Below are 51,027 nucleotides of genomic sequence, written 5' to 3' on the forward strand. Positions count from 1 at the left end.
AGGAGCCGCGGGAAGCGGGAGCGCTTTTGGGGCCCGGGAGCGCTTTTGGGGTCGGGACTTGGACCGGGGGGGTCCCGGGGGCCACGCGGTGGTCTTTGGTGGCCTTTAGGAGGGTCAAAGGAAAGAGTCTCCGGTTGTGGGTGAAAAATCTCCGTTGAGGGACACCCCGTGGAAGAGGCTGGCGCTGTGCTGGTGCCGGGTGAGTGTTCCAGGCTGGATCTGGTTGAGGGACTGTGGGAGAGGCGGCTGCGATCCTGTCCGTGTCCTGGAGCTGGAGGTCCAGGCCGCGGAGGTGTGAAAAACACTTACGGAGTTCTATTGGGCTCAAGCTCCTGCCTTTCCATGGCCATTCCTCTGTCATCAGAGGCCCTCCACAGACCCAGCAGTTGGTTACATTCAGCTCCTTACCTATCCTTTCCCCTAATTCCACAAGCAGATTTTTTTTTTTTCTCAATTTTGAGATTTCAGTTTTTTAATTGTTGTTTGAGTTTCACATACATGTCTTGAATTGGGGTCGATACAGAGTTAGATTGTTGTGCTGTCTTTGCCTCTTTATTTACTAGTTTCAATTATTAATTCAGTTAAGGTTCTCTTTAAAGTTTGTTTCATCCTCTCTACCCGTCCTGAGCTCTGTGGGTGCCATGGGCTATGTAGTTCTCATTTTATTCTTAAGGCTTGAGTTAGTTGCTGTAAAACTTCTGATGGAAAGTGTGTCTATCTTCTTAATCATTCCATACCTGGGAATAATTTGTTCTAAGAGGGTTTTCCATACTACGTTGGCTGTGGCTCTGACACTGGGAACAGCTTCCACCCAATGGGTAAGATGCTCTGTTATTACTAACAAGAATTTCCACCTCTGCACGTGGGGGACTTCAGTAAAGTCACTTGGATACTTTGCAATGGTCAGAGAGCCAACTCACGACCTCCTGAAGTTGTTTTTCTCGTCACCTTCTTATTTACTTTTTGGCAAACCATACATCTTTCAGTTACTTGTTTAGCCAACCCATAAATTCCAATGCACCCATAATTCCTTAGAAAGTGATCACACAAAGCCTTAGTACCCCAACGAGGTTTTTGATGCATGTTTTCAAATATTTTTCTGGTGAGTGACTTATGAAGTAACTGCCTTCCGTCAGGAAGTTTCCATTTTCCACATTTGTCTGGCTTTCCCCCCTTCTTACTTAATTCTTTTTCCTGTTTCACTGAATTTTGGAGTCTCCAATTTTTCGCTCTTGGAGGTCAAAATTAACACAACCCTTTTTATCCCATTCTCTGCAGCATCCTCAGCCCCCCCGATCTGCCAAACTGCCTCCTCCCATCTCTGAGGCCTTCCCCCCCGCTGTCCCCCCATGTGTACCACAGCTCTCTCTTTAGGTAATTCCAATGCCTCTAAAACCTCCAAAACAAGTCCCCCATGCATCAGCCCCTTTCCCTCTGAACCAAGCAATCCCCTTTCTTCCCACATTTTCCCAAAGGTGTGCACCCCTCCAAAAGCGTACCTTGAATCACCAGATCTATTTCCCTTCTTGTATGCTAAATATTCCAGTGTGCATAGTCCCCCCATCAACTAAAGCATACCCTGACATTCTTTTTCCTTGGACACATCTGCAAGAACCATCTACAGCTATTATTTCCTTCGGAAAGGGCTCGTTCCTCGAGATGGAACTTTGCTGTTTTGCTTCTCCTTTCAGAGGAGCAGCAGAAGCGGTCGCTGCCAGGGGAACGGTGCAGGCGAGGGAGGGAGGGGGTTAGGAGGTGGGAATCCTCTCGGAGGCCGATTCCTCCAGGAGCGGGGAGCAAAGGCGGAGGCTGCTGCCGGCACCGCCAAGGGCACCAGCTCTTGGGGCCGGTACCAGAGGTGGCGTGGAGCCTCTGCACGGGTCGCAGCAGCCACAGCGACAGGATGCTGCAGCTGCGGCGGGCCCAGCGCGGCCGCGGGGCAGCCGAAGGGCCGCGCATGGAGCAGCGGGGGCAGGAGCGGCGGCCGGGCGGGCAGCGGGCTGGGCTGGAGCGGGGCCGGGCGGGCCGGGCCGGCCGAAAGCGGCGGGCTGGGCTGGTGTGGAGCGGGGCCGGCTGGGGCCGGGACAGGGACACCGAAAGCGCGGGCTGGCTGGTGTGGAGCGGAGAGCCGGGGCCGGGCACAGGGACACCGAAAGCGGCGGGCTGGGCTGGTGTGGAGCGGAGAGCCGGGCTGGGGACGGGCACAGGGACACCGAAAGCGGCGGGCTGGGCTGGTGTGGAGCGGAGAGCCGGGCTGGGGCCGGGCACAGGGACACCGAAAGCGCGGGCTGGGCTGGTGTGGAGCGGAGAGCCGGGCTGGGGCCGGGCACAGGGACACCGAAAGCGGCGGGCTGGGCTGGTGTGGAGCGGAGAGCCTAGGGACGGGCACAGGGACACCGAAAGCGGCGGGCTGCGCTACGCTGGAGCCGCAGGGCTGGAGGGGGCGGCGGGAACAGCGGGGCTACCGGCGGAGCCGCCGCCGCCGGGACAAGCGGTGGAGCCGCGGGCGGTGCCTGAGAGCCGGCACAGGCGGGACCTCGGGCTCCGGGAGCGGCGCTGCAGCTGCGAGCGGCGCCACAGGAGCCTGGGCTTGGGGCGAGGCAGGCGGGAATGGAGGGGGCGATGCTTCCAGGGGCTCCCAGCCCTTCTCTTTCTTGCTTTCCCTTTGCTCCTTTCCTTGGGTCTCGGACAACTTTAAAATTCTTATCCCGTTAGACTCTGTTTCCCACCCAGCATGAAGCGTACTTGCTTTCTTCTGTGTTAACGAGTTCTTTTGAATTTACCAATACTTGTAATTAGCGATGATGCGGCCCGGCCGCGGAGGGATCCGCCGGAGGGACTATTTGTGATGCGATCCTGCCCGCGGAGGGATCACCGCAACTGCGCAGCCGTGAAAAACGAGCTTCACTCTTTGTAGAATTTGAAGGAAAGTTTAAGAAAAGGGACAGTTTAATAAAAGTTTAATAACATTAGGAGACAACAGCAAAAAGGGCGCTACGGACGGGTGGTTCGGAAGAGAGCCAGAGGCACACCTTTTCATCTAAAAGATAACAATTATGTAACATGCGAGAAGCCAATACCACAGTACATTTGTAACACCTTGCATGAATTAATAGTCCCGGGTAAAAATAGGAAGGAGGAAGTGAGAAGAAATGAAAACTATTAGTACTGATCAGGTCCTTTTGGGGAATTGTTTGATGTCTGAGAAGAGAGCTGGAAGGGAACTAGCTCGTCTCAGAGACATTTTACCTTCCTTTTTCCTTGGACGACAAGAGGACAAAAATGAGTTCCAGGATCTCTTTCCATTCTGTTGGCTGCACATTCCGTGTTTGATGTGGGTGCCACAGAACGCCCACTGTAACTATACCATGAGCCAGAAGACTTTTTCTAAAACCTTTTAACAAATGTAGAAGCTTTTGGCTTTGGCTGCTTTTGTTGTCCTGTGTTAATAATATATCAGAAGGGAGGAGAAGAGAATTCACCAGTATCTCAAGGCTGGAAAGGGCAGCAAATTAGGTGAAAATGTCCAATTGATCCCAGGAAACTGATCACGTCAAAGGAAAACAAGATTAGATAAGGCTCACCTGACCCTCCCAGTGGGATTAGGGGAAAAAAAATCCAAACCAATTCCTGAAACGTGTGCTAGGAGAGTGCGGACAAAATGCAGCACCCAGAAAGGAGTTTTATTTCAGTAACTCAGTGCGCTCTCTTCGAAGTTTTGCCTTGAGATGTATGTTCCTATAAAAAGACACACCCAGCTTCAGGGCAAGTGGGGACCAGTTTGTTTTTATTGCACCTTACGGTAACGAGGTCCAGTGGGGGTTGGAATTGATTTGTGGACCAAGCAGAGCTGCTGTGTGAGCTGCCAGCTCTGAGCCTTTTCCAGACGTTACGGTCCAGCTGCCCCGAGGATTACCTACCTCTCACATCCTACTACTACTAATTTTCTCTCAAGCACCTTTCTCTCTGGCTCTTCATGCTCTGCTGTATTTAGCAAATGAAATTCACGCACCAGATTTCTGATGAGGAGCAGCTCTGGCTCTGAACTCCTGGTGTGATCTCCATGGTTGTGTTTGAAGAGTCTTTTGAGGAATCTTTCCTCCCTGTGTTTGATTCCTGGTGGGATTCAGCACAAATAAAGCCATGACCTGGCTTGGCAATGCTAAATCCAGACCTTTCCAATAGGTACTTTTGTTTTTTTAAAGTCCAAGTGTTCTGTTTCGAAGCACCTTAACACTTTTTAGTGTGACCTTGATGATTTTAAGGGTTTGAGATAATCTTGTTGAACCAGTTAAGTGCCCAGATCCTGCCTTTCCTTCCTCAATAACTCTACCTCAGGCTGTTGTTATGGTGCAACAGTTGTGCCTTTGTCCCCTGAAACTGTGGCCACTTCAATTGGAGTGACTCTGGGTGGTAAAAGGAAGGAAATCTCCTTTTATCCCAGTGTAGGATATTTTTCCTGTAGGGAGTTCAGTGGCAGTGGAGCTCTTTGGTTTCACCACTTCCCCCAAGCCCTCCCTGCCTGGGGGAACATTTCCATCTCGGTTGTGCCATCTCTCTTCGCATGGGGCTGGGAGCAGCCTGGGACAGTGGAAGGTGTCCCTGCCATGGCAGGGGTGGGACTGGATGAGCTTTAAGGTCCTTTCCCACCCGAACCATTCCATGATTTTATGATTCCATGATCTCAGTTGAACTCTGCAGTCTTTGCCATCATCACACAGACTCTTAGCCACAAAAACACATCAGTGATGATTTTGCTGGAGAATGATATATTCCAAAATAAAGCTGGAAGGAATATCTACAGTTCTGGCAACAGGAAAAGGATTCTTCTACCTTTTGCTTGAATATATAATAATAATAAAAATGGTCCAGTCATTAAGTTTGAGATTTTTGTTCAGTGCTGCTCTTGCAGACGCTTTTCTGAGGAGGACCCTGGAGAAAGACGGCAGCAGCTCAGATATTTACTACTCATTAAAAGAAAAAAAAGTAATACAAAGACATCTTAATGTTGCCTTTTAATTAAAAATAGAACTGCCTCAGCAGCACTGGGCTGTAGGTACATCAATCTCCTTATCATTTATGAATGGATCTTTTAGAAAGCTTTTGTAACCTCTCAGTTTTTTAATTGCCTTTGCAATTCCCACTGAGTTTGGAAGAATCACCAGTTAATCCAGCTTTCCCAACAAACCCCAAATTCAGATTTTCTTAGGGAATTGCCAGGGTGTAACTGTTCAACTTCAGCTGCTCTGTAGCAGCCTCACACCCACTGAGTTCTCCATGCTTTGCTCCACTCCATCAGATTTTGTTCCTGGATGTGTAAATCCCTTTTGAACACACTCACCACCCTGTATCCACCAAAAGGGATGTGGGATATTCCCTTCCCAGCAATCCAGTTAAAGTTCTCATAGAATTTATTTAAAGTTCTCACAGAGATTTACTTTGTTCAAGTATTGGCATGGAAGCTTTGTTAGAGAACAGTGAATTATCCACTCACACAGTTAAGCTGTATCCATATTTACATCACACCTATTTGTACTGACATAAAATGAATAAATTCCAATTTCAGCACTGATCACTTCAAATACTTGGAAACAGGCTTAATAATAATAAAAAAATAACTCTGCTGTGCTACAAAAAGAAGTTTACAGGGGTTTTGTTACATTTATTTTGCTGTTTCTGGAGTCCTGCATTTATGTGTAGTGTTTTAGCATCTCCTAAAGGCAGGCTGAGCTCAGCTGCAGGGCAGATTGTTGGAATTAATCTGGAAATGAAACAAAGGGGGTTTTTTTGGGTGTTTGTTTTTTTTTTTTTCAGTTTTAACTTTTCTGTTACAATGATTTTATTGACCTTGTGAATGTTAACTTGGGGAAAATAATTGTGTGCCTGCACATGTGTGTAAGGCAAGAGATGGGATGGAATCCCTGTGCCTTATTCTCTCAGGAATTCTCAGGAATTTCTGTGTGGAAAAATGATTTGATGGTTGGGTTAGAGCTGATTTTTGTGATGATTTTGCACAACTAAATTAAAGAGGAACCTTTGGGCTCTTTTGGGTGGCACAATACGAAAGGGTCAAAGCATATATTTGTGTTTTCCTTGCAGAAGAGTCACTTTATTACTAAATACTGCCCTGGGAGGCATTCCTGGGGCAGCAAATCCTAGGAATTAAAGGCTGTTACAGGGATAATTCTGGGACAACTCCCTGGAAAGGGAGGAGAAGGTTTGGAGCACAAAGCTGTGTCTGCGCTGGCCTGACTTCCAGCTGCCTTTCAATCTTTCTCTGAAATGCTGCTCTTACCTTGTCCTTGGTGACTTCATAGTTGGGACAACTTCCTCTGGTGTTGGAATGTTTGAGCCCTGTTCCTACATTCCAGAACTTTCACTCTTCAGCCGTTCCTGACCACTTTTGTGCTGCCTTCTGTCAGCACAGAGGGGTCTCCCCTCGTTTTGAAAGCTCTAGAATTGGAGTTTGCTTTGATCTCCACAGGTTTTTAGAGGACTGGAATTCAGCTTTGGAGGAAGGGTCCCTCCATGCCTTAATCTGGGATGTTTTAACTTTTATTTCCTGGCACATCTTGGCTTTTTTTCCTTGGTGCATCTCGTTTCTGTGGCCTTTATTACATTGTGTATTTAATGTCTGGTACCTGCCTGATCATAAGTGACTGAAATCACTGTCTCTGCAGACAACACCTGGAACAGGGAATGCTTTCTTTTCCTGGGATACAGGCCCTTTCCCTGAGTTTTCCCCTGATGTATAGAACCTTTCAGCTGCTGCATTTTACACTGTTACATTAGTGTGCAACTACAATAAAGGAACAGAGAAAACCCGTGCCTGTATCTCGTTGTTGTGTAATTAAGCTTTTCAAGTAAAAAAAAAACCCAATCAGATCTCCTGTGAAAGAATATACTCAAATTCCTCTTTGGGAATGCCCCAGTTCATTAGGAGTGGAGTCTGATCAGCTCTCAGATGTTCTGTGATAATTCCAAGCTCTGAAAGACTCTGCTGAACTGTGTTAGAATGAAAGCACAATGAGCTCTCTGTGCTGCTGAAGGTTATCTCATGATTGACCACATCCAGCTAGATGCCACAGGCCATCTCCAGCAGGATCCCAGGGTTTCAGGATCTCTGCTGAACTCCTTCACTGGACACTGCCCATTAAACTGGACCTGTCAGCTGAGCTCCTTCCTCTGTCCTGTCAAAGGCCTTGGCAAAACTGAGCCTTGAGCCCACGTGTGGTGTGACTCAGTGCTTGTGGCTACAAAAATGCTCTCAAATAACCCTAAAATACCCCTTTAAATAAATTAAATTACTGATATCAATTAAAAGTTGATGTAAGAGTGGATTTAGGTGAGATATTGGGAAGGAATCCTTCACTGTGAGGGTGGGGAGGCCCTGGCACAGGGTTCCCAGAGAAGCTGTGGATTCCCCATCCCTGGAACTGTCCAAGGCCAGGCTGGATGGGGTTTGGAGCAACCTGGGACAGTGGAAGGTGTCAGGGTTGGAACTGGATGAGCTTTAATGTCCCTTCATCCCAAACCATTCCATGATTCTATGAAAATTGGGTGAAATAAGCATTAATTTCTCTGTCTCCCAGCTGAGCCACGCTTGGAGTCCAGCTGTCACACAGACAGGTTTTGTTTAGCTGGATTAATCCAAAGAAGTTTCTTTTGATAGGAAAAACCAGGAGATTCTATTCCTGGTTAAGGAATCCCCCTAAAATAATTGTAGATTATGTTTACAGAAGGCTCCCCAACTCTGCTGTGGGGTGGGCAGCCCATTTTCTTCTGGAGAAAGAGTGGCACAGGTCAGGAGTGAGGCCAGCTCTGCTCTTGTGACCATTTAATGGTTCTAGAAGCTGCCACCACTTCCATTTACCCAGGAAAACCAGCTCTGAGCTCTTTATCAGCACAGCCGAGGTGTTTGCTGAAGAAATGGGGGATTTGCTGCCAGCAGGGTGGCTGGATCAAGGCAGCTTTTCCAAAGAACTGGTTAAAAACATCCCCATCGCTCCTCACAAATGGCCAATTTGCTCCTGCTCCTGCTCATTGTTTGTCCTCCTGACAAATCATTCCTTCCCTCCTCCTTTTTGATGTGCCAAACTCCGAGTGCCTGAGTGTTAGCACATGGAGAACTGATTGGATAATCAAATAGTCTTCAAAGATCCTGCGGAATAACTTGGGGGCCTGAGGAGAGGTAATGTTCGTGGCTGGGCTGATAACAACACTCGGCATTTGGGAAGTGCTTTGAAGATATCAAGTACTCTGGGAACACACCCCAATGCCAGGCTGGTGTTTTCTCAGGAGTACAAATGGAAAAACAATTGCAGAATTAACTTCCATGGATTAAGTTGCAAGAGAGTCAAGTATGTGCTGGGCTTGGAACAGTGGAACAGTGGAACAGTTCAGTGGCTGCTGCTCCACTGCCTCTGGAGCCTGGGATTTCTGGGTTCTTGGCTGTGAGTCCAGTAAGAAATTCCCTTCTGGAAGAATAAGAACAGGATAACTCTGTCCCGTGCTTGTGAGAGTTCATGGAAATGCCTGTGTGCGTTCATGTCAGGTGTGAAATGCCCGTGGTGGGATTCTTGGGGCCAGGAGTTGGACTTGATCCCTGTGGGGCTCTTCCAAATCGGGAGATCCGGTTCTAGGTCATTGTTGGCCTTGAGGAGCTTGGCCTGGAGCTCTGAAGTGAATCCCTTGATGAATGATTTTATTCCCCCAATACGTAACTGAGTTTGAGCATTCCTCTGAAAACACCCTGAAGCAAATACTTAATTTCAATCCCAGTCCTGTGTGCTGGATCCTGATGTAACAAGGCTGACACAGGGATAATCCCAAATGTTGTAAGTATGTGCTTCTTTTCCTGACTTCGTCGTCCTGTGAACATTTTACCTGGGATAAATCATGAAATGCAGTTCTAAAAATTGCCTGTAATGGTAAACCGGTAAGGTCAAATAAAGGCTTTTGGGGTTACAGAAAAACCATGATAAATGTTTTGTTGTTTGTTTTTAATTAATTGTCAGAGTCTTTCCAGTCTCTTCAGGTCCCATTTCTCCTTGAAAACTGGAAGAACGTGCTCGGGGCCAAGGTAATTTCTGTCTTTGCTCTCTTCCTAAACCTGGATGTTTACATAAAGTCAGCCGCAGGTTTTTGAGCCCCTGAGCAGCCACTAGATGTCAGGTTCGGATTAGTGCTCCGAGGCTTGGGCTGGTTGGGATTCCTGGAATGGCGGGAAGCGGTCGTGATGGAAATGAAATGTAACTGAAATGTGCCCTTTTTCCCCAGGATGTCGATCTCACGTTTCCCTGGAGTTCTCTTGGATAAAACCTTCCACCCCATCTCCTGCCTGTCTGAAACGTGCACAGAGGAGGGTGCTCCGGGAGGAGGGACACCAACCCTGGGGTTTGGAGCTTGGGCTCCACTCCTCGTGTGCAGCACTCGCGGGGAAGCAGCTCCTCACAGGTACCACTTCCACTCTCAGAGGGAACGTTTGGAATCAGAGCTTCCAGGCTGGAGCCTCCGAGCTTCTCTCCTAGAGGGAGTATGAATTTGCTGAAGGATTGGCTCTTTGGGTATTATTGTAGCATCCAAGTGATTCTCCGTGGATGTACCTCTGCCTTCAGTGAGCAGGCACTGCCCTTTTTGCCTGCACGACTGTCAGATTGGTGAATTATTTTGTATTTTCGTTTTGCAAACAAGCATTTCTGGTGACTTTGGCATCTGTCAGATTTGAGATTGGTGAATTATTTATTTTGCAGACAAGCCCTTTTGGCGATTTTTGGTGTCTGACAGGAGGGGCTGATTCCTGCAGCGCCTCTGCAGAGGTGCAGGGGATGCAGCGCCGGGGCCTTGCCCTGTGCTTGTGTATTCGGATGGAAAAGCCCAGCAGGATGGGGCTGGGGGGGAGCTGGGAGAGGCAGGATCTGCGGGTTTGGACACACACAGAGGGATCCGTTCTCCTTTACACGATCACACAGAACACACCGCCCTTGCCGGTAAGAACACAGCGCTCATGCAGGGAGGAGAAGGGCCGCTGCGGGGAGCGAGCAGCACGCTGCACCCGGCGCTGGGCCAGAGCTGCGGGGGGGCCGCTTGCCTCCTGCCGTCCCCTTTTGGGGCGCGGGGACGGTCGGAGGGGGCCGGGCTGAGAGCGGGGCCGAGCGTAAGCCGGGGGCTGCACCATCCCCCCCGAGCTCCTGCCCTCCTCCTCCTCCTCCTCCTCCCCCGGAACGGAGCCCGGCCCACCGCCGCCGGAACAAAAGGGGCGGCCGAAGGTGGCGGCGTGGCCGCTCCGCCGCTCCCCTGCTCCGCCACCATGTCTGCCAGCGGAGGCAGCTCCCCCGGCAATGCCGTGAAGAAGCGGAGCCCCGCCGGCTCGGCCGCCTCGCTGGCGCAGGAAGATGAGAAGCAGGCGATGGAGAAGATGCTGGAAGGGGCGCAGGAAAACGGCTGTGCCCGCTCGCCATCGCCCTGCGGCTCGGCGGAGGGGGTGACCCTGCAGCGGAACATCACCCTGCTGAACGGCGTGGCCATCATCGTGGGCACCATCATCGGCTCCGGCATCTTCGTCACCCCCACGGGCGTGCTGCGGGAGGCCGGCTCGCCGGGGCTGTCACTCGTGGTCTGGGCCGTGTGCGGCGCCTTCTCCATCGTGGGCGCGCTGTGCTACGCCGAGCTCGGCACCACCATCACCAAGTCCGGCGGAGACTACGCCTATATGCTGGAGGTGTACGGCTCCCTGCCCGCCTTCCTGAAGCTCTGGATAGAGCTGCTCATCATCCGGCCCTCCTCGCAGTACATCGTGGCTCTGGTGTTCGCCACGTACCTGCTCAAGCCCATCTTCCCCACGTGCCCCGTGCCCGATGAGGCTGCCAAGCTGGTGGCCTGTCTGTGTGTCCGTAAGTAGCCGCTCGTGGCTTTCAGCTGACAGGGGATGGGTTAGATGGGATATTGGAAGGAAATTCCTCCCTGTGAGGGTAGGGAGGGCCTGGCACATGTTTCTCTGAGGAGCTGTGGCTGCCCCTGCATCCCTGGAAGTGTCCAGCTTGGGCAGGGCTTGGAGCATCCTGGTCTAGTGGAAGGTGACCCTGCCCCATGGAACGGGATGGGCTTTAAATTCCCTTCCTACCCAAGTCATTCCGTGATTCGATGACCCGCTGCAGGTTCCTGCTGCCCTGCTCCACGTGGTTCCTCATTCACCATCACCTCCCCAGCAGATCTGCACCATCTCTCCTGTGATACTGTGGCTGCATACTGCCTCCATTTTTTTGGCTGTTTTGAATAGCCACAGCAGAAAATATGGCCCCATCCGTAAAAAATTGAGCAAAAAATTCCCCAAATGCCAGCTGTGAGCTAGTGAGGCTCTCTGATTCCCGACAGCGCAGCGAGCAGCGTGTGATAAACACAGCGTGCTTTTTTTCCTGGGAGCTGGGATAGGATTTCTTGTGCTCTCCATCAGGACTGTGGCCGGGCAGGGTAAAAGCCCCTTGTGCCGAGGCTCTGCAGGGCCGGGATGGGCATTGATGTGCGGGTTTGGGCGAGGGGAACAATTATCTCTCACCAGCAGCCGGTGCTGAACACGCCCCTGAGCTGCTTTCAGCACCACTTGCGAGAGGAGATATTTCCCGGCCGTGTGTGCGCTGACACCGAGCTCCAAACCTGCTTTGGTGGGGTTTCTTTTTGCTAGCAACCCTTCTGTCTCTGAAGCGTTGCCGTGCAGACAAGTTCAGTCACGGTGGGATGAATTCAGGGCCAGGGCTGCCAACCTGGGCACACAGAGCCCTGCCAGGGCACACAGCTCCTGCTGCAGTTTTTATCACCTCTCTGGTATTTTGGGCTCTGCAGTTTTGTCACTCAAATCCTATTTTTCGTTCCTGTGGTGACTGCAAAGTCACCCCGTTGAAATTCTCAATCCTTTAAATACAGGTCCGTGTCCTGCCTTTCCCTCCTCATTTCCCGTTCAATCCGTTCTGCTCCGCTGGAATGTAATGCCTTTATGAAGATGTTCATTGGGAGAGGATATAATTTTGTGAGGGATTTATAAAGCATTTGTTCACTGTGCAAAACCACAGCCAGGTGATCTCCATACTTCTGCATTTTGGGTGATGAGGAGGCTGCTCGTTCGTGCTGCCCTTTCCCAGGGGATTGTGTGAGATTCCTTCCCTCTCTGAGGATCTCAGGCATCCCAAAGCTGCGGCACATGGTCGTTATGGGAAGATATATTGTCTGGAAATGTCTCATAGCCGACCTGACCCAGGCTTTGGGAGGTAAATTATATGGCTAATTATAGGATTGATAACAGGCAGGGCAGTGGGTTGTGCTTTCTTCAGGCAAACACTGAAATTTCTCAGTCCCCAGCTGAATTTTTAGGAATATAAAGGTACCTAGGCAGGCACGTGCATTTCTCAAGTTTCTTACAGCGTGGAGGGTGTTTATTAGGGAAATGCACTCATTTAACTAAGAAAGCTGTAACGTGGTCAGGGAATAGTGCTGCTGATGGGTGTCTTGCCTTTTGGAAATCTGGTTTTTGAGCTTTCCTGCCAGTGTGCACTGTGGTTTCCTCAGGGGCACACAGGAGAGGGGCATGGATTCACGTGGCATTTGTGTTCCTTGCTGAAAAACCAAGGAATTGGGGCATAATTTAGGATTTTCAAAGTTTTGCTGTGCAAGCACAGATTGGAGCTGGCAAAGCCTTTGAGGACGTGTTCCTAGCTGTGACTTTTCATCTGCAGGATCATTCCCAAAACTGGTCTCTGTTCCCATTTTACTGATCAAAACCCAGTGCAGGGTTAAACAGACCTGCCCATGTTGGGATCTGGGCACTGATGGGGGATTTGCAGCATGAAACTCCTTGAAGCCAGGTCTTATTCCCATTTATCCTTCTCCAAGAAGTGTCTCCAGCCTTCCTTTGGTAGCAATTAGGAGTTTGCCTGCGGCAGAATTTGTTCTTGAACCTTTATCCTGAAATGCCAAGGCAAGAGTTTGGAGTTCTCCAGATCTGCATCATTCCCATGTGTTTCTCCTTTAAACTCTGCTCCCCCCTGCACCGCTGGCTCTTGCTTTGTTTATGCTTTGGGTTAAATTTGGGGTTGTCTCCTTTGCTCCAAGAGGTTTGTTCATCCTGCAGCGCCTTCAGCAAGGCAGCTCTCGGGAACTTTGATTTTTGGAACTTGGATTTTTGGAAACAGCTTTTCATCTCCCCGGTGCCAAAACCACACCGTGGCCCAGGAACAATAAATGAAGTAAATCTGCTCCAAGAGCTCAGGGAGTCACACAACACTTGTGGGGACTAACAAACAGCTTTGTTCAAACACTAACTGCCCAGGGAGAGACTTTTTATTCCTTTCAAAAGCTCTAGAGTAGAAAAAAATGACCTATTTGTGCATAGGCTGTAGCACATACATTAATGAGTTACCTCAGAACGGGGGAGAGCAGCTTGGGAAGCAGCAGAGGAATTTGGGACCTGGGGCTGGAATACAGTAGCCAAAATCCAGCCTTGCAGAACAGTCCCAGCTCTATTCCTTGCAAAGTTTGTATCTCCACACCAAATGCACTTGGCTGCACAGGTTTTTGTAGTAAGAGGAGGAATAACAAGTTATTTGTTTCCACTTTGCTGCTGTTGAACAGTTGAATAAATCATGTGTTGTTCAGTGTTTGCCACCATGAACTTCAGAGACGTAATTAATGCATTAAGAGAAGCTAAATCACAGGCTTGAGTGAAAGGAAAAAATGGCTGGAAGAGGGAATTTAGTTCCCCTGAAAGGTGCTGAGGAAAACAAGGTGGGTGGTAAGGAGAATTTAACTACAAATAAGTATTTTCTGCTCTGGAGATTGTTATCTACACACAGTTGGTATGCAGGGCTTCTTTCATGGGCACCGGGAGTGCCTGTGGTGTTTGCCAAATAAAGGCTGGGAATCCACTACAGGGAAGTGTTCCTGGGGCAGGATGGGTCAGGCTGTTCATCCTTAGCCTAGCTCATTTTATGTTCCCCAAAGATTTGGCTGAAGGCTTTCCAGGCTGTAGGTTACTTGGGTGATTCAGAAACTGGAACATGTTTTTTACCTGTGAGATTGGATGGTTGGTACTTTAAAACTGATCAGTCAGAGCAGCAAATGCCAAGGGACAGCAAACACAAAATCCATCCAAGTGTTTGGAACACAAGGATTGAAAGTTTGGGAAGCAGAGTTTGTGCATTTGTGTGAAAATCCAGCAATAATTTGAATTCTCTCACTTCTGATCTCATCTAAACCAGTTTTCCCCTCCTATAGCGGGTGGAGGGACAGTTATTAGATCTTGAATTTGCATATTTGAAGATCTATATCACAATGTCAGTATTGGACGTGGCAAAGAATTAAACCGTGGATTCCGTGCTCTGTCTCAGGTGTGAGGGGATCAGGCTTTCTTTCCCATCCTGCTGCCAGGATGTGAACATTTCTTCAATTCAAACTGATAAACCCTAACAAAAATCATTAAAACTCACCAATGCACTGTGTGTGTTCCAGAGAGGGCTCAGGGATGGAAAGGGTTAAACTGATCTATTAAAGATACCCTGGCTATTCCTCATTTCCCCCTGGTAATTTGCAGATTTCCTGCTTGCACGGAGGCACCTTCCCAGCTGTTTGGGCTGTGGCACAGTAAATTGGATCAGGGAGACAAGGGATGAAGCTCCTCCCAGCCCTGAGCTGGTTTTTGGTGTTCCACAAGTGCCTGAGCTGTTCATCCCACACATCCTCACAGCCCGAGTGCCCCACACAGCTTCCAGAATTCCCTAATTTCCTGACAGTAAGATCTGCTCTGCAGTGGAAAACTGGGATTGGGCTCGATAATCCCTGTGGATCCCTTCCAGCAGGATATTCTGTTGTGTATCATTTTATTCTTGCTCTTCAGCGTCAAGGCAGCAGTTTGAGTTTGCTTCTGAATTCTTGTCTCACTTGGTAATTAGGTATGCAAATCTGGCACTAATCACCCCAGCCCAGCAATATTTGCTGCTTCCAAAGCCAGAGAATTTTTAATCTTCCTCAAAATTTATCTGAACTTTCTTCACTGCTTCTGAACTCTGCTGTTGGGCACTCCTGCAGGCATGGAATTCCAGGGGAATGCTGATGAATTCCTCATTTGTCTCTTTTGTTTTGAGCAGCTGGAGAGTGGAAGAGTGAGCAGCAGCCAGGGCAGAGCTGAGCCAGGTCTAAGAGCCCTTGTCCTGTGGAAGTGCCTGACACTCCTCTGAGGAACCTGGGAGTCAGGAGGAGAAGGAATCCAGCCCAGGGTAGCTGCCAAGTTGTCCGGAAGGGAATATCCAGTGGCAGCATTCCACCCAGGAATCACGGGTTCCGTGGGAAGCAGGAATGTCTTTATTTGACATGAAGGTTTTGCTTCCAAGCTTGTCAGGCTCAGCTCTTTGTCCAGGTGTGTTCAGGGCAGAGGAGGTGGATTTTCACCTCATCAGGTGTTAACTGGTGAAAAGCAACCCCAAAACACACCCAGGGCCCATCTGTCTGAGATGGGTTCATGCTGCAGCATTGCTGCTTTTAATTCATCAGTCGGGACAAGCTGGGTGTGAAGCTTTGAAGATTTATTGTTTCTCCTCCAGAAAGGGGGGATTAAGAGACTAAAGCTCCATCAGCAAATTGCCCTTGTTGGAGTGGAGTGGAAGGAAGGGGTCTGTGGAATCCCTGCTGGATGGCAAGGCCTGCAAGGCTGAGGTTGCTTTTTTAATCTGTGTTTAATTAGAGCAGCATTAATGAAAACAGGCTCTGACACTCGCAGGACTCTCCAGAAATCAATGAGGGCTTGGAGGGCTCTTGAAACACACAGTGAGCAGCCACTGCAATTCCAGCACCCCTCTCCTGGCTCTCACAACAATTATCCCATTAAATGTTCCTGTGTTTGGATGATTTATGTTATCACTGAGATCATTCAGAGCCTTTCTCCTCCGGCATGAACAAATTGGGAAGGTTTGTGTGGAAAACCCCTCCAGGGTCAGCCTCATTCAAAGCAGCATCGCTTGTTTGGAGTATTCCAAGAGTCTCATAGTCCCAAGGTCCAGAGATGGCCAATCCAAAGGGTGGGAAAGCCACTTTTTCCAGCCAGGATGCAGAGCTGAATTCTGTGCACATAAAATACCAGCAAGTGCTGCTCAGTGTTGGGAAGGTGAGGTGAGCGTGGAGGAGATGTTTAGCTTGGGATGGGTAATTTGCTGGGAATGGAAGAAATAGGGAGAAAGAGCTTTTCCATATCTTTTCTCTCTATATTTTGTTTGTCTTCCTGTTGTAAAATGTCCTGTTTGTGGAACTGCTGTGTCATGTCCTCTGGAAACCTTGGCAGGAAATCACAAGCTTCTTCCTAAGGAGACAAAATAGCAACTCCTGCCTCTAGGTAGGAGCCACCTGGCCCAACACTGGGGAATTCTTTGGAGTTTTCCTGTGTCAGAGTGTCCCACTGTCATTATGGGATGTTGGTACCATGGGAATAGGGGTGTTGTACAGATTTGACCTGTTCAAGGTGTCCAGGGTTGTTTGTTGGGACATCCAGAGCTCCTGGTCTCAGGGTAGATTTGGAGATGATCCCTTTTTTTAAACTCCTTGGTAGGGCAGTTTGCCTTCTCCTTTGCTTTCTTCTTTGTTGGTGCACCATTCCCTGATTGCTGTTTTGGGAAGAGGAACAAAAAGGGAATTGGAAAGCGTTGCCAGCTGTGTTGATTATTATAAGGAGATTTTAATATAGACACGTTTGTTCTGGGGCCAAGTGCTTTCCAACAGCCTCGTGTGCCCCAGGCCTCTGCCTTTCCTGACTGATTGCCCTGGGTGTTAAGTTTCTCCAGAGATTTGTCCTTGCAGAAATATCTGCAAAGTTTTTCCCTCTGCTTTTACCCTTCCCCACCTTGCAGGGCACAAAGTCTTCAATCAATACCTGTCAGCTTGAAATTCCTGATGCATTTTCTGCCTGTGACCTTGCCTGTCTCATGTTGGACTGTGCAGCTGGAAACACCTGAGACTTTTGGGAGGCACTGTGGCATCCCAACCACTGGAATATAAAACTGGTATGGGTTTCTTGCCTTGGTGGATTGATTTTCCCATGGGTTTAACCCACTCTAGTCAGTATAACTTAATTTTTCCTTTGTCCTATGTGGATTAACTCTTTTCCAACCTCTGGTGGGCTCAGGCGGCAATTCCCTAAAAGCCATGGGATGTTCTGTGCCTGTTCCATGTGCTCTGCCATCCCTGGGATTTGTTCCTTGGTCCCACAGGCTCAGCTTGTCCTGTCTATGCCTGAAACCTGCTTTCAGCACGGTTGGTAGGAGAGAAAACTGCTGGTCTGTCACCTGCCCTTCATGGGGAGGGAAAGGAGCAGCCTTTTCTGTGGGATGAGGAAGGGAAAGGAGCTGGATTCTGGGAGTAATTGTGAGGGAAAATCAACATCAGCCAGTGGCAGGTGGTAAATGGGAGAGCATCATCTTACAGTGGCAAGGGCCAGGCACTTGGGAAATGTGAGTTACAGACACAGTTATGCATGGTAGAATAGTTCACATTCCTTGTTTTCCTGGCAGGAAAGCTGATGGAGGGGATTTCCCTTCATTTTCCCTTTATTTTCCACAACTTCCCAACCTGCCGTGCATTTTCACTGGGTCCTGTAATACCACAAACAGGAATCTCTGGGGAATTCAGAGCAAGTTAATGAGTTTAGTCCTCTAAAGGCAGCTACTTCCAGACCTTTATCCCTGTTCCAGAGGTGTACGTGGAATTACACAGGCAGCCCCACAGGTCAGGCCCAGGGAACCCTACAGGAGGTGAAATTAAGGACAGAAGGGACATTGTGCAAGTGTGTGTGACCCCACAGGCAGCACGATGCAGCCACGCCAGTACCTCAGGAATTCCTGTGCTCATTCCAGGATCATTTCACCTGCAGAGCTGCTGAGGATCTTGGGTTGAGCAAGCTCCTGTCACCCCCAGGCAGTTCCATGTGGGGCTGGGATTGGAGCTTTGCTCCATCTCCCCTCGGTTATCCCGGGAAAGCTGCAGCCCTGCCTGTCTGACAGGAATCTTGCCAAGGCTGTTGCATCAGAAGTGGCCGGCCCAGGTTTTCCTGTGCCTGGCTCCATTCCCACTGTTTGCTCTGGGCAGAGCCTCAGCTCTCCCCCATCCTGCCTTTCCCCTGAGCACACAGGAGCTGTTGTTCCATGCATTTGTCTTGGATGTGTTCTAGGTGGGATTGAGCCGTTTCTCTGGCTGCTTCGCAGGCATTTTTTCCTGTTGTCATCTGGGAATGGTGTCTGGGAAGGAACTTGGGAGGCAACTTCAAAGGGATACAGCCATAAAATGAGAATTGGGGGGGGTAAAGTCCTGGGACTGATGTTTGTCCTTGTTCCTGTCAGGAATGGGGAATTCCCTGGCTGTGCAGGTGAGTGCCAGTGGAGCAGGTTCAGTGAGATGCCTGAAGCCAGTGCAGGACAGAGGAAATATTGAAGCCTGTTGTCTTTAGAAAGCCAGATTTCCCTCTGAAAGCCTCTGGCTTCCCTTGTGGCTTGAGGTAATCTTGGAATGAGGCTGGGCTGGAGCAGTCCTCGGAGGGGTGAAGGGATGAAGGGATGCACCTGGAGAGCAAAATCCAGGATCTCTCCTGCCAGAGTGGTAAGTGATGAGTAAGTCAAAGGGAAACATTTGTTATTGTGAGGGTGGGCAGGCCCTGGCACAGGATGCCCAGAGCAGCTGTGGCTGCCCCTGGATCCTTGGAAGTGCCCAAGGCCAGGCTGGAATGGACTTGGAGCACCCTGGGAGAGTGGAAGGTGTCCCTGCCCATGGGACTGGAACAAGATGAGCTTTCATGTTCCTTCCAACCCAAACCAGTCTGGGATTCTATGAAAAGTCCCCCCCCCGTCTATCTGCCATCCCTTCAGCTTTCTAACACTTATTATCCCAATTATGTAAAGCTTTGGAGAGGGGCTGCTGGCTCAGCCCGGCCGTGGCACGTCAAGGTCATGCTGAAATCCTTGTTCCTAGAATGATTCCTGATGGGTCACTCCAAAGCTCTGCCTGGCTGCTGTCTGACAGGGCTGGAGCCTTAGGAAAACACTGCAGGAATTAGGGCAGCACAGCCTGATCTCTGTATCACTGCCCTGATTTATGGTGGAGCTGTGCAGCTTTGCCGTGTTTTTCCTGGAGCGGTTCAGCCGAGGTGAGGGAGCGCTGCCAGGAGGATCCCGCAGCCCCTGCGTGGTGGGGCAGCATCTGGGATCAAAGCAATCAAAACTCGCTGCTTTCAGAAATCCCAGCCTCCTGAGAAGCTCAGCAGCCACTGGAATTTATCCTGGAGTTTTATGGAGAAGGCTCTCGTCCTGTTTGCCATCTGCAGGATTCTTCCTGATGGGCAAGACTGGGGGATTTTTGGCCATTCCTATGTTGGAAGTATTGAAGTGGAGTAACTCCACCGTGCTCCTTTAGGAAAGACAAATACTATTCTAAAGTGGGAAAAGCAAAACAGAGGGAAATGTGATACAAGGGCTCTGACAACCATGGCAGAAACTTCCAGCCGTGTTTACTCTCTGATCCCAAAGTGTTTTCTCGTTTTTAGGAAGCCTGTTTATTTGGCACTGATGGGGTTTTGGGGCTGAACATGGATACTCGGACAGTGTAGGAAACTTTTTCCTTTTATTTTCACCACCACCCTCCAGGGGACTCTGTACAGAACCAGGACATGGCAAACAGCCCCTAAAAATCAGTGTTGAAGTGGGGGTGAAGCAGTTCCTGTCACAGACCCAGAATGCCTAAATGGGGCAGGGAATGTCACTGTCACACCTCTCAGGGCTGTCCTCACCACAGGAGCAGCAGCAGCAGCAGCAGCAGCAGCAGCAGCGTGGTTTTAGACGTGTGAGCACATCCTTTAAATATCCCTCTGTAAACAAGGGCAGATTTATTTTTAGCATAATTGCTGGTCAAAGGGAATCCTGGCCCCAAAGCTCCCTGCCCGTGAGGATTCACTGGAGGTGCCTTCAGGGATGAGGTGGGAGTTCTGCTGGGTGACATTCCCTGTGTTTCCTTGTCCCTTGTAGCACTGTAAGGTCACTTGGTTAAGCTGTGTTTCCTCCTCCCTGCTGTCTGACCATGTCCCTTGCCCTGTCCCTGGAGGCAGACATGTCCCAGTGTCCCTGTGTGGTGACAGAGCTGTGACCCCACCAGCACAGGGCTGCTCTAGGGGCTGAGAACCCTCAGGCCTGGCCATGGTGTGTCTGTCCCTGTCCCTTATCTCCCAGAGCAGCGCAGGGCCCTGGCACGGGGACAGTGGTGTTGGCACATCTGTCACCACAATCACTCACCCCTGCTGCTGGCCAGAGCCCAGCTCGTGCTGTCCTGTGACTCCAGCACGGCTCTGCTTCCTCAAAAACAGCTCAGGGTCATTTCAGTCTCAGCCACACTCCCAAAGGGGCTCCAAGGGCACGATACAAAATCCATCTCCAATCCTTGTTTACTTGTGGCTGTCACTCTTGTGGGATGGGTCGGATCATGCGCTTTCCTTCCTGACACATCCAGCTCTCGCTTCTCCGCACTTTAAATGCTCTTGTGTTGAAATGGCAGCAGATCCTGGAGATGGCAGGGTGGGGGAAGGAGCCAGTGATCCTGAAAGCCATCGGGTCCTGGGACACTGGCACAGGCTGCCCCATTCCTGGAAGTGCCCAAGGCCTGCTTGGATGGGGCTTGGAGCACCCTGGGATAGTGGAAGGTGTCCCTGCCCATGGCAGGGGTGGAACTGGATCTTTAAGGTCCTTCCAACCCAAACTCTTCTGTGATTCAGGGGTCAGATGCTCTGGGCTCTAAGCTGGGAGTGCACATCCAGCTCATACCCTCAGGAGAGTGGGACTGGGATGTTCTGGGGAGCAGCTGTTTGGTTCTGGTCGAGGCCTTGGGCTCCTGTGAAAAAGAGCTGCAGGCTCTGGGAAAGAGCCTTTGTGTGAGGGCAGAGGCCAGTGGGGAAAGAATCCTGCAGGGAAAAGCCTCCAGCTCCAGGAGGAGATTTGGGATCTACTCCTCCCTGAGCTGCTGGTGAGTGCTCAGGGCTGGGACTGGCCAGGGGACAGCCAGGGGGGTCACTGGGCTGGAGAAGGGGCATCCAGCACGTGGGCAGTCACCCTTGGTGTGACATTTGCCTGTGTCCATAACAAGCAGGAGGGTGTGGGGGGGAAGCAAGGCACCAAAATAGTCAATGATTCGTGAGGGCAGCAGAGCTTGGCCATTATTTGCTCTGCAGCAGGTGAAGCTCAGCCAGGAGCAGCTCTGGGGCTTCAGACAAGGCCTGGTTCAGGCTGTGCCCTGCCTGGCAGGAATGGCATGCTGGCAGGAGAGAGATACAGAGGAGAAAGGGGGAGGGATATGGCAAAAAAAGGTCGGAGATAAACCCCAGTCGTTGCATTAACCAAAGGGTAGCTTGTGGGCAGCAGGAGCTTCTCAGCAAACAAATACTGCTGGGGAGGCAGTGCCGTGCTGGGAAATTCTCTCCTCCATGCCCAGGAGCCCTGGCACAGGCCCACAGCTGTCCCTGGCACCGGGGCTTTCCTCAGCTCCAGCTTCCCTTCCCCCCTGCCCCAGTGACCTGCAGGTGTTGCTTGTGTCCAGCCCGGGGTCAGGGCCGGGCTGGCGCCTTTCCCTTCAGCAGGGTCATGTGGTGTGGCCTCGAGAGCCTTTGGGGTGCTGTTGTTATAAAATCCCCATGGATCAGTCCTGGAGGCTCGGTCTGACATCCCTGGAGTGTTTCCACACACCAGCAGCACTGAATGGGATCGATGGGACAGGGGCTGTGGCCATTGGTGCTGGGGGTGCAGTCAGGGCTGATATTTCCAAGCCCTCAGAAGTGTTTTCCAATGCAGCAGTGCCATTCCATGTCCCGAGGACCACAGGCACTGTTCACACCACTTACTGCCAAAATAAAGGGTGGAACTGAGAAGTGTGAGGCTGCAGAGCTTTCCATGAGTTTCTCTTCTGGGAAGAGGCTCTGGTTGGTTGCTTTAGCAAAAAGGAATCACAGAATGGTTTGGATTGGAAGGGACCTTGGAGATCATCTCATTCCATCCTCTGCCATGGGCAGGGACACCTTCCATAGCCCAGGATGCTCCAAGTCCCATCCAACCTGGGCTCCATGGGCAGCCACAGCTTCTCTGGGCACCCTGTGCCAGGCCCTCCCCACCCTCACGGGGAGGAATCCCTTCCCAATATCCCATCCAAAGATTCCTTGTGCTTTTTGGTGCATCTGGAGTGTCTCCTGGGTGCTGACGTTGTCCCTGTGTGTCCCCTCAGTGCTGCTCACAGCTGTGAACTGCTACAGTGTCAAGGCTGCCACCCGTGTGCAGGACGCCTTTGCTGCGGCCAAGCTGCTGGCGCTGGCTCTCATCATCATCCTGGGCTTCGTGCAGCTGGCAAAGGGTGAGTGCTGTTCCTTTTCTCCTTTTGGGACCATGCAGGTAAAGCAGGATGAGGAACAAAGCCCAGGAATCCAACCCCGGGTGTTTCAGAGCTTTGCAAACCTCCTCTGTTCTCTCGGATGCTTGGGGGATGCTTCCAGCTTTGCCAAGGGCTGAGGTTTTGCATTTTATTTGTGGGATTTTGTACTTCTGTCACTGTCAGGCTTCATTTCATGCTACTGAAACCACTTAAAGTCTTTCCTACTTGGACAGAGACTGTGGCTTCTCCCTTTGGGATTGCAGGGAATGAAAATGTTGGTGCTGCTGCACTGGGAAATCTCTTTGCTCACAGAGAATTATCTGCATGTGCAAACCACTTCCAGTCATCCTAATCCTTCCACAAACTACCCCTGCACATTTCCCTTCATCCTGTTCCAGGTGTGGAGTGGCTCAGGCCAGCTCTGGGTCACCCAGGGACACCTGGGTCAGGCAGGGCTGCAGAGCCCACGAGGAGCAGAGAGATTGGAGCTCTCAGCTGGCGCTGGCACCTGGAAAAGGAGATAAAAATGGGAAGATAAAAGCAGATTTTCTGGTGGTTCTGCTGGTTTGCTTCATGAGCACATAAAATCCTCTCAAAGCAGGGAGATGGTTTGTTCCAAACCCATTTGAGTTTGTTCCAAACCTGATTAACTCACAGTTAAACCAAAGTGTGGTTTTTTCATGCAAGTTTTGTGGAAATAAACATTTCTTGGGGAACAGTCCAGTCCTTATTTTTTGCTCAAAAGGGGATAAAATCTCCAGGGAATCCTGTCCCTGCACAGGGGGTGTGTCTGTGTGTGCTCGTGGGTCTCTAATTCCTGTCCCAGCTCTGGGAGCCAGTGCTGTCTTTGCAGAATTTCTTGCTTTGTCAGAGATTTTATTTTCTTCCAGCTCAGTGCAGACACTCAACAGGGACATTGTTTGAGGCTTATCACAAAATACACCTCCTCCCTCTGCCCAGCTCCCCAGCCTGCTCTGCCGAACCTTTTGATTCTCTCCCAGGAGGAGAAGGATAAATCACTGTAAATCTCTTTTAGTTGGTTAACATTTTACCATGAAGATCTTTACAACTGGGCTTTGTTTGCAGATATAATCTTAATTTGCATCTTCAGAATGTGCTGTTCTTTTGGCCTTTTTGGGGGAGGCTGAGCCTCTTTCTGCCCTGCTTCTTCAGGTGGAAATCCACGAGGTTTCCTTTGACTCCTGTCTGTAACTGAGAAGGGATTTCTGCCCTGTGTACAATAAAAATCCCTCCTCCCCTCCCGTGTCCCAGGAGTTGTTTTACTTCCTTTGAAGTTTCTTGCAGTTTCAGGTGTTTGTGGCTGTGCAGACCTTGCAGGGCAGGGAATTCCATGGGATTTATTTTCCTGCTGAACCACCTGGCAGGGAGATGGAAAACAGTTCCTGGACAGTAACTCCTGTAGGCAAAGACCTTTTCTCCCTGTCTGAGCACCCAACACTCAAACCACAGTGGGATCCTTGGGATCCAGAGCAGATCCTGGTTTGTTGTCCCAAGTGAAACATTCCTGCTTGTCGGAGTCCCTGTGCCACAGCTGGGACTCTGCCTGGCCTCCGACATGGATTTCATTAATCTCCTTAGGGAAGTTCCAGGCTCTCTGCTAAGTCCTTAAGAACATGCAAGCTCCTTTCCTGGTCCTTCCTCAGCTCCCACCTGCAGTTTGCACCTTGCTCCATTTTCCTTTCAAGTCATTCCAGGTGACTCCATGCTTTTAGCAGGGATACAGCAAGAAATTGTCTCTTTTCTTCTTTTTTTTTTTTAATTCAAGGAAAACACAAAAGCTTCCATTTTCATTGACAATGGGAAAACACTGCTTTGTCCCACACAGAACCACATTTCCACGCCCTTGTGTTCTGCTGTGCCCATTCCAATGTTGTTTTTGGACAAAGAGGACTCTTCCCACCACAGCTGGGTGAATCCAGCCAAGCTGGCAGCTGGTTTTGGGGTGCTGGTTTGTCTGGGGCTGCCCTTTCAGGGGGGATGGGGCTGTATATTCCCAGGATGATCTGGACAGTGAACTGGTTTTACTGGTTCCTGTCCCACTGCTGGTTTGTGTTCCCAGTATCCATAAACAGACCAGAGGAGCAACACCACATTTCTTGCTGAAACGGGGAAATTTCTGTGATTTCACAGAAATCCCTCTGCATTGACCTCCCACCTTCAGCTCTTGGCTTTTTCTCTTTTTATCCTTTCCTTGGCTCTTTTCCTGATTTGCAGAAGAGCAGGAATCTCTCAAGGCCAAAGGACTCTGTGGCAATTTTGCCCCACAGGAAAGAGCGTTTCCCTGTCAGCAGCTGCTTCCCATCTCTCCTTCCATGCCCTTTCCAAAGGAGGAGGCTGGAAGCTGCTTTCCTACTCAGCCTTTTTAAGTGCTTGAAGGTTGGCTCAGTGGAACTGAGCTGCTTGGGGTGCAGTTATTTTATTAATACAAAAATGAAACTTTTAAAAGCCTTTATGGGGCTGGAGATGAGTGGTTTGAAAAGTCCTGGATTTGGGTGTTGGTGTGTAAAACCTTCTATGTAGCCCCCAGATTACAGCTTGGAAATAATAGAAATAAATCAAATAAATAATAACTTATTTAAATACTTCTAGAAATAACTTACATAATAGAAATAACTTAAAACATAGAGAGGATCAGAGGTTTTCTACTCCAGTATTACAAAAACAAGGTTTATTTTGATTTTCTTACTTTACCAGCTCTCTCAATTTGCTTTCTGTCCAACTGGGTATTTTTTGGCCATATTCCTGGGATATCTGGGACTGGATCATGGAGAAGGGTTGGACAGCAGGTCTGAGGGGTATTTCTGCCCTGGATGTGACACAGAGGTCTGTGGGTATGTCCTCTCCATACCTGCCCCTTAAAAACTGACTGAGGTGTGGAATGGTCAAAAAATTCGGGTATTAAGGACAGCCTCATGCTTTTTACAGGTGAGGAAGTTGAGGAAAGGTTTTGATGTCAAAGAATTAGAAAAAACCATATCACAGATGTTTTACATGTATTTTTTTTTCCTGTGAATGATGCCTTGGGGTTTCTGGAGTGTTTCTGTCCTTGTGCAGCTGGAGCAGGGAGGTGCAGCTCCAGCCCTTGCTGTGATCCCTCACCAGCAGCTCTGCTTGCAAACCTGGAATTGGGCCTTTGGGATTTAGAGAAATAGAATTTAACACTGATTTTATTGAATTGCTTTTGCTGAATTTATTGTCCCTTTCCCTGGCTGATCCCTGATGTGAAATTCCTGGTGTGTGGTGCCTCCAGCAGCTGTCTGGTGGCAGCAGCATTTTTCTCCCTGACTCCTTTGGGCTGTCAGGGATGCAGAGCTGCATCTGCCAGAGCAGCGTGAGGTCAATTAAGGACAGAGCAGGCAGGTTTAACTCCAGAGCAGAGCTTAGACTGGGCAGGAGGTTTGGGTTTAATTTGGGCTTTTTTTTTTTTTTTCAGAGAATCATGAAATTGTTTGGGTGGGAAGGGTCTTAAAACCCATCCAGTGCCACTCCTGCCATGGGGAGGGACACCTTCCACTATCCCAGGCTGCTCCAAGCCTGGGAGGAAAGGAAGAAGGAGTCAATTTTCCCTCCTTCTTTCTCAAGAATGGGATTCGTCACAAAAAAAAAAAAAAAAAAAAAAAGGCAGGGGAAAAAAATATGGACAGGAAACTACCAAAATAACCACCAGGGAGAAAGCCAGAGGCCAAAGGGGCACTTTCTAGCAAAAGGGATCTGATAAATGAAAGCAGCACCCAGATGTCTCAACCCCACAGTGCCAGACGTTGTCTTGCACCTGGAGTTCTAAAAATGGCATTTTAAGAACCAAACTCTGCACTCTCAAGGTCTGAATCTTCCTTCTGGTACTTCCAGAACCCTCCCAGCAGAGTTCAGGATTTCCAGCCACAACATCACCTTTAAACAGCTTTTTACAGTGTTGGGGTGGGGGTGGCAGAGCTGGCTGGGATTGTGCCCTGGGACAGACCCTGGACAGGGGTGTCCAGGGAAGCTGTGGCTGCCCCTGGATCCCTGGAAGTATCCAAGGCCAGGTTGGATGGGGCTTGGAGTACCCTGGGATGGTGGAAGGTGTCCCCCTGCCCATGGCAGAGGGTGGGATGGGATGAAATTTGAGGTCCCTTCCCACCCAAACCATTCCAAGATTCCATGGTCAGCCAAGGGCCTGGCCACAGCCTGGGACACGGGGCTGGAGCTGTGAGAGGAGTCCGGAGCCCAGAGCAGGGGGGTGTTCCCCACCCAGCCCATGCCTGACTCCCGCCCTGGATCCTCCCTGGCAGCTGGAGCCCAGTCCAGCGGATAGGGAGCATCCCTCCCGGTGTGTCCCTGGGGCACAAGGGCTTGCAGGGACAGCACTCCCTTGCCTGGCCCCCTGCCATCCCAAATGCCACCGCCGGGAGTGCTTCTCCAGCGGGGAGCTTCGCAGGGAGGCTCCTTCCTCATCCTCCCGTTCCCGGAGCGTGGCAGCAGGGACAGCTGGGACAGCTGCCACACCCTGCCCCTCCAACTCACAGCAGCCTCCTGCTGCAGATTCGTCAGGTGTCAAACGCTGCCGGGCTGATCCCACACAGTTGTGTTTTATGGGCCTCACTCCCTAACCCTGGAGTTCTCCAGCCCGAGGGGATGGAGGAGCTCTGCGGGAGCAGAGCTCAGTTCTGCTCACACAGTTGTTTCCTCTCCCTCTCTGCCCAGAAAAGTTTTGGCAATTGCAGGTTCAAGGGCAGAGTTGAGCCTGTTTGGGCTTTTGCTTTGGACAAGTGTGGAGCTGCTGTCCAAAAAGAAATAAAATAGCAACAAAAAAATCCCCAAACCAAGCAAAGAACCAAACTGAAAGAACACCAGCCCAAAAATACAGAAGCTGTGGGGCAGTGACCTGCACTGCCTGTTTTGATAACTCTGACCTGGAGGCTTGGCCTTTAAGGATGGTGGGAGCTGTTGTTTGTTTAATACCAGTGTTAAGGATGTTTGCTGGACACTGGGGATGGAGGCTCAGCGCTGCCTTAACTCCTCAGGGTGGGAGTGTGCCTGGACGTTCCCAAAGCTGTTTAAGCCAAGGAGTTGAGAGTTGCAGTGTGTTCATTTTGGGGATCCCGGGTGAAATTCCAGGTGCTGAGCCGGATCAGGGTGAGGGAGCAGAGAGGACTCTGCTTGCCCAGGGTGGGTTTTAAGGCAGCTGACCCAGGAGGCTCCGTTGGCTGCTCATTTTTCTGGGTGCAGCTATCCAGCAATGCAGACGGATTTAAGGGAGAGCAGTTAATGCTTTGGTATTTGTCCCTTTGCCTCTGTGTGTCCTTCCAGTCTCTGGTGGCAGCAGGAGCACTCATTGTGCCAGAGGTGGATCCAGGCAGTTGTTATCTCCATGGCTCTGTGTACACATGGACTTCTCCTGGCACTTTAAATCCATCCTTTCCCACTGCCTTTGGCTGCTGGGTTGGGATTAGTGTGCCTGTGGTGCTGGAGGGACAGGCAGGAACATCTGCCCTCCCCAAATATTCCTGCACATCCAGCTTGGTGCCTCCATTAGCCCCTCCGGTGGCTCATTCAGATCCATCACAGGTTTTTATGAATGTGGACTGAACCTCTTGTGCAGACTTGAAAAGGAAAAACAAACTTATGGAAGTGGTTGGAAAACCCCTGGGTGCTTTGTTCAGGGCCTACACCTTGCTGTTCCTCTGCCTGGATGGGGATACACAAGGGGGAATTTTGGAATTGCCTTTTCCACTTCATTCCAAGGATCAGAAGGACCCTTTTTGTCCATCCAGGGGTTCTGCAGTGACTGGAGAGGCTCCTGGAGAGGCCTCACTCCAGAGCTCCCAATGCTGCCTCTGACTCTGCTGCCTTATTTCCCGTCAGCAGATGTTCTGCCAGCACAGAGGGTGTGAAAATCAGGAGGTGTTTGTTTGGGAGGTTTTTTGGTGGCTCAGCAGGATGCAGAGGAGGTGGGAAAGGTGACAGCACGTTGTGTGGCCTGAGTAGTGTCCTGGGGGAGCCCTGGAAAGGAATTGTAAAGTTGGAGTCATGAGGGGTGAGCCCAGGAGCCTTGGGGTCACCCTGAGGAGAAGAATGTCACAAATGTCTCTGGCAGAGCTCTCCACCCCTGGGAGCAGAGGATCTTTTCTGTGGAACAGGGGAAGGGACACAGCCTGTCCACAGCCAGTGCTTGGAGCCGGGCTGTGACCCGGGAGCTGTGGCTGCTCCTTGGATGCCCTCCCTGCTCCCGGGTTACAGCCCAGAAACACCTCTGCTGCTCAGGGGCTGCTGCTCAGGGGCTGCTGCTCAGGGGCTGCTGCTCAGGGGCTGCTGCTCAGGGCTGCCCCAAGCTGGGCTGGTCCCGGAGAGGAGCAGCCAGAAAGGAAGAACCCAGCAGCTCCTGTGGGTGCCCAGCTGTGCTTTCCAGGAGCTCCGAGTCCCCAGGGATGCTCTCCCAACCTGTCTCTCTCTTCTTTTCTGGACTCAGCCCCCTGAATTCTCGCTGCTTTTCCCAGGAAATGGCTCAGCAGCCGAGTGCATCTCCTCCTCTGGGGTTCTGGGTACAGACACCCTGTGCTGAGGGCCCCATCTCTCCATGGCTGTGTTCCCTCTCCTCGCTGTTGGGGCAAGTTGAAAATATTTAATTACCCTGCAATGCTTTGTGCAGGAGAAGATTGCTGTGCTATTAAAACCAGACCAGGCATGACTGGGGAGCAAATGAACATTTTTGAAGGAAGGGCCTGAACACGCAGCGCCTCACACGGGTCCCTCTCGCAGCAGGGCCCCGGCTGACCCGGCACAATTACCGAAGTCTTGGCAGCTGGAGGAGCAGCAAATGGGCTTTGTGTCACAGCTCGTTACCTTAATTTGGTTAATTGTAGAGCAGAGTGCGGTGGAACAGCCGGTTCAAACCAGGCTCTGGCTCTCCGGGGTGCCGGGCATGGGCAGGGCCTGGGGAGAGCGGGTGGGAGCCAGGGCGGGCAGAGCTCGGGATGAGCTTGGGATGCCCCAGAGGCTGTGCTTGGCAGCCTCACCTGCACATTTGTAACCCTTGGTTAGATCTAAAGGCTGCAGATCCAAAAGCCTGGGGGCTGGAATTGTTGAGGCTTGAAGGATGGAGTGTCTGGGAAGTTTTGCAGATGGTCCAGCACACCCTGGTCTGGTTGACAAGGTGGGGTTGGATCAAAGATCCAAATTAGGATCAAACCTAAATAATTCTGGGAATTTTTAGCAGGGCCTGTTGATGGCTTGAGGGGTAATGGTTTTAAACTGGAAGAGGGCAGGTTTAGATGAGATATAAGGAAGACTTTTTTTATTATGACGATGGTGAGATATGGACACTCCTGGTTATTCAATTGTGTTCTGACATGTTGCTAAATCCATTTTACCCTGGGGCACAGAAATGGGAAGTTTAACAACTCACTGGGAGGTTTTGGGGAGATCCAACTTTCTGAAGGTGAGGTGGGAAGGGCAGTGAGGTGTTGGCTGCCTCAGGGAAAGGAATGTTTGGCTTGAGAGGATTTTGCCTGTGACAGACAGAAGGAGGATTTGGGGAGAGCTGGTGTCCAGCTGTGGACAAGAAAATGGAGTGGTGCTTGTGCTGCTCCTACATGGGAGCATTCTCCTGGGTGGTGAAGGTGATGATCCGTGGATCGGGGTGGGAGCATGGAGAGCCTGAGACCTTTGAGAAGAGACATCCTGAGGAGTGTTTGAAATGCCTGGAGAGCCTCCTGCTCTCCCAGTCCATCCCATACTGTGCTGTTCTAGTAGCTAATTACAGGCACTGTGAACGAAAAGTGTCTCTTATTCCCAGAACAAAAGGCCTGGAAAGAACCAGGCTGGTAATTATTCAGGAAGGGCAGAGAATGAGGTGGGGAAAGCTGAGCCCGAGGGATGCAGAGGAATGTGATCCCCTGCATGCCCCTCCTGCTCAGCCCTTTGATTCACCTGGGCTAAACTGGGATTCTGGGCAGAACCTGCAAGGCAGAAATTGAGGTTAAACTCAGCCTGTTACCAGTCTCTGCATTTCCTGGCTCTGCTGTTGCACTCGGGTGTGTTTTTACAAAGGATTGGTGCATTTTGGGATGTGTTTTTACAAAGGATTGGTGCATTTTGCTGAGGAGGATCACGGGCTCCAGGGCATCAAAAACATCCAGCACATCCCAAGGGAGATGCAGGAAAGACCTTCCTGGTGCAAGGAGCTGCTGGGAAAGAGGTGACTCCAGCAGAGAACAGCAGTTGGGATTGGGATCGGGATCTGAGCAGGAGGAGCTTTGGGTTTCCCACTCTGGATGGATTCCCAGGCTGTGGATGAGCTGCTGCCGTGGGCCTGCTGCTCACAGCCACAGCATCCCCCTGCAAGGAAAGGATGAGGATGGGTCAGGGAAGGAGGAGGAAAGAGGAGATGGGGCTCTCCCCCACACACAGGGCAGCTCCATGGCACTGGCAGAGGTCTGGAGCAGCCCCATGAGTGACAGATGCTCTGGGAGGCCGATGGTGCTGCTGGGAAAAATCCCTCTTTCCCAGCACTGGGAAGATGAGTGGGAGGTGTTCCAGGGCCGGTGCATCCACATTTGTCACCCAGCCTCTGCAGCAGTGGCACAGGGGAGGGAGAATTTCCAGAGTGAGGCGAGAAGAAAGGCCATCCAGAGGGAAAATTCCTGCTGCTGGAGCATCCCTGTGCTTTTCCAGCAGCACCTCCTGGGTGCCCTGTGCAGAGGGATGAAGGGTTAAGCTCCAGCCCCTGCTGACTGCCTTGTGATGCAGCTGCTGGGGTGATTAGGAGAGATCTGTGCCCTAAGAGGAATCACATGGGCTCCCCCAGGGCTCGCTGGGTGCAGAGGTGCCCCTCTGCATCCCACCACATTCCCTGCGCTCCAGGCTGGGAGCGTGGCTCTGCCATCCCTGTCCCACAGCCAGACCCCTGCATCAAAGACAGGGAACAAAACAACTGCAGAGCACTTAAAAGCAAAATAAATAAACCTGGGGCTGCTCAGGGAGAGCTGGGACAAGAGGGACAATCAAATCTTCTATTTCGGGTGTTTTCTTTCAAAAGCAGATCCACAACAGGAACTTTTGATCATCAGGCCCTAAAGAAGGTGACTTCTGATATCCAAACCCCCAGAACCTGACTTCCCTCAATCAAAGGGATTGCCACGGGCCTCTGCTTTATCAGGTGGCTGGTGGAACTGGAGGAAATCCTGGGTTTCTGGGGGTTTGGGTGGCTGGTGGAAGTGCAGGAAATCCTGGGGCTTTATCGAAGGCCAGCAGCCTCGAGTTGAGAGGACAATGTGACAATCTCTGTTTGCAAAGCATCTTCCAGCAGGAAGGTCCCCAGGATGTCTCTGGGACATCACCTTGGTGACAGCACGTTGCAGTGTGAGAAAGTTTGGAGGAGTCAGTCCTTGCTTGAGATGTGTTTTTGGGGGTCATTATTTGGGGATGAACCCAGCTGGACTGATCCCTGGAAAACTGGAGGGAAAACGTGCCCGTGCTCAGCATAACCCGAAGAGCAGCAGGGTGATAATTAAGATAATTAATCCTAAAGCAGCTCTTGCCTCCACGTTTCTCTGGATGCCTTTGGGGTTCAGAGCCCGTGGCACTGAGCGGGGTTTGTGTCCTGCAGGTGATGTGGAAAACCTGACCCCTGAGAAATCCTTCGAGGGCACCAAGGTGGGCGTTGGGAACATCGTGCTGGCTCTGTACAGCGGCCTCTTTGCCTACGGAGGATGGTAAGGCACAGCCCTCTCTCTTCCTTCCACACTGAACTCAGTTCCAACTCCAATTCCAAACTGGAGCTCCTGATCATGCAATCATGGAATGCTTTGGGTTGGAAGGGACCTTCAGGATCATCCAGTCCAATGGGCAAGTCCCACTATCCCAGGTTGCTCCAAGCCCTGTCCAGCCTGGCCTTGGACATCAGCCATCCTAATTTTCCCCACAGGATCAGTCCCTGTGCCCCTCCTGGAATCCCCGTGCAGATGAGTTTAACTGAATGGCACTTATTTATGCCATGGACTAACCAGAATTAACCCCTGTCCCTTTGAAATTGCAGGAATTACTTGAATTTTGTGACAGAAGAGATGATAAATCCCTACAGGTAGGTGTGAGTGCAGGGATGACTTCCCTGGGGGAAAAGCTGTTGTTTTGGGGAAGCCCCTTCCTTGTGTGTTTAACAGAGGAGGAAGCCAAGGTCTTTATCTGGAAAAAGAGAAAACAAGATGGATTAATGACCTTCCACCTCCCTGGAATCAGGGAAAGGGAACATTAATGCCTGTAGGAGCAGAGCTGTTGTTTTCCCTGCTCTCCCATGCCGTGTTATCAGCGCTGGGAGAAATCTCTGCTTCCTTGGCCTGACACCTCTGTGAGTTATGGGCCAGGAAAGAGCACTCAGGGCTTTATTGCTGCCTTGGTTAAACTCCCACCGAGCATTTGTGCTGCTCTCTGTGTGTTTGTGCTGCTCTCCGTGTGTTTGTCCCGTGCTCTTCCCATCCTGTTGAGTGAGAGCTGCTTCCTGCTCTGCTCGTGCCTCTCGGGGTTATTTGGGGCCCTCAGCAGAGCAGGATGGTGCTGAGAAATCCCTTCGGCTCCTGGGAAGGTGCCTGGGAGCTGCTGAGAGCTGAGGCTTGGGGCCACTTGTGCAAGAGCCGGTCCTGGCTGACCCTGGGGGTGCTTTGTGCCTGCTGGGAAGCACAGGGTTGGATCTGCCCCTTCCCAGAGAAACATCAAAAAGGGGCTGCATTTTGCAATTATTTTCATGTCTGCTGGATGCAGTCGTGGTATTTGACTCTGCTTCTGCAGCTTGGAGCTCTGCTGGACCAATTAGAGTGGCACCAAGCAGGGTTTCCTTTTTCACGTTCCATTCTCAAATGAAGTTAAACTGTTGGGAAAGGCAAATTTGTACCAACGCAGGCTGGTCACAGACCCACTCAGCTGTGCCTGAACCCCTTTTCTTTGAGTTCCTCAGCCCAGCCAGCTGCACAGAGTTAGAGCCTAAAACTGCCCCCTGCACCCCTGAGGTTCCCATCTCCCACGGGAATACCCCCAGCACAAGGGAGCTCCTTTGCCCAGAGAGAATCCCTGCGCTGGTGCCACTGGGTATTTTAATTAATTGCCTCTGCAGGGATCCTGAATTCGTGCTCCTGCATGGAACCTCTCCATGAAAAAAAGTCCCTTCTGCCCTAATCCTTCCCTCTCCATCTGCAGCCTCCAGGCTGTTCAGGGAATCATGGAGTCGTTAAGGTTGGAAAAGACCTTGAGACCATGAACCAGCCCCACCAGCATGGGCACTGTGAACCATGTCCTCAGGTGCCACATCCTCGTGTTGTCTGAGGGATGGGGACTCCACCACGCCTTGGGTAGCCTGTTCCTGTGTGGATATCCCCTCTCCACGGGAGCAGCGTGTGCCTGGGCCACCGGCCACACGGAAAAGCCAGAGAACAGAGCAGCTTGAACAAAGCGAGCGAGCGTAGGGGGTGGCGATCCCTGGGATCAGCAGCTCCCTGCTCCCAGCTGCTCCAGGACAATGGATGTTTTTTTCCTAGAAACCTGCCTCTGGCTATCATCATCTCCCTGCCTGTCGTCACTCTGGTGTATGTGCTGACCAACTTGGCTTACTTCACCACGCTGAGCACGGAGCAGATGCTGATGTCCGAGGCCGTGGCTGTGGTAAGATCCTCGCTGCTCCAGCCTGACTCATCCCAGGGCAGGTGAAATCAGCCTTGGAATCACTGCACACATCTCCTGCTTTGTTCCAGACTGGTCAGGGCTGTTACAGAAACTCTGATGCTGAGCTGGAGATAAAGAGCAGCCGTGACGGGGAGCAGGGAAGAACAGCATGATCCCGAGGGGATTATCCCGGGCAGCAGGGAGGGTGGCACTCGGTGCTGCTCTTCATTCCGAGCTAGGGAAGGTTGCTGCAGGCCTTGTGACTTCCCAGTGACTGCCCATCACTTACCAGAGCTCGATATTTATGGGGAAAGGTCACTCAGTCAACACTGAACTGGATTGTTCTCTCTCTGTGTCTCCCTTGTTTTAATTAAGAGAGAAAAATAATACTTCTATTAATTAAAATGCCAGTGTGGTCAGGAACCCTGATAGCTTCAGAAGGGAGCGGACCTTGCAGACTGAGCCTGACCAGGATTGTTCAGGGCTTCGGGGGGAATCTGCCAGCCCAGGATGAGCTGAGCCCCTCAGGTGCCACTGCTCCCTCCTTTGGGTTGGGACCGAGGCCCTGCTCCAGCCTCAGTCTGTGCTGCAGGGAATCCTGGAATGGTTTGGGTGGGAAGCGACCTGAAAGCCCATCCCATTCCATCCCCTGCTGTGGGCAGGGACACCTTCCACTATCCCATGTTTCTCCAAGCCCTGTCCGTCCTGGCCTGGAACAGCAGAGGCTGGAAATCAATCCCATCTTGTTGGTGCAACGCCGCAGTGGAGCAGCACAGGCTCAGCCTGCGACAAAAAGCTGCAGGGCCAGGTCCCTGCGTGTCCCCAGGGCTGTGTCCCAGCTCCTGACTCAGCACTTGGCAGCAGCTGCTGTCTGAGTTTCCTCACAGTTTCCGTTTGGTCTTGAACTTTCTGATAGCTGTTGGACAAATGTTGTGTCCTGGCCCCGAAGGAAGGGCTGGCTGCTGATGGGTTTTAGCAATTCCACAATCTGCTTTTTCAGGAAAAGAGGAGCAGCACATGGGAATATGGGAAACTCCGTCACAGCTTCAGCACTGAGCTGTTTGAAATCTCATTTCTTGAGATTTCTCCAGATATTCTTTGTAGGTAGCTCTGAGTTTTTTGGGACATTGTGGGTGTGAAATGTGTCTCCTCGTCCCCCATTTAGGATTTTGGGAACTACCACCTCGGTGTCATGTCCTGGATCATCCCTGTCTTTGTTGGCCTCTCGTGCTTTGGGTCTGTCAATGGATCTCTCTTCACTTCTTCCCGGTAGGTTCCTTGCTCAATCCTGTGGGTTTTGTTTACAAGCTGTGCTTAGTTCCTCTTCCTTTGGAGTTCTCCTCCAGAGGGTGGCTGTGGGCAGACACAAAGTCTGGAGGGCCTGGAGGCCATGTGGGAATGCAAGAAGACAAAGTCAGGCTTTAAAACCAGATTAAAGGCAACCTTTCAGTGCTCTTAATCTGCTGTTCCTCAGGCAAAGTTCTAGTGAGGTCAGTAAACCAGAACCAGACACAGCGCTCGGGGCTGATGAGAAAGTGGCTTTAATGAAAAGCAGAAAGTTGGGAGACTTCAGGGATGGGATGAGAATCCCTCGGGAAGGGGAGAAAGGCTGGGCAGGGGCAGGACTGAGATGGTTCCAGCTCTGACACATCCTTGCGTCTGGGGAGTCACTGAATTGCTGTCCCTGGAGAGCAGGATGTAAACCCATCCTTCCTGCATTCCTTGGCCATCTCCAGCCTCCCCTGTGAGTCAGGGGCCAGAGTTCCAGTCCTGGTGTTCCAGTCCTGCCTCGAGGCTGCCAGGGCTGAGCTCAGGCTGGCCCCACTTGTTCTGTGCTGAGCACAGAGCCCTGCAGGGGTGTGACTGCTCTGTGTTCCCTCTCTGTGTCCCCTCCCAGGCTGTTCTTCGTGGGATCCCGAGAGGGGCACCTGCCTTCCATCCTGTCCATGATCCATCCCCGGCTCCTCACCCCCGTCCCGTCCCTCGTGTTCACGGTGAGGCCCTGGGGCCGGGCTGGGGGGGATGGATCAGGGCTGGGATCCCATTGGAATGGAGCCACAGCCATTCCTGCATGTGCCTACAGGAGATGGACCCTCCTCTTCATGTCCTCATTGTCCACTTCCGTCTCGAATTCTCCCCATCCCTGGAAGTGTCCAAGGCCAGGTTGGACAGGGCTTGGAGCACCCTGGGATAGTGGAAGGTGTCCCTGCCCATGGCAGGGGGTTGGAACTAGAGGTCCCTTAAGCTTTGAGGGGTCCTTCCAACCAACCATTCCATGATCCTATGAAATGGTGCCAGGCACCAATTAAAAATGAGTTAAATAACTAAAAAATAGTCAATGGGATCCCTCTCCTGGCAGCTATTTCCTCTAAATCCCCCTGTTTAGTGCTGTAACATAGGTGGTTTTGCCTGCTTCCTTTCCTAATGGCCTTTTCCCTGGATTCAGTGTGTCATGACCCTGCTCTATGCCTTCTCCAACAACATCTTCTCAGTCATCAACTTCTTCAGCTTCTTCAACTGGCTGTGCGTGGCCCTGGCCATCATCGGGATGATGTGGCTGCGGTACAAGAAGCCAGAGCTGGAGAGGCCCATCAAGGTGAGAGCGGGGTGGGCGCTGCCAGGGTGGGTGGGTCCTTCCCAGATCCCCTCCCAGCACCAGGGGAGGCCCAGCTGCTGGTCCTGCATGGAAAAGGGGCTGGGATTGCAGGGAAGTGCTGTGTGCCACTAAAGGAGGTGTCCCTGCTGCTGAACCCCTGCAGGAGCACAAAGAGCTGCCTTGGGGACAGCACAGTGAGGGAGCTCTGGGTGACAGGGCCAGGGTGCTGTGGTGGCATCGCTTTCCATGAGTAACACACTCCCCAGGGCCAATCCCAGGCTGTGGCTCTCAGTGTAACACTCTGTACCCCCCTGGAATTCCCCTAAAATAGTTTCCTGCTAAAGCAGCCGGCCCCGTGCCAAGCTCTGTCCCTGGCGTCCTTGGCCAGCTTGGCAGCCCCGTGTCCCATCTGGGAGGAGGCCAAGATCCTGTCAGCCCCCCATGCTTCTCCCCCAGAGGCTGCTTTTCCCTCATCCCACAGCACACTCGGGTCCGTGCCAGGCAGCAGCACCCACAGGGAAGCAAATCCACGGGCCAGGACTGGCGCCTTCCCAAAGGGAATCTTTGGTGGGTGTTCCCTTAGGTTTTGGGGTTTTCTTCTCAAAGCTGGGCTGCTCTCGTGGGTTCCCTGCTTGGAGTCCCCTGGGAAACTTGCGCTGTGCCTCTCTGGGGTTTGGTGCTGTTGGTGCAGATGACTTGGATAAGGAATTACAGGATTAGGGAACTGCGGTCCAAAACGGTGCTGAGAAAGGCTCTTGGCCATGGTGGAACAATCATTCCATCCCTCCCCAGGCTGGATAAACTCCTGGAGAGCCTCCCCTGCTCCCCTGACACATCTCCTGACCTGTCCCTTGCTCCCTGCTCAGGTGAACATCTGCCTGCCCATCTTCTTCATCCTGGCCTGCCTGTTCCTCATCGCCGTTTCCTTCTGGATGACGCCCAAGGAATGTGGGATCGGCTTTGCCATCATCCTCAGTGGGATCCCCATTTACTTCTTCGGGGTCTGGTGGCAAAACAAGCCCAAGTGGGTTCTCCAAGGCATCTGTGAGTATCTGCAGTGAGGAGCAGCTTTGGCTCCCAAGAAGTTTCCCAGTGCTGTGCTGTGCTGCAGCTGGCAGTGCTGGCTCTCCTCCCTGTGGAAGTGGAGGAGCTTCCAAACTCCTGGCTCTGATCCATTTTTCTTTCACTGTAACAAGTTTATCCTGATGATTGCCATGTGTACCAAGCACCCAAAATGCATCCTGATTTGCACTTATGGCAAAGTTTGGTACCAATACCATGTTTTTTGGGGTTTTTAATCTTGGCAAACAGATTGTTAGGAGCAGAGCATAATTCCCTGCTCCTGGAAAAGCCCAGGGCCAAGCCTTTGCTCAGCAGAGAATCCCTTCCCAGTGGTGGAGGAAGGATTGAGGACAGCTGGCCTCCATTTGACTGCTGAAAATCCACAATTAGTCCTGGTCCACGGCTTAGCCAGTGCTAACATTTGGGATCCAGGCAAAGCTTGCCTTGGCATCCCCCTGTGGCAGCGGAGCAGAGGGAAGGGAAGGTCCCTCGATGGGTTCTCTCAGGTTTATTTTTCAGGGATCTGCTCCAAGCTTTCCCACCAGCTGCCACAAGGCCAGGGTGTGTTTGGAGGGATGGAGAGGCCGTGCTTGGCACACGGAACCTCTGCCTCAACCACTGAGCCCACAAAGTCAATCCCTGCTGTCCAAGTAACTGAACCCAGCGGCTCCTCCCCGCTCTCCTGCAAGGGGCTGACCTAGAAAAGCAGACAAGGAGAAGTGCCCAGCCTTAGCTGGGTGTTTTATGAGGAAGAAAAAGGCTTTCAGCAGCACTCAGCACTCGTTGTTCTTCTTTTCCCCCTGTCTCCCTCTCCCTCTCTCCCACACTCACTTTTTTATCCTGAGTTTAGGCTCAGTTCCTGGAAAAGCCATTTTTGCAATGCCTGGGTGGTAAATTACCATATTCATTGTTTTCTTCCACCAAAGGATTGTAAGGAGAATATTGAAAATATTCTGGGAACAGACAGTGATAATCCTGCAAACGTCCACTGAGAAGCACAGGAACTTTAAATGTGATTTATTAATCCACTGCAGATAATTTGATCACCTCCCACTGATCTGAGCCTCACTTGGTTGTGCTTAGAATTAGTTTGGCCAGGCAGGAATATTTTGTGATCTCCAACCAGAGTGGAGCAGCAGGGAGCAGAGGAGGGTTTGGATGGGTGGGATAATAAAATGACTTCAGCTGAGCACCTTTTCCTGGGAAGTCTGCACCTGGAATGTCCCTTGGCTCCCACCTGCCCTGGGCCAGGCAGTGGCCTCTGCCCCGTGTGCAGGCCAGGGGGCTTTGGGTGGGTTTGTCCTTCAGAAGAGGCTGTGGGCTCACATGGCTTTCAGAATCAGAAGCAAAAGCTTCACCTTGGATTTTCCATGCCCATTCCTGACTCAGTTTTGGCTGCTCACACTCAGAGCATCCAGAATTAGGTCCCGTATCAGCAGGCAGGGAGAAGCTGTGCCCAGGAGTGGTGGGGCAGTGCGGAGTCCTCGCTGCAGGAGCAGGGCTCCTGGTGTGAGGTTTACATTTTGGGAATGGAGTAGGGAGTATCCATGGAATATTACAGGCCTTAAATTGTACTTGGACTCAGGGTGGGGAGGCAGAGGGCTCAGCCCTTCCCTCATGGACCCAGATTTTTGTTGGTAATCCGTGACCTTTCCTTTGCTTTCTCCGCAGTCTCCGCCACAGTCCTGTGCCAGAAACTGATGGAAGTGGTTCCTCAGGAATCCTAGGCAGGAAAAGCAGGGACATTGAGCTCGAGGAAACGCACAACGTGATTTTGAGATGACACAAGGATCCGACCCCTCACTCCCGAATCCCAGGCACCGGAGCACCCCGCGGGAGCCGCTTCCCGCTGCCGCCACGGCCCCAAGGCTCTGCTTCGCCTCCTGCAGCCCCTCCAGCCCCGCCCAGCCTTGCAGCCCAGTGAGGAGAAGTTCTTGGTACGAGCACGAGCCAGGAGGATGAATTCCAAAGGGCAATTCCAGAGAGGTGCTGCCTGTGCCCTCTGTGTGTGTGAGGGCTGTGCTTGGATCTGGGGGGCTCCTTTGCTTTGCCTCTGGGATCTGCTGGAGCCTGGTTGGAGTGGTCTGAGCGCCTGGGGGGGCTGGGGCTGCCACAGAGCCCTGGGGGGAACCTTGGCCTGGCCCAGGGGTGGGGTTGGGAAGCGGAGGTTTGCTGATGTTGCCTCATCCCCCCCCAAACTAAAACCCCCACGTGCTGCAGGACCCCACCGGGCAGCGGGACAAGGCAGAGCAGGACCAGTGACGTGGGGGGGCCTCATCCGAGTGGCACTGTGTTCCTCCCTAGAGCCCTGCCACCCTTTGGATTTGGATCACCACTCCCAGATCCAAGCCAGCTCCCTGCTGCTGAGCCAGTCCTCCAGGATGCTCTTCCCCACAATGCCCATCCCGTGGCCCTGGGAATGAGCACTGAGGGGGGAGTTCCTGCTGAGAAGCCCTGGAACTGCACTCAGCAGAAGGCCAAGTCCTTGGCTTGCTCATTCCCTGCTTTTCTGTGCCAGGCTTTCATCCAGTGTGGGATGAGCAGCCTCGTGCTCTCCTCACAGCCCTGCTCAGGGAGCCGTGTTTGCCCCTAAACCATCTGCAGAGAGCCATAAAGGGTGGGATTCCCCTGGCACATTCCCTGGGGTCTCTCCATGCGCTGCCTGGCGCTGTTCCCTTTGTCCTGCTGTGTGTGTCTCCTCTGGAATGTGCCATGGAGATGGGACCAACCGGCTCTGCGGTGTGGAGAAGGGCAGATGTCCTGGCTGGCTGGAGCCACCTCGGGCTGCTGGAGATCATGGAATGGGGTGGAAAGAGACCTTAAAGCTCTTGGGCAGGGACACCTTCCACCATCCCAGGTTGCTCCAAGCCCTGTCCAGCCTTGCCGTGGACACTGCCAGGGATCCAGGGGCAGCCACAGCTGCTCTGGGCACCCTGTGCCAGGGCCTCCCCACCTGTGAGAAATGAAAGTGAGTTCTGCTCTTAGGAGCAGGGCCTGGGCCTGATCCTCCCTCGTGCATCAGGTCTGGCCTGACGAGATCCCAGCACCACCCTCCCGTTCAGGAGCGATCCTGGAGCACAATCCGTGATCCGCATGTGAAATCCTGGTTTGCTGTCGTGGGTGGTGCTGTCCCGTCCCTGAGCACTCCCGGAATTCCTGTAGTTCCCGAGTAGTCAGCATTGTCCCCTTAGGGACACGTTGCTTCCTCTGGTCCAAAGTGTCACCTTTGGGAAAGCTGCAGTTCCTGAACCATTTGCTCCTTGTGCCTCTGCGCTCCGACATCACTTGGAATTCTGATCTTTTCCCCACTGGAGCTGCTTTGCTGTCTGTGTTGCAGATCTTTGTGCTCGTGCTTTGTGCAGGTGGCTTGGTGAACTATTTCCCATTTTTTTTGGTAAACTTGGCCGTTGGGAAGCCAGGATGCTCCGGGAGCTGTTGCTTCCCGCTGGATTCTCCTTGCAGCATAGAGTTCTTTGGGATGAAGGGGCATTAAGGACACCGTGGTACTCGCTCAGGCCTTGTCCTGGGAAGTTCTGCAGCACTCCAGGGGTGTCAGGGGAGGGGCAGCTCCTGCCCAGCTGTGTGGCCGTGTCCAGGTGCAGCTCCACGCTCCGGCTTTGCCAGCCCCGTGTCCTGCTCCAAGGCAGGAATAGGGGAGACAATCAGCTCTTTATTCCATGGCAGCTGGGGTGGAGATTCCCAAACCAGCTCAGTGATGGCGTGGAGATTCCCAATCCAGCTCTCCGGGAGCTGAGTTAATCCATGAGGATTTGCAGCTGGTTTGGGAATATCCAGAGGGCAGAACCCAAAGCTTTTGGCCAGTGCCTGGCTGTGCAGGGACCTACATGCAATGAGCTGGTGCATCTCGGATCCGATGCCTGTGGAGAGGCTTTGGCATAAATAAGGTCATGAATCACAAAACCTGAACTGGATTTTTGGCTTCTTCCAGCTGAAGGCTGAGATGGTTTTGAGCAGTGATGGGAAATCACAGCTCCTGCTGGAGCTGTTCCATGGAGAGGGGACCTCAGTCTGTCACCTGCCACTCAGGCTGCAGGTTTTTTTGGCTGTGAGGGTCTCAGGGCAGCTCCTGCAGGGCCTGGGTTCAGCGTGGGGGCTCTCAGTGCCAAAACCCACCAGCAGAATCCCTTGGGATGCAAATCAAAGGCATTGGAATCTCAGCCACCTCAACCCAAAGTCAGTTGGCACCAAGGGCCCTCCACAGAGAGCTCAGGATTGGGGCCGGAGCTCCCAAGGGATGGCCACTTTGTCCATCAGGTGCTGGCCATCACAGTGTCCTCCTGGTGACCCTTTGACGCTGGTTTGAAAGAGGAGCTGTCACACTAAAAAATACTTTTTTATCAATTAATGGATTTGAATTAAATCCTTAACTCGCTCGCTTTGCTTTTTGTGGATTTTCATGGTTTCTCACTTGCTGCTGAAGATCTTTCTCTTGTACTAACCTGAGGCTCTGGCACTGATCCCACGTTTGTGGGGATCTCGCCAGCATCTCCTTAGCAATAGAGGTTTAGGAAGAAACTGAACCAGGTACCAGCACAGGGCCACAAAAAGGCTGAGTTTGGTCAGCCACAGCTCACATCTCAAATTTATCTGCCAAAAAGCTGATTTCTTTCACCCTGGAGTCGTTGATCCCCCATAGCTTTCCTCCACCAGAGCTTGGTGACACGGCTGGAAGAGCTTGGGTTGGTTTTCCCTGGAGGTTTGGGAGATGATGAGGGAGGGGGTACAACTGAATTTCATTTAATATAGAAAAGACAGTGAAGTCGTTCCTGCCATCAGGGAAACGGCTGCCACAGCCTCTGCTGTCCCGCGTGGCAGCTTTTCCCGTGGATCAGCGGCCGTCCGCCCTCGGCTTGCGCTGTTCCCATGGATTTGGCTGTGGAAAAGGGAGAACACATCCCTGGGAAAGATCTCCTTGCTGCTTGTTTTCTTCAGCCCCAGAGTGAGATGTGTCAGGGAGGGCAGGGAGAGCGACAGAGAGTTCCCAGAGTTTGCCATCGTTCCCAGCACTGGAGGTGGGATTTTTCCTGTTGTTTCTCCGTTGTCTTTGGAGCCCGTGGTCGGTCACAGCTCCTGCACCCATGGAGGGAGATGAACCCTCCCCACAAGGACCCTGCCACCACAGTGACCTAAACGAGGTTCCACGGGAGTCTCTTGCATTGACAGCTTCCTGCAAGTACGGCCTGGGCTGTTGTGTCCATGGAATTCAGGTTGGAAAAGACCTTGAAGGTCACAGAGCCCATGGGCGGCGCCGTGGCTGTGCCGCAGCGATCCCGTGCTCCTTGACTGACCCCAGCTTTCAATTATTGCTCCTCTCCAGTTGTTTTCGAGTTCAGGCTCCCAGGCTGGCAGTTGTTTGGGGTGTTCACAGAGTTGCATCCTGCAGGGATTGCTAAACAGAGCAGGAGCTGCTGGCCAGGCACTTCCGTGCCCGTTGGGTTCCTCTTTCTAAATGAACCCTTCCTGCAGCTGGGAGGGGAGCCAGCCCTGCTCAGCCCTGCAAAAATCAGGGGGATCTATGTCATCTTGGTGGATTTGAAATGATTTTTTTTTTTAAACTTCCTGCCGAATTTGCAGTGTTTCCCATCTCAGACACCGTGTTCTGGTAAACACAGCTTTTGTTTGGAACAGCCCCCTCGGTGGCCACAGAGTTCAAAGGGACTCTGGCACAGTTGAACAAACTTTGAAGGCCCTTCAGCTGGATTGAAACTCCTGGGAAGTGGCTTTGCTGTTCTCCAAGTCCTCTCCCAGTGGGTGTCTCAGGCATGGGAATCAGTTGGGCTTCTGCAGGGGCTGCTCCATGCTGGGTCTGGGCAGGGGCAGTGGGGTTGCAGCAGAGCTGCTCCCTGAGCTGTGCCTTCCCAACCCTGGAGAGATGTGCCCAGTGGCAGGGTCCTGGGCTGGCTGCAGGGAATCCCAGGGAGTGTTTCCACTCGGTCTGGGAAGGTACCTGTGCCTTCAGCCAAGGCCACGGTGCTCTCGGGCTTTAACAAGAAATAAAATTCCGAACCAAACCCGTAAGGAAACTGCCAAACGTTGTCATTGCACAACACTCCGGCTGCTTGGGGTTGTTCCCATGGGATGCCAGCTTTTCCAGCATCCATTGTGCAACCCCAGTGCTCATGACATGAAAGGGGAGGGCGATTGGGAAAGGGCTGGAACAAGGCAGCTCCTGGAGCTTGGGAAAGGGCAGCCCTAGGGTGAGGCAGCTCCGGGCTGGTGCCGAGCTTTGGCCGTGACCCCAGGGATTGAATCCCAGCCTTGTGCCGGCCCTGGGAGCATCCCTGGCTCCGGGATGAGCCAGAGCCAGCCACGCTTGGCTGCCAAGCAGGGAGATCCTGCAGGGATGGGAATCTGCTCCCTCATCCCTGACAGGACATCCCAGGGGAGCTCGGTGCTGAGGGATGTTCCAGGGGTTCCTCATTCCAGATGGCTCCTTGAGGAGATACAGCCAGGATTGTGCTGGGTTTGCCTGGGCTCACGTTCTTCCCAGTTGGAACTGGAGCTGGCTTGGGAACGTGTGGGGGATGCTGCTGGTGCAACCAAGAGCTCCCAGTTTGATGATGCAGGGTAGGAAAGGTGGCTTGGGGTTGGTGATCCCAAAGGATCCGATACCCAGAGGATAATTTCATGCTTTTCACCCCCCATTCCTTGCCTGAGCAGGAGTGTTGCTTCCTCCAGCTGTGGGAGTGGTAATGAGTAAAAACAAAAGTATTTTTTTAAACACTGAATTAATTTCTGAACTGCCTAAAAGAGACTTTATAGCTACACCGGAGTTCTTCCCGAGGGCTGACGTTCAGCCCGGCGCAGGGGCTCTCCCTCATCCCGGCCTGTGGGATGTGCCAGGCTCTGGCTGTGCTGGGATCAACGTCAAACACAGGGAAAGAATTCCCTATTTGTTCAGGGGACAGGGGGAGGTCCATGTCCCACCAAAATCCTTGGAGAGGGAGGATCTTGAGTGGTTCCCAGACCTCGCTCCGACCCTCAGAACAAAGGGAGGGTGACCTTCACTCCTGGTGAAGAATCTGACTTTTCAGAAACACTTCGCTTTGTATTTTTGTTGTTTTTTATTTTAAAAACACAGAAAAAAAATCCTCTTAACACACACAAGAAAACCTAGACCTGAGTTACAATTTTGTTATATTTGGTTGCTTTAAAAAAACCTATTTTACTAATTTAAATATTGCTGTAGATGACACTATTTATTTGAAAGGGGTAAATATCTTTTAGTCTTAATTCTTCTCCAGTAAGAGCTGTGTATTCCCAACGTTTGTGTTCCTGGCAGCACAGAATTCCACTGACTGAGGGCTGGTCAGCCAGTAGCTCCTGAATCCAATGGCCTTGGACAACAAGATGTCTCTTGCAATGTATGGTTTTGGTTTTTTTTTTTGTAGTATTTCTCGATTCTTTTATGTCTGTGGTTTAACAGATCTGTTCAATGTTTGGGTTGTTCCATGTTTTGGGTTGTTTTGTTTTGTTTGTTTTTTTTTTTAACAAAGAAAGCTGAATTACAACACTCTCGTTGCTGGTCTTTGCCTTGGAAATTTTTCTTTCTCTGTGATGATCCCACATCCATCAGCACCTGGGCCCTTGGTTTCCAAGTATTCCTGTTGCAGCTGGGTTTAAGAGCAATGACAGCATCCATGCCTCCATGTCCATCCTCCTCCTTTAAATTGTAGTTAATTATCTGAGGTAGTTAATTTTTCTGGAGGCCTCAGATCCCACAGCTGGAGCTCCCAAACTCGTGTTTGTTTGTGTGGCAGCAATTCCTGGGGCTTTCTCCTTGGGAAGAAATGCTCCAGCATGGGAACTTTTCCAAGCAAGCCTGGAGCACACAGGGATGTGAATAACTCATCTCTGTGCTCCTGCCTTACCTGCCTGGAGTTTGCAGCCTCTGTGCCCCTTCCAGGCATCCTGGAGCATCCCAGCCCTGCTCCTCCATGTCCCACTGGTCAATGTCCCAATAGATTGTCTTAATGAGGTTTTGTATTTATTTATATTTAAGTTGCCAGTTTATTCTTTCCCCTGGTTTCCTTCTTTGGCCACAGTTTTATTGTTTGGGAGAGAGGGACCTGGTAAGTACACTGATAGAAGTAGTTAATAACAGAGGGAGGTGGTCTGAAGAGCTCTCCTGGGGCTCATCTCCTGCTTCGGGCCACCTGAGCACACAAGGCCTGGAAGGGGAGTTGGACGGGGTGGCAAAGGCTGGAGAGCAGGCCCACGAACACAAAGGCAGCGAGTGAAATCCCCATGGATCTGTGCAGTGCTGCTCTGTGTGCCTGCTCCAGCCCGGCCGGGGCCCCTCCAGGGCTCTGGGAGGGAAGCAGGAGAGGAGCTGGACACCCAACAAAGGCAGGAAGTGTCTGCACGGCCTGGGGCTGACCAGGGGCTGGGGCAGGGGACGTGCTCAGACCGCTTTGCTTTGTGCCTTGGAGTTCAAACAGCGCAGATAAAAGGGGTTGTTGCTGACTGCGGGAGCCCCAGGACACTCTGTGAGCCCAGGGCAAAGCTGGGAAGGGATCTCACCTCCTGTTCCATGCATTCCCTGAAGATCACCATTGTTGGCTGCTGCAGACGGGGCCTTCTGGCTCTTGGCTCCCCCCCAGCTGACCTTTCCTTGGTGCCACTGTGCCCTCACAGAATCGTCGAATGCTTTGGGTTGGAAGTGACCTTAAAGCTCATCTCCTTCCAGCTATCCCAGGTTGCTCTAAGTTCTGTCCAAACTGGCCTTAAACATTTCCAGGGATGGGGCAGCCACATCTTCTCTGGGAAACTCCTCCAGAGAATGGACATCGATTCACAACGGTGCCACCGTGGCCGAGGGAGCCTCCTGGTGGGCTTTTCCTGGGAAGGACTCCTGGAATGGGAGCCACATGTGGCCGCAGCACTGTCTAGACACGTCCCCAGCTCCACTCTTGTGGCTGCTGGGCTTTGTCCTGGGGGCTGGAGGTGGTGGGAGAGGGCAGGCGTGGGAGCACATCCCTCTGGAAAACACACACGGAGCAAGGCTGACATTTTCCCACCCTCCGACCAAAACCAGGACATTTTTCTCCTCAAATTTTTCTTCTCCTCCTGTGTGGGAATGCCACCAAGGAAGGGTGAGCCCTTGGAGCAGCAGGTGGGAATGTCCCAGGACTGCAGGGAATTGCAAAAGCCATAAAACTGTTGTTTCTTTGAAGATTTGTGTGGAAGATGAAAAGCCCTAAATCTGTTTGGGTTGGGAAGAAGCCACTGAAGGGTGGGGTGTGACACAGACCGGGAGCAGCTTCAAGGGTGCACAGATAAATCAAAACAAGGAGCTGACAGGGAATTGTGGCTGGAACAAATAAAGGGATCCTTGGAGGGAAATAAATTAATACAGTGAAAACGAGCTCCAGGTATGAGGGAAATTGGATAAAACGAGACTTGATGTTGACTGACTTCCTTGCAGCAAAATAATACCCAGCAACAAAATTGTTCCCTGAATATAGAGGCAAGGGAAGTTCTGCCTGGAAGGGGTTTTTTTGTCATTTTTTAAAAGGAGTTGCTGATTTTAACCTGAAAAGCCATGAAATAAAGGTGTCTCTCCAGCTGATTTTGCTGGAGATCTATTTTAGGTGTCAAAGCTCAGCAGCACAGGATTTTTGGAAAAGCGGGTGTTAAAGATCTTTAACAAAAGGATGTCTCCAACCCCCCCGATTCCAGACCTTGAAATGTGACAGGGATTTTTTACAGATCCCTGTAAGGTTTTTTCTCTCTGCATAATTCCTGGAGGTGCAAATTTCCTACCTGTCCTGGACTGCAGTTCTCCCAGATGGGAATGGACAGCACAGGAAACAGCAGGGTGGGCAGGGAGGACCTGGAAATCCATGGAAACCACCGTTGTTCCTGGCTGTACCTCAGTTTCCCCAGCTGAGAAAGGTCCTGCTCATCTTCCCCGAACAGATGAAAGCTCTGTCTCCATCAGTTGGGGCAATACGTGCTGGAAATTCCCCTGCTCTTCATCCAAGCTGCACAACGGGAAAGACGAATCCACGTTTGGATCCCTCTGTGGAATTAAGAGACCAGGGAAGCAAGAAACGGCAATTCCTATTGCCTGAGCCTCTTTCCTGATTTAATTAACATGTCCCTCCACCTCTGGCTTGGGGCCACCATGCAGGACCCTGTCCCCAAAACCAGTCTGCAGTCAAGGTTTGCTGGAGCAGAAGATGTCCCTGTTGCCTCAGGCCTGTGCAATCCATGCCTTGCAGCACCTGGGAGAGCTGAATCCAATTATCCATGTGCGCACCTGGAGCCGTGGCAGCCAGCAAAGAGTTGGGATGGAGCTGGGAAGGCGCCAGGAGTGAGGGACAGTGCCCAAGACATGGAAACAGGCAGGGTGACACATCATGTTTGGAAAAGAATTCCTTTTTTGCATGGAGAGCTCTTTCCAACACCTCCTTTTGGAAGTGATTCCCTGCCTCCCTCTGCAGCCAGGGCAGTAGCACTGCAATGTCCAGCTCCAGGATCCTACCCTGCTCTCCCAGTTTTTCTGCCTGAGCTGGCATCACTCGTCACTGTGTCCCTCCGAGTGACAGGGACACACGCAGGGACACACCCAGCTCACACAGCCACCTCGGCGGGTGGGGATGCGTTCGGCCGTGGCTGCCTGCCTTCCTTTTCTCACACAATCATGGAACGGTTTGGGCTGGAGGTTAAAGCTCATTCAATTCCATGGGCAGGGACAGCTCCCACTCCATGTGTCTGCGTCCTGCCAGGTGCTTGGAGCACCACCAGGAACTGTGTGTAACAGCATCTGGTGATAAATCCTGTAGCCTCCAGAGCAGCCCAGAATTATCCCAAAAATGAGTGATAGGAATCAAAGGCACAGAGCCCTGTGCCATAAGTAAATCCTCAGGATGTTGCAATATTCCAGGAGTGTGGTGTGCTCCAATTTGGATCAGTTTCCTGGCTGGTTTGGTCAACATCTCCAGGAGCCTGGCTCTGGATTTCAGTGAGGTCATTTCTGCTCTGACTTGCCTGGGAAAAGCAGGGGCTCCCCCTCTCCACACGCAGCTCCTGGCCTTGTGTAACCAGAGGGAGCTGCAAGGGCGGGAGCGTTGTCCTTTGGGCTCCACAGAGCTCAGAAATCAGGTCTGGGCACCTCAGGAATTTGGGAGGTTTGTGGTGCAATGAGCTGCTGTTGCTGCATGTCGGATCTGGGAGCAAAAAAAGGCACTGGCTCAGCTAAAAGTCAAATGTCTGGAGGGGACGTGGTGCCTGTGCCAGGAGCAGGGTGGGGGTGAAGCTCCCACCCAGTCGCTGGGATTTCAGTCCCGCCAGGCTCCGTGTGGTGGAGAATATTCCAAACACACCTGCGGCCTGTGAGGACCTGAGTAAGATTCCTGCTGGCCCCGGCTTCCAGCAGCCCAAAGGCAGCAGGGCAGTTGCCCATGGCTATAAAGCCACCAGCCCAGGGAATCCTTCTGGGGAAGATGAAGCTGAAGGTTTTGGGGTTGTCCCAGCAGAGGTTGGGGAGCGCTGCTGTGGCTGTGGGGGATCCGAGCAGCCAAGGGCGTGCCCAGGGCTCGGTTCCCACCCATCCTGCACGGCCAGGCCTGGCACAACACCCTGCCAGCCCCTCTGCCAGGCACTGGGGGCTGCCTGCAAGTCTCTGGCATGGGGGCACTGCTGGGCAGAGCTGGATCAAGGAAAAATCTTCCAGGGACACAAAGGAACGTGCTGTGGTGACTGAAGCTGCCCCACACGCTGGGCAGTGCCACCTTTTCCTGCACGTTTGCAGGCAGCTGGATCTTTAAATGATATTCCCGGTGAACTGCAGGAATGGCAGGGCTGGGAGTGCTGGGCTGAGCTCCCTGCTGGTGGCTGCAGCCTCCTGTCTGTCTGTCTGTCTGTCCACAGCCCTGCTCCTGCCCAATGGGATTTATCACCGTGCCAGCACTGGCTTTGCACTGGGGGGAAAAAATCATAATCCACATTGACAAAGTTTCCTGAAATAGGCTTTTCAAAGAGGCACTGGCTTGCCACAATGTAAAGAGTTTAAGCTCTCACATGACGGCTCAGGTTGTGCAATGACTGCAGGAATCAGCTCCGGACAGCCCATTCCCAGGGGAGAGCAGGATCCTGGGAAAGCAGCTGCACAGAAAGGTCTGGGCTGTTAACTGGGGAGTCCTTGCACAGGTAGAGGAAATAATGGTTTCAAAAATAAAAATCCCAGCTCCCAGAAGAAAGTCATTTAAAGCCACAATGATCCCAGAGTACGTCACACCCTCTGAATAATCCAAAATTACTATTGCTGGTCACAGTTTTTTCTTGAGGAGGAGCATTTGGGGATGGAAAAATCCTTTTGTCCCTTGTTTATATTTGTTTTCTTCATGTACCTCTAATATTTTCTAGAAAAACCAGAATCCTGGTATTACCTAGTTAGAAATCCTGCGAGCCTCAAACCATTCTCTCTTTATCTTCCACATTTAATTAAAACTAATAGAAATTGAAGCAAAATTAGCCTTTTTCCTAGTACCCCCTGGAATTTCTGAGCAGGTGCTATCACTGCTGAGCAAAGGTTAAACAGGTTTTTGTCTCTTATTCATTAAACCAAACCTGAGAGAAGCTCCTGTACCCAAGGCAAACAAGATAAACCCATAAATCCTGCAAAATATTCTCTCTGGGATTTGCTTCTCGCTGTGTGGGCCAAATACCATCTGGATTTCTTCCCTGCCCTCCACACAGAAAAATCAGCCTGAAAAAGCACTTTGACACCCTGCTCGTTCTGGCCATGGGCTTGCAGCATCCTCAGGGACTGATGCAAGATCCTGCCAAGGGCTGTTGCATCAGAAAAAAACCAGCAGGAATCAGTTGACTCTGCCCTGTTTTCCCCCAAAATTGCAGATTCTCCTTCCTTCCTTCTTTTTTTTTGGAGGAAAGGGACTTAGAGCCACGAGGCTGCTGAGTGCAGAGCTGTGCCGGCGTCTCAGCAATGGGAAGTTGTGCTGCAGAACAAGATTCCCTCAGGAACACAATTTATGGCAACTCTTGGATTCCCCCAACTGCCTGTTGTGGCCCGCTCCCCGCTGGGAAAAAGGCTTCAGCCTGGAGCCTTTGGATGCTGCAGCTCTGTTGATTCATGCAGGGGATTAGGCAGGCAAGGATGCTTTCATTTGGTTTTCCTTGGCCTTATTAAATGAATTCCAGCTTTTCTGTGGAGCTGCACACCCTGCTTTGTGTGCCACAGCCTCCCAGGCGCCAGGCTTGATCCTCCAAGATCACTGAAGGCTGATCTGCTCCACCCTCATTCCCAAAATCCT

At 51.7% G+C, this 51,027-nt stretch overlaps 1 protein-coding gene across 1 annotated transcript; it reads left to right on the forward strand.

The window, feature by feature from the left end:
• The first annotated feature begins 10,133 nt into the window (after positions 1–10,133).
• SLC7A5 (solute carrier family 7 member 5) lies at positions 10,134–40,059 on the forward strand. Its single transcript, XM_019288359.2, has 10 exons — positions 10,134–10,892; positions 22,276–22,401; positions 32,027–32,132; positions 32,456–32,500; positions 33,945–34,068; positions 35,234–35,337; positions 35,966–36,062; positions 36,515–36,664; positions 37,531–37,708; positions 39,398–40,059. Exons 1-10 carry the CDS (start codon positions 10,310–10,312, stop codon positions 39,451–39,453), a joined length of 1,569 nt encoding a protein of 522 aa, XP_019143904.2. The 5' UTR covers positions 10,134–10,309; the 3' UTR covers positions 39,454–40,059.
• Positions 40,060–51,027: the final 10,968 nt, after the last annotated feature.

The sequence above is a fragment of the Corvus cornix genome, chromosome 11 (genome assembly GCF_000738735.6).
Source record: "Corvus cornix cornix isolate S_Up_H32 chromosome 11, ASM73873v5, whole genome shotgun sequence".
Lineage (NCBI taxonomy): Eukaryota > Metazoa > Chordata > Aves > Passeriformes > Corvidae > Corvus > Corvus cornix.

Bases quoted from the DNA above. Each gene is read 5' to 3' on its own strand.
- SLC7A5 (XM_019288359.2), top strand. From the start codon at position 10,310: ATGTCTGCCAGCGGAGGCAGCTCCCCCGGCAATGCCGTGAAGAAGCGG. The intron at 34,069-35,233 runs GTAAGATCCTCG...TCCCCCATTTAG, and splicing joins TGTCCGAGGCCGTGGCTGTG to GATTTTGGGAACTACCACCT. The intron at 36,063-36,514 runs GTGAGGCCCTGG...CCCTGGATTCAG, and splicing joins TCCCGTCCCTCGTGTTCACG to TGTGTCATGACCCTGCTCTA.